General features: G+C 46.7%; 1 protein-coding gene and 1 long non-coding RNA gene across 2 annotated transcripts; both read right to left on the reverse strand.

The window, feature by feature from the left end:
• Nucleotides 1–11066: 11066 nt before the first annotated feature.
• AKR1B1 (aldo-keto reductase family 1 member B) lies at nt 11067–27775 on the reverse strand. Its single transcript, XM_019452787.2, has 10 exons — nt 27633–27775; nt 19459–19626; nt 18645–18761; nt 17605–17682; nt 17180–17302; nt 16601–16707; nt 16207–16288; nt 15606–15689; nt 13607–13689; nt 11067–11483 (listed from the first exon to the last, which is right to left on the reverse strand). Exons 1-10 carry the CDS (start codon nt 27696–27698, stop codon nt 11441–11443), a joined length of 951 nt encoding a protein of 316 aa, XP_019308332.2. The 5' UTR covers nt 27699–27775; the 3' UTR covers nt 11067–11440.
• LOC128775584 (uncharacterized) lies at nt 18153–18631 on the reverse strand. The gene is made up of 2 exons (XR_008420401.1): nt 18278–18631; nt 18153–18247 (listed from the first exon to the last, which is right to left on the reverse strand). It is a non-coding gene; the product is annotated as an uncharacterized LOC128775584 (long non-coding RNA).
• Nucleotides 27776–71706: the final 43931 nt, after the last annotated feature.

Raw genomic sequence — 71706 nt, forward strand, 5'->3', positions numbered from 1 at the left:
TTATTGTTGTCACTGTGGAGACCCACTTCTGAGCTGTAAACAAGGGCTCAGTACAAGTCGCCAAGCATCACTGAAACGTTGGCGTTGACTCACATGTAGCCAGCAGGAGGCAGCAAACACCATACTATAGGCTTAGGAAGACAGGAAAAGGCAGTGGCGAGTGTGGATGGAAAGTGCCTTCTCCCACAGAACGATTCTGATGAGCTAGGTTCCTTCTGCCCCCTTTGCTTGGCCCACAGTGTCCAGAAGGCTGTCCAGCCTCGGTTCCAGACCACTGAGGCGCTGTCAGGAATGTTCTGGTGAGGCTGGCCAGGGACCAGGCCAGAGACCAGCTGTTTATACATACCCCATCCTAGCCAAGCAGCGTTTTAACCATATAACTGGAGACAGCCATATATTTGGGTCCCGGGAAGAATTCTGTGTACAATGTGGGCCACTCAGTCTGCTCTCATTTACTCCCTCCTTAAACTTATCTTGTATCTACCTTTGCCCCTGCCCTCCAGCCAGTCCCAGGAGCCAACAGTGTCTACACTGGGTGTGCCCCACTGGGAAACATCCAACCTAGGATGTCCTGTTCTGTCCTCTCTCCTCCCACTCACTATGAGGGAATAATTGCCGATGCGATCCTGGAAAGAATAATCTGGAAATCTTTTGAACGAGAGATACCTGTGCACACGTAGAAAGAAGTCATCCCTATTTTATAGTGGCAGAAAGTTAGTGAGTTGTTGGTGCCAAGATCATATTTCCCTATCCCTTTTCCCTTTACAGTCCTTCTCCAGGACATCCAAGAAATGAGATCCGATTCAGTGTGATGGTAGGAACACTGTGTATGAAATGGGCATGTTGAAGCAAGTATTCGTAAAACTGTTTCCAAAGGAAAGTGCTTCCCTCCTCCAAGTGACTAACCTAGGGATCATTCATGGGTCTGTACTTTGAGAATGGAGTAATCTCCTTTTCTATGCCTCTTAGCCATGGAACTGAATGTGGCAGGAGGTGTCCAAGAATACTTACTGAAATGTATCAAAACCTGGGAAAAGAACAGAGAGAGCCCCAGGAGATCCAACTTGATTCCCCATTGAATGATTTTTTTTTAACATTTATTTATTTATTTGTTTTTGATAGAGACAAGAGTGTGAGAGGGGGAGGGGCAGAGAGAGAGAGGGAGACACAGAATCTGAAGCAGGCTCCAGGTGCTGAGCTGTCAGCACAGAACCCGACAGGGGGCTCGAACCCACGGACCGTGAGATCGTGACCTGAGCCAAAGTTGGACGCTTAACGACTGAGCCGCCCATTAGCCCCCGAATGCATTTAATTTTGGGGCAAGTCTTTTTTCACGAATGAAATCTTACAATTCCAACAAACAAAGCAGATAAAAAAGGAATTTGCTCTGGTAGAGGCAGAGGGGAGGGAGACAGGACAACTCTACTACCCCTTCTTGACCCCCAGCCCTGACCAGTGAACCCAGGCTGCCTCAGAAGGGCAGTTTGAAGTCCTTGGCTTCCCAGTAGATGACGAACCAGTCCAATCTCTAGGGCAGATGAGACCACAATTGAGCAGTTTGGGGGTTCCGAAATGGTATGCCCAGACTAACAAGACAACAGTGTAGGTGACCTACAGAAAAGGAAGCAGTGGATAAACATCCTAAGACCTAAGTTCTGATCCTGGCTGTTTTCACCACTTGGTTGGCTGGTCTTGACGGAGTCACTTGGCCCCTCACACACAATGAAAGCTGAAACCAATGACCTCGGAGAGCCCTGCCAGAGTAACCGTTCTTGTCCAAGTCGGCTCATTTATGGCGACTGGGAGGGAAGCCCACACAATTCTCTCGGGGCCCAGGTCCAGGCTGAGAGCCTCTGCTGCAGGTTCCCGTGGAAAGAATGCAACAGGAATGTGTCTACAGCCATCCTCTGCTCTGGGCTTGGTCCCACGCTGGGTCCTCGTGGCCACCCTGCTATACTGAACCATGTGGAGGTACCCTATGGTCAGTGGCCCCTTTTCTGGGCCCTTTGACCCTGTCCTCCAATTTCACAAAAACATACCTGACTTCTGTTCTGGGTCCACAGGCTGACCTTTCCTTCCCAGGTACCAGTTATCTAACATGTACGGAAAAGGCACTGATATTTCTCTTCCCAAATCTGCTGTCTCAAGGATGACCACCTCTCTCATTTCCTGATGCCACCGTCACTATTCCTGGCTTGCAACTCAGCATGTACCTTGCTTCTCACTAGTGAGCGAGTATCTTATCTACACAGCGCAGCAAATCAAGAACAGTAGAAGAGAACATAGATTTATTATTATTATTATTATTATTTTAGAGAGAGAGAGTGCACGAGGTGGAGAGAGGGACTGCTCAACACGGAGCCCGACAAGGGTCTCGACCCCACAACCCTGGGATCATGACCTGAGCCAAAACCAAGAGTGACTCAACTGACTGAGCCACTAGGTGCCCCAAGAACATAAATTTTTAAAAGACAATTCTATTTTTTTTAACTACTTAATTTTATTTTTTTTTTTTAAATTTACATCCAAATTAGCACATAGTGCAACAATGATTTCAGGAATAGATTCCTTAGTGCCCCTTCCCCATTTAGCCCATCTCCCCTCCTGCAACCCCTCCCATAACCCTCAGTTTGTTCTCCATATTTACGAGTCTCTTCTGTTTTGTCTCCCTCCCTGTTTTTATATTATTTTTGTTTCCCTTCCCTTATGTTCATCTGTTTAAAGACAATTCTATTTTTAAACAAACAAACCTGTCTCTTATTTTGCTCAATAACATGCAGTTGGTTACTCCCAATTTTCTGTGTCTAGAGTTTAAGATAGCAGCAGAAATAGTCACAAAAATCAGTTTCAGTGTGATTCAGTAGAAAGGTCACAGAATAAGGAGATGAAACCGCTGACCTGCTATGAGATATTTGGCATATCAATGAATTACTCTGGATTTAAGTTCATTTTCTGTGAAGAATCATGATACAGGAGTCTCACCGGATTGTTCTAAGGATCAAAAGGGATAATTCATTATTTTGAACACTTATGTTTTCTTATGAAATATTTATACACAAAAAACTGTGTAAAATCTCTGTATCTCCTTTAAAGGACTAAAATAAAACGTGGGGTGCCTGGGTGGCTTAGTCAGTTAAGCATCCAAGTCTTGGTTTCAGCTCAGATCATGATCTCACGGTTCGTGGGTTCAAGCCCCGCGTCGGGCTCTGTGCTGACAGTGTGGAGCCTGCTTGGAATTCTCTCTCTGCCTCTCTCTCGCACGCTCTCTCTCTCTCAGAATAAATAAAAATAAAATGAAATGAAATAAAACAAAAACACATATTCCCAGAACCCAGTTTAAGAAATAAGTAGTAACATAGAAGTCCCTTCATGTCCCTTCCTGATATCAAACCTCATCTGACCTCCACCTCGTGTGTGTGTGTGTGTGTGTGTGTGGTAATTTCAGTCTGCATTTTCCCAGGTCTGTCTTTGTTTTCCAACTTACTGAGATATCATTGACACGTAGCATTGTGTAAGTTAAAGGTGTACAATGTGATGATTTGATACACACATATATTGGGAAATGTTTGCCACAATAAGATTAGTTAACTCATAATTACCATTCTGTTGTTGTTATGGTGAGAACATTCAAGCCCTATTCTCACAGAAACTTCCAAGAACACAATACAGTATTGTTTACAGTCACCATCCTGTACATGGGATGCCCGGAACTCATTCATCTTATAACTGGAAGTTTGTGTCCTTAGAACACATCTCCCCATCGCCCCCACACCCTAGCCCCTGGCAACCACCACCTTCACGTCTGGGTCTATGAGTTCCATGTTGTCAGATGCCACATAGGGGTGAGATTATATACTTTTTGTCTTCCTCTGACTTACCTTCCTTAGCAAAATGACTTACGGTCCATCCAAGTTGTTGTGAATGGCAGGAATTTCTTTTCTCGTGGCTGAATAATACTCCGTTATATATACACCACATCTTCTTTATCCACTTATGCATTAATGAACACCCAACTTGTTCCATGTCTTGGCTCTTGTGAATAATGCTGCGATGAATGCGGGGGGTGCACATATCTCTTCGAGATACTGATTTCGTGTCCTTTAGATATGTACCCAGAAGTAGGATTGCTAGGTCATGTGGTAGTTCTGTTTTTTGATTTTGGAGGAATCTTTATCCTGTTTTCCATAATGGCTGCACCAATTTACAGCCTCACCAACAAGGCACAAGGGTTCCCTGTCCTCCACACCCTCACCAACACGTTACTTCTTGTCTTTTTTATAGTGACCATTCCAACAGGTCTGAGGTGATACCTCCCTGTGATTTTGATGTGCATCTATCTCCCTAATGATTAGTGATGTTGAGCATTGTTGGCCATTTGTATGTGTTTGGGAAAATGTCTACTCAAGTCCTCCTCCCACTTTTTAGATGAAATTTTTTTTTTTTTTTTTTTTGCTATTGTCAACTCCCACTCTTGAATCTTGAACAAATTACTCCTTGCTCTTCGTTACAGTTTTATGACCTGGGATTATATCCTTACAAAAATGTACTGTTTAGTTTTTCCTATTTTTGAACTTTGTATTAGTAGAATCTTACTTATGTCTTTCTCTGTGACCAACTTTTCTTGCCTCAGTGCTCTCCTGTTGAGAATTGTTCATGTGGTCAACTACGGTGGTAGTTGGTACACCATGAGAATACACCATGGTAGGTATATGAGATGGCTGTGGAGATGCCCTTGGCCACGTTAAAGAGATTTTCTCCCATCCTGAGTCTGCCAAAAGATTTTCTCATAAAATGATTTTAATGTATCGAATATTTTTTGTTTGGATACATACATAAACCTTTATTTTAGCAACGTGGTGAATTACGTCGATGCCTTTCTGATATAAAATCAACATTGCATTCCTGTGATTAAAATTGCATCGATCATTTATACATTATTGGATGTGACCAAGTATATTCTGTTTCAGATGTTTACATACACGTTCTTCAGTGGGATTAGTCTGTGATTTTCCTCTTGAACTGTCTAGTATTTTGAGTATCAAATTGTGCTGGCTGTATAATGTGATTTTGAAAATATGCCCTCTCGTTCTACCTTCTGAAACAGCTTGGGTAGGACTGGCATTGTCTGTACCTAGAATGTTACTTTACATAACAGCACTTCTATAAAGCCATCTTTATCTGGTATTTTCTTTGTGGACATTATTTTTAACTAGTTATTCTACTTATTCTGTGCTTATAAGACTCCATAAATTATAAGACTCCTAAGGATTGCTTTAGCTGTGTCCCCAGATGTTGATATGTCTTATATTTTATTTTATTCCACATGTGTTTTCTACTCTAGCAGGAGGCAGCCTAACAGACCCAGAATACAGACTCTGGAACCAGACTGCCAACATGCATACCCAGCGCCACCATTTTCCCGCTATCTGACCTTGACCACGTTGTTCACCTTCTACGTGTCCCTGGTTTCTTCATCTGAAAATGGATGATAATAGGACCAACCTTGAAGGGTTGTTTTGAGGATTAAAAGATATCTAAGACTCATAAAACATTACATGGGACATAATTAATTAGCAAATGCCATATATAGCATTGGCCGTTATTTTACTCCTTTAACCCTTGAGTTGATTGTGTGTTTTAAAATTTCTGAATGTGAAGGGAGGGGTGGACAGTTCTTAATCTTTTTTTGCTAACGTTTTATATTTTTATTAAATTGTGATCCGACAATATGATCTATATGATATCAATTTGTTGAAATTCGTTGAGGCCAGCACTTTGGTCTAGCTTATCACTGATTTTCATAATGTCCCACATGTGCTTGGAAATATGTGTTCTCCAAGAACAGGATTGGTAATCAGGCTATTCAAATCTCCACCCTTGTTAGTTATTTTGTTTGTTTAATCAAGGAGAGGTATGAGCATTTTTAAAGCAAGTGAGTGATCTAGGCTTGTTATATTTTGTTTAGAAAAGCAGCTCTTCATGAGTGTTCTATAAAGTTTTTTCTTAATGAACATTTTATTTTTGACTGGTTCTAAATTTACAGAAAAATTTCAAAGATAGTACAGGCTTCCCATATACTCCACACCTAGTTTCCCATTGTTAACATGCTACATTAGTACGTTACATTTGGCATCATTAGTGAACCAATATTAAAAAATTATTATTAGTTGAAATCCAGACTTTATTCCGATTTCCTTAGTTTTTACCTAAATGTCCTTTTTCCTGTCCCAGGATCTTATGCAGTTAGTCACCATGTCTTCTTAGACTCCTCTTGGTTGTGACAGCTTCTCAGACCTTTCATGTTTTTGATGATCTTCACAATTTTGAGGGGTGTTGCTATTGGTCATTTTGTAAAATGTCCCTCCAATACAATTTGTCTCCTATTTTCTCCTGATTAGACTGGGGTTATGGGTTTGGGGGAGGAAGATCATGGAAGTAAAGGACGTTTATCATCACATCATGCCAAGAGCACCTATTATCAACATGACTTATCACTGTTGATATTAACCTTGATCCCCCGGTGATAAGGTTGTGCATGTAACTTTTATTATAATGGAATGTTATTGTAATAATACCATGATGAATGCAATAGACTAGAATGCAGACACCTGGATTCTAGGTCCATTTCTGTCACTAAATTGCTCTATGAGTTTTGGCTGGTCGCTTGACCTCTCTGATCCTCTGGGTTTTCTGTTGTTGTAAAACCAAAAGGTTGCTTTGCTGGGCATGACAATCAGAACATACATTCTTTTGAAATATTATTTATTTGCATGTTTGTAATTACTTTCTGAACTGCTTTCTAAACAATATACAGTTCTAGGTTTACAAATTGTGGTAGCCAGCTTCCAAGCTGTACCCAGTGGATGGGGATGATCTTTTGTGGAAATGGTGGTGTGTGACTTCTGAGGTTAAATAATGAAAGACATTATGGCTTCTACTTTGTGATCTCTTGGACCACTCATCAGGGAGCGTCAGCCACCATGTCATGAACACTCCAGCAGCCTTGTGGAAAGGTACGTGAGATAAGGAACTGAAGCCTCCTGCCAATAGCAAGTACTGGCCTGCCAGTGATTGAGTGCACCCCCTTGGAATCAGATCCTCCAGCCCCAGTCATACCTTCCATGATGCAGTCCCAGCCGCCATATTTGCTGCCACCTCTTAAGAGACCCCCATCCAGAACTACCCAGCTAAGCCACTCTGGAATTCCTGAATTCCAACAACTGTGTGAAAGAGATCTTTACAGCTCTTAAAAACGAACAAGAAAGGGTTGGATCCCAAGGCTTTGAAATTATGACCAGGCTCTCATGGTTAGGGGACTCCGTGTGAGGGTACTGTCTTAGTTCCAAGACTCCTCCCCCACTTATACCACAGCAGCTCTGCCTTAATCCGGTTTATGTATTGAGGATCCATGTCAGACTCTTTCAAAGAAAGAAGACTGCAGCCAAAAATAAGTTGGAAAACACTGGATTAGATGATCTCCAACACTCAATGATTTCATCCATCAGTACAAAACAAAACAAAACAAAACACTTCTTACGAATCGGCAGTGTTTTCTTCAAGGCTTTTCTTGATAGGAAGCACTGTCCTTGAGGTTGGAAACAAAAGGCCACAGTGTGCTAAATGTATTAGAAGCTGTCCTTCCTTTGTGTGAGGTGGTCAGAGTCAAGGACGTGAAGAAAGTGCTGCTCTCTGGGCAGAACTCCATCCCCCCAGACACCATCTGCAAGCTATGAGGGAAAGGATGGGTTTGCTTCTCTTGCCAACATCTAGTTATAATAATAACCATGATATCAATTGGGCACCTGGGTGGCTCAGTTGGTTGAGCATCCAACTCCTGATTTCGGTTCAGGTCATGATCTCAGGGTTTGTGAGTTCGAGCCCCATGTTGGGCTCTGTGCTGACAGTGCAGAGCCTGCTTGGGATTCTCTCTCTCCCTCTCTCTCTGTGCCTCCCACACTTTCTCTCTTTCTCTCTCAAAATAAATAATGGCAACAATAATGGCAAGCATATACTTGAGTGCTGTGGGCAAGGTCCAGGATAGGGGCTATCTCACTGAATCACTGTGGCTACTAGGAGGCAGGCCATTTTATAGATGGGAGAAACAGAGGCCAGAAGGTTAAATGATTTGCCAGAGTCATGTTTTAGGAAGAGAAGAGCTGCGCTGAAGACCCTGTCTGTCTGCATCTGGAGAACTCTCTGCCTCTTTCATGTTATTTCAGGCCACAATTCAAAACTGAGCTGCCCTCTTTGGGTCTGAAATGCACCGATTTTACACTTGGGCGTTTTAATAACTAGCTGTTAAAGGAAAAGCTTTTCATTCTTGCGCTCCCTCGTTCATGCAAATGGAATCACTGAGCACCCACTCTGTGCCCAGGCGCTGTTCTAGGCACTGAGGACGGAAGGAAAGGAAAACAGAGGCTGGGGTTCCCCCAGGCCTAGCTGGGCGTTGGGCTGGAAGAGGACCTGAGAAGCCATCAGCTGCTTCCACTGCTTGTAGCCAAACTCCAGTGAGGGAAGGGGAGACGGAAGGGGAGGTTCCTTCAGGACCTGAGGACCCAGGTCTTCTGTGGAACACAGCTAGACGATGCCTTCAAGGGACAAAGACTGGGTGTGCCCTGGAGCTGGACCCCAGAGAGCCACAAACCCCCAAAGATAGTCCCTGTTGTCCCTCTAGGAACCCTTCTGGGGCTGGACCCAACACTGACTGTACTCTCGAGGCTAGGCACCTGCCACGGTTATGCCAGCCAGCAGCAGAGATATTTCACCAAAATAGCTTGCTCAGCAATCGTATCAACACGCAGCGGGACGGAGTGTTGAGAAACCGTGCTCTGTGAAATTGGCCCTTGAGCAACTGTGCTGTTTGAAATTAAGTCTGCATTGTTCAGAGAGATTTTCAAGTGTGGGTCTTAATCGCCTATGTGATTCAATTAAATTTAGTTCCGTCTTTCAGTGGGTCTCATTATCTTATTAACAATTCTTCTCTCTGGCTGGAACTTTTGTTTTGGCAAAAGTCCAACTATTTTATGAATGTATTTGCAGGCCCTACCAAAGGTCCTCGAAGAGGGGACCAGCACGATTGTTCTAGAATTCCCACGGCCGTGGCCCCCCGGAGAGTCACTTTATTCGTGACAAGGCGTCCACCTGAGTGTCGAGGTTGGGTTGGAACCCACCCAGGAAGGTACAAAGGTGTGGGGGTTTAGTTCCACAAAGGGAAGGGGGGATGGGGCTCTGCACTGGGAAGGCAGCACCTGTCTCTGCAAGGACCCTGGTGTCTGATTGCTCCATCCCTGGATCCATTAGCTATGGAATGAAGCTGGCCCACCAAGGCCCGCCTCGCCCACTGCGTCCTGGAGCCACATTCTAGCACCAGGGAGCCAGGCCTCCACCCGAGCCAGGGCCACTGACCGCAGGACACGCCCCCTTCTTATCTCCAAAATGCAGAACAAGTTCTTTAATCAAGCTTTAGTTTTCCTCCCCTCGTGCACCCCCAGGCAAGGCTCCTTCTCAGGGGACGTGTTCTTAGATATAATCTGAGTCTCTGCTACCAAGTAGGGACCAAGGCTGGAGCACGGCCTTTCATCTTTTTGGTTTCTTGCTGACTCTGTAATGGTCTAATTTTTGATAGCGTTCTTAAAGCAGGGAGCTAGCACACTGGCATCTGATTTAAACGCTTACTAGTGATTGTACCTCAAAGTTTTTCCAAAGCATGTGAAAGCCGACTCTGGGCTAACTGGAGAAATAGCGGGGGGACTAGGTCAGAGACTATTTGACTCAACTTCCAAAAAAATGAATAGCGTGTTCTTGATCTTGATGACTTAGAGGGTGATTGCGGAGGTTTGCAGCTTAACCTGGGATCAGGTGGGATTTGCCTACCTGGCAAGGGAAACTGAACCACTGTGAGCAGCCGGTGCCAGGAAGAGGAGTCCAGGCCCACAGCCAGCACTGCAGGCTGTGGGCAACAGGGCGCAGGTGGGGCTCTGGGTCTCCCATCTGGCCCAAACTCTGCTACTATGCAGGGCTCCGGTGCTTTCCTGCCTCCCTGGGTGAGGCCCAGCCACCACGTCTGCCCAATTATCTAAAGCCTTGGGAGTGTATTTGCCATGTGGATGGTCTGTGAAGCAGTTAATGTCACCTAACGAGAGGGGCTATAGTCATCCAACACGGAGAGTTGGCAACAAAGCCATTATCGTCATGAGATCCGAGGTTGCCTCTTATCTCGTCCATCCCTTTCCCAGCCTTTGTCAATTTAACTCTGGAAAAGAAAACGTTATTAATAAACGTAAGCAACAGCATTTGTAAAAGTTAAACAAAAACGGACCTGTACTTGTGGGATCCTATTGAGAACATTCTTCTTTCTCTGGCAGGTGAAGACACAGGGAGAAGTGGCGACCCACCACCCAGGGAAAAGGCTCTCACCAGACCCCGCCGGCCCCTGCCCTCCCTCCACCCCCGCCCTCAGACTTCCAGCCTCCAGAATGGGTGAGAAATACATTTCTGTTTACACCACTCAGCCTACAATATGTTGTTATGGCATTTGGGAGCTAATACAGACGTCATTTACTGATGCTGTGTTCCCTCTGGTCTAGACGGTGAGCTTCATGAAAGCAGTTCTTTGTGAGCAGGGCTCCTCGTAAACGGGACTTTGGTCATCACGGGCAACAGGAACAACAAAGTAACCTGTGAAATTACAGATGGGTTTACCACCCCGCTCAGCCCTACAGCGGCGGCTCTCAGCCTTGGCTGCACAGTGGGAACACCTGGGGAGCCTGCACTTTCTGTGGCCTGGCTCCACCCCGGGCCACTCAGACAGGTCTCCGGGGGTGAGGTCCAGACATCACTAGCATTAAGGACTCCCCAGGGGACTCCAATGTGCACGCAGAGGAGACCAACCACCCTAAAGCTAATTGGGTGAAGTACTGGGGCCAGGGGCCCCCAACTAGAGGGTAAGACATCAGGGGCTCATTCCTGTTGCCCAGTCGAATGGCCTGCTTTATGGGTATAGATGGGACGAAGGCCGAGTGCGACACAAGATGGTGTATCGTTTCGATAAATCAAAACAAACAGCATCAAGTTCACAAAAGTACTTTTTATTTGAGGCAAGAAGTCCGGCTGAAAGGGTTATGCTTCCCGGCAGCCAACATCCGGTTGTTAGTAGCACTGTTTCGACTCTGTAGATTCAACTTAGCCAGAAAAGGGTACTAAGGTCCTACTTTCCCCAGCTGGAGAAGAAGGGCAAAGAGACCTGGAAGAGACTTCTATGGATAGTATCTATGGATACTACTCTCTGGACCCAACACCACGTGGGCCAAGCCCTCACTGGCCCGTCCCCAGGTCGTGGACCCACCACTGATGGGCACAGGCCACACTACGCTACATCCAGGAAAAGTGACACGGGGAACAAAGCAGCAGGCCACCTGGGGGAGGACAGGCACCGACGGCTTCAAAACTCATCGGTGAAGGGATAGTCCTTGTGGGAGGCACAGCTGTCAGGAGACAAAGAGGAACATGTTAGCTTTTCGAGGGAGAGACTCTGACCGTAGCAAATCACAAAAAGAAACGGTGAGTGTCTCCTCGGGGTGAAAGCAGAGGCCTCAGAGACAACCGGCAGTTCCGAGACCGCAGATCACGGGTCTGCACCCGGGCGGAAGGCCCCCTCGACTCCTCTGCCACAGGCACGATGGACACCCTGCTCCCTGTGCAGCCCGCACCGTGCCTGAGGCCTGCGGGCAGCAAGACACGATTCCTGCATCCCGGGAACTCAGTCTAACTGGCGGGACCAGACAGTATCCCGTCGTCTGGAACGGCAGGAGGGTGAGGAGAGGAGCCAGGGGTCCATACGTGTGACAGAGCGAGACGGCGCGGGCATCTCCAGAAGCTGCCCGCCAGCAGTGGGAGCCGAAGGGAGCCAAGGAAAGTAGTGGAGGATTTGACACAGGGAAACACAGGGCAGGAAACAGGCCAGGCATCCACCTGGGAGCGCAGAGCTGCAGGCATGTTTGAACAGGTTCACTATCCCACCTGGTTGGGCCGACGGCCTGTGCTGGGAGCATAATGGCACCACCGCTGGAGACACAGGCTGGGCACAGTGTGAAAGGCCCGGGGCGAACCCAGCTTGGGGCACACAACTCTCGCTCATTCAACACTCCTCCACGCTCCATTTTTTTTGGCATCCCATCAAACCCGAGTAACATAACCCAGCCATTAGCCATAGAAGCTCAGGATAGCATGAATTTCCAGAAAGGCACTGGATGTGTATGTCGAGTGAGAAAGCTTCCTAGGTGGCCTAGGAATGTTGGAACTGGCCTCTCCCTCCCCACTCCAGCCCCAACCCATCCCCATTAAACATCAGTAGCCCCCGGAATAATCGGACAGCTCTCTCTGCGACGGCACCGGAGAGTGGAGGGAGTGTAACGGGACCAGTTGGAAAACCACTGTGGTTTGTCAGCCCCGAGGGCTTCAATGCCCGTCGTGGGCAGTGGGAAGGGCCAAGGGAACTGATACAGAGTCCCTCCAAGGAGCACAGAGGTCACCCGGTCAATGAATCATTTCTCTCTCCCTCACCTACCCGACCCAAAAAAGGATTCTAATGCTTAACGGTTAAGTGCCATTAACACAAACAGGGCGTCAGAAAGGGCCTGGTGTGGGGCTGCCAGTGATAAAATTGTTGGTGGCCTATTTGGAATGCGAGGCCACGGGTGTGACAGCCACACGCTCACCAAGCACCATCCTGCCTGAAGCAGAGCGGAGATCTCGGCCCAGACGCAGACCCCAGACCCGGTGGACACCTGCCGGAGGCGGGGGGGGGGGGTGGGGGGCGGCTGCCACACCCGCGGTGTAAACCGAACTGCAGAGGCAGCAGAGGCTGGAGAGAGAAGGCCGGCACCCCACCCCACCCCAGGGAGAGTCCAGATCTCGCTCAGAAGAGAATGTAACCATGAGGAGATGGAGGGGAAACAGAGGCAGGAAAAACCATGAGAGAGGAAGCTCTGAGTCCCCGCTGTAAAACGGAAGCTTTTTTCTGGAAAGCAGAGAATGAATTTCAAACTTTACTTAGTCATTGTACTGTAGGGAAAGTCACCTCCCTCAGCTTCCAAACTACCAACTGCCAGAAATACAAGGACCCAGCAAATGCGGAGCTGGAGGGGCCCTGGGTGCCTGCCAGTCAGGGCGTCGAGTGGTTTTCTCAGTCACGTGGCTCATCGGTGTCAGGGCCCCAAGCACCACGGTCTTCCTACGGAACCCCTTTTATTAAGTCGCTGTAAGACAGGGTCACACGCAAAGTCTGCCAGGAAGGGGGGTGGTCAGGAGCCACATGGGATCACCTGGCTTCAGATGAGCCACTGAGAGTTGAAAATTAACGCTAAAATATGTGGTGGCTGCCTGCGGCGGAGGGGAGAACATATCTAGAACAGATCTCCGGGCATTTTCCCTGTGGCTATGTGCACTGCGGCTCCCACGGGACGAAATGCTTGCTGCTGCACGTGGATGAGAAGGCAAGGCAACGTACACAGGTCGGAACCGTTGTGCTAACAGGCCCTGGGCAGCACGGCCTGCAGGAGCTTCTCTCGTTCTGTAGCCATCAGATCCCCTCCCAGGACCCCCTCACCTCACTAAGGCACAGACTCTCCAGTTCCGGTTGTAGCTGAGTAAGGTGGTCATATCCACGCTGCTCAGTTCAAAGTCAAAGACCTAAAAAGAAATAAGAATAAAAAAAAAAAAAAAAAAAAAAAAAAAAAAAAAAAGTCCAGTAAGTTCTGCAAATGAAGGTCAAACACAGAGTACCCAAGTATCCGAACAGCTCTGTGCGGGGCGCTGGCGGGATGCTGCCCTGAGTGGGGAAGGGCAGACAGGAAGACAGATCTCGGAGAGACTTGACCGTAGGACTACGGAGAACGCACGTGGTCTGTCTGGATGCCACACACAACCGGGAAAACAGGAACCTCTAAGCAAAAGGGTACTTTTCAGTCCATTTAGTTAATGTTAATGTCAAAGGCACTGCTGAGCACTTCTGTGACAAGCACCAGTGGGGAAGGAAATGAAGGGTCCCAAGTATCTCCGCCTCAGCTTCCAGTGAATCGAAGGGAAGAGGCAATCCCACAGCTCCAACACAAGGAATCATCAATAGCACACTGCGTGAGATGCTACACACAGCACTCAGGGGATCCAGAGGAACTAGGAATGAATTCCAGCCGGGGAGCCGAAGGATGTGGTCCAAGAAGATGGCATCTGAGATGGGCCGAAGCCGCCAAGTAACGTCCAAAGAGGACAAGAAAGGTCGTCAGGAGGGGAACCACTCGCCTGAAGAGCACAGCCTGCCTGGGAAGACCTCGGCCCTCACAGCAGGCAGGGCCAAGGCAGCACCAGAAGAACCTGGGGTGGTGGGGGTGGGGGGTGAGGGGACGGCTGCACACGGGGACACGAGGGAGGCCCCTGGGTCAGATGACTGCAGAACGTGCAGGAAAGAAGCCTGCCGCACACTCTGCGATCACAACTGTGGGCAAATGTGCAAAGGCTACAGAGCAAAAGGCAAGAATAAAATAACTGTGTTAGCACTACAAGATTAATCATTTAAAAATGTTTCTCCTACCACCTTTAAAACAAATGAAACAGGAAACCAAGGACCCATCTCTGGCAGGATAGGTTTCTCACAGCTGTCACGGTTGTACCACTTGAGCTCGAACAGGTAAAACGTGTGGACCTAACAAGACGACTGTCTCCCCTACTGTGCAGTAAGGGCCCCCCACCCCCACCCCCACCCCCGAGGCCTCTCTGGGTCTCCCAGGGGACCGGAGAGTGACGCATGCCCTCACAACCCACAGCCGCACAGCACACAAAATGAGCTGCCTGCTGTGGCAACAGCTGCTGGGAACCGGAGGGGTCAGAGCGGTCCTGGCGGGGCGGCTTTGCTCAGGGGGAGCAGAGGCTCACGGGCATCAGGTCCCCCCTGGAGCGGCTCTTCCCCCCACCACCCCCGCAGGGACCCCTGCCCCTGGGTGCAAGCGGCAATCTAACCTGCCCTGGCAGGGGCTCTGGGGGCCCACACGAACGCTTCCCTGTGCCCTGAGCCCTGTGCTCTGCCTGTTGCCGGAAGGGGTCCTGGCATGGGTGGTGGGTGGGCTCACGGTCTACAGGGTGTCCGCAGTCCACAGACTCACCAGCGTTCCCGGAGCGCTTACTCAGGTACCACGCACCACGAGAAGCCCTCTGATGCATTTAATCTTCGTGACAATTCTCAAAAGAGGTATCATTTTACAGACGAGGAAACGGAGGCAAGGTACCGGAGCCCCAATTCAAGCCCAGGCGGTGTCGCTCAAGGGCCACATTTCTCAGGACAAATGCGGAGTCACCGAGGAGCCTCAGCAAAGGTGGGTGCATGTACAGAGGGCATCACCGAGGCACGAGGCCCACCCCGGCATGGCGCCTCCACCCAAGGGAAGCCACAGTCCCGAGTGCACGGTCTGCTCACTGCAGCTGAGGCTGGCTTCCTGACTGAGAGGTGACAGGAGGGTGGGTGGGGGTCTCACACGTGACAATCGAGGCACGGGAAGAGAGACCCTGTCCCCTTCTCCGCTGAACAAAACCTGGCCGACCAGCCAGGATCTTACCTGGAAGTTCTCGGCAATGCGTTCGGGTGTCACAGACTTGGGGATCACGACCAGATTCCTCTGTATGGGGAACTGGATCAGAACCTGGGGACAGATGCGCCGAGCAAGTATGTACACCGATCACCCACACGGTTATGTCACTTAGTCTTGCACATCCATTCTCCACGAGGGAATCCTAGAACTCCACACGTGAGAAAACAGAGGCCCAGAGGGGTCAGGGTCACCCCCAGCCACGCCACGCGCTTCCGTGTCTCCCGTGTACTAGTCACAAGGAGGAAGCCGGGGCGCCACACGGGAGAAAGAGAACATCGCCCGGGCAGCTGGTCACAAGTGCTCTTCCCTGAGCACAGAGACGAGCTTCCCACCTACATCAGCAAATGCTGACCCTCGGGGGGGCCTGGAGAGGTCACTGTCCCCATCACACAGCTGTCTTCTAACTTCCGGTCGGTGCCCTTTCCACCACCCACTCCAGGACCCCAAGCTGCACTTCCAGGGAGGGCTCGGCTGGGCTTGGTCGCCTCCCCCCCTGCCCGGTTAAAGGTGACCACTACATATGCGGGGGGTTCTGGGAACGGCCACGGGAGCCTGGAGATGACAGTACCTGGGCTGTGGTTTTATTGTGCTTGGCTGCGATCGCTTTGATCCTGGGATCCTCCAACAGGGAAGGGTCCTCGGGCTTGGCCCTGGAGACAAGATGGCCCGTGTGAGCAACCATCATCGCCGCTGCTTAAGGTAGCCGGCAACCCTATCTCCCATCGACCTTAGAAGGCAGTCCGTCAGTCTCCTCCTGATTTCAATGTCGGGTACAAACTCCCAACCCTCCGGAAAAAGAGCAGCCACCTTGCTACTAGAAGCTACTGGAACCCCAACAAGATGCTCCTGGGCAGGTCTGCAAATCAATGCCAGAAGCATGTTCCCTGATGCTGACTTTTTCTTTTTCGCCACTTCTAACCTTCACCAGAGGACAAGAGAACACGATCTGGTGGAAACCTCACCAGGGCCTGTCGGGAGAGCCGAGGGGACTGTAGGCAGTCACCACAATGCCTTTGGACTGGCAGTACTGGATTAGCTTCTCCTGAGTGAGGTACGGGTGGCATTCGATCTGCAAATGCAAACAGGGGGCTGATGGTGACGTGTCGGCACAGGTGCAGGCACAGACAGTAAGTATGCCCCTCTTCCCCAGACAGAAAATTATGTATGACCGATGTCTTATCTCCCAGATAAGTTGTGACAACTGTTTACATCTCCCAGCTAGTGTCCTCGACCCGAAGAACAATAATCTTGTTACTGATGTACCGTGCTCATGGGCCCTAAGGGTTCGTTCTGGCTTTGGCCACTTGTCAATTGTGACGCGTCTAAGGATCTCAGTGTCTGCACACTGACAATCTGGGAGACCCTGAGTCATCACAAGCCGGGCTCAAACTCCGTCTCTCCTGCAAGTTCGGCTCCCAGATACCTCATCGTCATTCTCGATTGCAAATCAGGACCCACCTCCTGGCTGCTGCCTGGGTGACACGGGTTCGGATAGTAACCCAACAGTCTCCCATGCGCAGCCTTTCCTGCTGGAGGTTTACCTGGTTAACGGCCGGCTTGTATTTCAAGCCGGGCTTGTTTAAGATCTTCTCGACTTGGAGATGGTTGAAGTTGGAGACTCCAATAGCTTTCACCAGCCCGGCATCCACCAGCTCTTCCATGGCCTAACGACAAAACAGGGTCTCTGCTTGCTGCTGACACGTGCCCAAGAGGACGAGGACGAGAAAAGCACCCTTGGCACCCGTCAGGTTAACAGGTCCTGCCCTTACTAACAGGTGCCAGTGAGTCAGACCTCTGAGAAGCCAAGAGATGCCAAGACAAAACCAGGCTGGCTGCAATGAGACTGGAAGAGTAACAACGGTGACAGGGTGACAAAATGCAGTGGAAGACAAGGCAGAGCAGACCACTCACAAGGAGAAGGGGAAACCAGCCAGGAGGAAGAAAGCCAAATCAGGCGCCGCCTCACCTCCCATGTGTCCACAAAATTGGTGTCACTGGGGATCACGTTGCCTTCCCCATCCAGTGGGAAATACTCCTTCCCGGGCTGTTGATACGATAACAATCAATCAGTGACAGCTCTTCACAGTCCTGCATCTTTGGAAGCAAAGTTCTAAAAAAAACTCACTCTTAACTACCATAGCTGTTTTTAGAAGACGATCGAGGGCAAATCCACGGGCCAGTGTGAAAAAGAGACAGGCAGACAACTCCCGAGGCCCCCCGACACTTTTTCTTTCAAATGGGTGGCAGCTGTTAGATGGAAACGGTTCCTGGTCGGTGAGGGGAGCCCTGCCCCGGGCCAGGCTGGGGACGGGGGAAGGACTCGGGGCCGGGGGCACGGGGCCCGTGTCACCCTGCTGAGTCTCAGCGGCTTATCATGAAAAACAAAGGGCGGGAAGTCAGGCCCGGTACACACGACGCAATTAAAACAGGGCCACAGGGTCAAACCCACCACACACCTTCAGTCTGGCTGACAAAGCGGAAACCCGACCCTGTGACTACAGTGAAGGCAGAGGGTGTAATAACTCGAGTTTATTTTGCGCGGAGACTTGGGCTGCCAAGAAGTATCTATCAGGCTTCCACAGCACGGGGCCTGTGTGCAGCGTGCAGGACTAGACACACACACACACACACACACACACACACACACACACACACACACACAGAGGCAGAGGGGGCAGCCAATGAGGTCTTTGGGCCACATGCAGAACACCACTGGAGCCATGTTGGAGGTCACCGCTTTAGACCGTACGGCCAGCAAGTGGCAAAGCACAGGGCTCCTCAAATTTTGTAACGTGCAAACGAGCTGCCCGTGGTTCCCGCGCAGCAGGCCTGGGGGGCCCGAGGCTGATCTCTAACAAGCTCCCAGGTGGCAGCACCGGCCGCTGCTCGAGGTGCAGAGCCAGGGCCGGCGACGCACAGAGCGGGTCCCCACCTGCGCCTTAACGCATCACGGGCTACAGGGGCCCGTGAGCGACAGGGGCCCGGCCGGAGCCCTGAGCCACCTACCTTGAAGCCCGTCGGCCAGTGGATAAGGTAGAGGTCCAGGTAGTCCAGCTTGAGGTCACTGAGCGTCTTCTGGCAGGCCCCCTTGACCATGCTCTTCTCATGGTACGTGCACCACAGCTGAAGCCAGGGAGAGAGCACGTCTTAGGCCGCGCACAGGGGCTGCTTCCCGGCCAGGAGCCCACCCCACCCCTTTCACTGTGATGCTCCAACAGGTGGTGAGGGGGTTTCCACCGCCCACCGTGGGTCCTAACTTCCCAAAGGAAGGAAGGGAGGGGAAGCGGGTCAGGGAAACCTCTCAGAGGGACCCAACCGAAGGCAGAGTATAGAACAGACAGTTCGTAAGGCCCGGGCCCCAAACGGGAGCTCTCGGGGCCATCTTCCTAACAGGCCGGTCTCTGTGGAGTCAGTCTCACCGGCCCAGCCTGTGTCCCTTTGGGCACCAACAGCCTCTGGGTCAAAGACAGTGGCCAGCAGTGGAGATCCGGTCTCCAGATGGAAACCAAGTTCTGTCCTCAAGGGTAACTCTCTGGGAAGGGAGCACCAACCCACAACCTAAGCCTCATCAACAAGGGGCTCCACCCAATGGGTCTACGCTGAACGACCCTCCAACGGACCATGGATAGGTGAGCTTTGGAGCCCTTGTGGCCTGCAGTCAACACACTGCCCCAGAAGAGCGGCCTCTTGAGTAATAACTATAGCATATTAACTGGCCCTGGAGTGTGGCCTTGGCTCCCAAGCTGACACTGCCATTGGACCAATATCCCTCCCCGCCGTCACCCCCCCACCCCCCCGAGGCTCCCCTGCAGAGCAGTACCTTGCTGACGATGAAGAGGTCCTCGCGCTTCACCACCTGCTCCTTGAGTTTCTCCTGGATGGCCAACCCCACCTCATTCTCATTCTGGTACACATGAGCGCAGTCGATGTGGCGGTACCCAAGGTCAATCGCAATCTTCACAGCCTCTGTCACTTTGCCCGGAGGGGACTGAAGGGAAAAGGAAAGGAAGGCATGGAGTCAAAATAAAAAACCAAAGCAAAACATGAAGAAGGAAGCAAAACAGGAAGAAGGGTCGTATGGACCTCCTGCTCACTGAGGAAGCTCCTGCCCCTTAAGGATGGGCACTGGAAGGTGGCCTTTGCCCCAAGCAGCTTCCCAAGCCGTCTGCTCACGGAGAGGGGGTGGAGAACCAAGGTGAAATGCCACACGGCTTCACTTTCGGCTACTCTGACAACCACTTAACGGCAGCACAGACCACGTTAAAACGATGTGCCAAAGCGGTCTCGCTCACGTCTTTCCGTCTGTTGACTGACAAACCACTGTATGAAAACCCCCCAGGTGAATCTAACAGGTTCCCAAGACGATAAGGGACACCATTTCCTCCGAACAGCTCAGAAGATTTTAATAACTGCTGTCATTATTTACCCAATTCCCTTTTGGTTCCCGAGCTGGCTGGCACTAAACGCCGATGCTTTCCTTTCTCCTTTTGGGTGCGACATTCTCACAATCACTTGCTTTTAAGCAGTTCTGGGAGATTATCATAAAGTCCAGAACGTCACTGATGCAGATTCCAAGGTGGGGGCTGCATCTGTCACCGCGTAAGAATCTGCCGTAAGAGGCAGAGGTGGGGGACCGTCCCTCCGAGATACCAGCTGACGGAAAGGAGGGGGAAGGAGAGGGGAAATGGGGTCTGTGGAGGTCACACATAATTTGTGGGCGGGGCTGCAAAGACACCGAACGGCTGTCCGTGCCGGAGCCATCTGACCGTGTCCGTCACCAGGACGGGAAACGGGCTGGCTGTCGAGGAGGAAGAGGGGCCTCTGGAGCCTTCGAGCTCCACCAGCACCCAGACTGACTGCGCAGACACTTCTTCCATCCCCTCACTGATCCTACTCAGACCAGAGAGGTGAAAAATAAACACATGTGCAACAGACTGTTGAACGAATGCAGTGCATTCCTCCAGAGAGCTGGGGGGAGAAGAGAATGAAAAGGAAAACTCCCCAGGGCCACAGGCAGCTGCAGACATTTGCTGTTTTGACAGCAGCTGCTGTGAACGGGAGGGGGGGCGGGGGAGGGGGGTCAGACTATGGGCCAGTGGGAACAAATGTATGGCCAGAGCCTGTTGGCACACTCGGCTTGCTCACCCCCAAGGAGGGACCGGGGGGGGCGGGCTGCCAAACTCAGGTGTAAGACAGGAGGCATCTTCAGATGGTCTGACAATATCCTCTTTCCCTGGAGGACCAAAGAGGCTGCAAGTGCAGCCTTCCCCACCATTCGAGATTCAGGCACGGGGCAGAGAGAAGCCCAGCCCCGAACAGGCCACACGCTGCATCTGCCATGACAGCTGGTGCCGTGACCAGGCACGACCCAAGCCAGGCCTGCGAGACTCGGTCTCTGGAACTACCGAGACGAGCTGTCGTTCTGCTGGGGTCACCGCGCTGGGAGCCTGGGAGCCGGGAGCTGCCTGAAGAGAGCAGGCAGGAGAGAGAGACTGCTCCTAGGGACATCATGCACAGCCTCGAATTTGGTGCACCTGAGGGCACCCTGTAGGTCCATGAATCCCCACCTCAGACACACTTTTTTTCCCTGTTTCGGATGAAGCTGGTTATTCAATTCCTTGCAACCAAAAGAATGCAGACTAGGATAATCAAGGGTGCTGAACGACTGGTACAAAAGTACTGAGAAAAAGTTCACCTTATGTCTTCATAGAGAAGCCGAAGACAGAAATGACCAACAGATCATAAAGAGGCTGCCACTCCCTGGCCCTTCCCTGGAAGGGGGCTGACTGGCTAGGGACACGTGTGCTGGGAAGACGGCCACGCTGCTTTCAAAGGGTAAGCAAAAACAGAGGGAAGAACTGTTCGGCCTTTTGTAAGATAAATTTGTAGGAGTGTGGCAATTTGTTGCAAGCCTCCTGAGCAGTTGTGGGCCAGCCTCCCCTTTTGGGGGACAGCTTCGCAGCGATGGGGAAGGCTGTGTGGGGCCACGTGCTCTGCCGTGGGGGCACTGATGGCTGTCCTCTGGGCTGACCCTGGAACAGGCATCCTGGTTACCACCAGGCTGAGCCAGGACAGATCACGTCACTGAAGGGAACCTGACCAGCGGGGCATCTAGCCAAACTGGCTCAAACTGAAAAGGACACCTCCCATCTGCTATGAACCACTTTTCACCAGTTTTAAGTACGTGAATACGCTGAATCTTTATCACGACCCTGGCACACATTGTTATCTCTACAGATAAGGGAAGTGAGGCACGGAGAGGCCACGCCACTGGCCCATGATCCTGCAGTCAGTCAGTAAGGGGACATCAGGACTCAAAGCCTGGAAGAAGGACCTTAGAGCCATGCTCTGCCAGCAGCTCTGTGCTCCGGTGTGGACCCGAAGAGGCACAGAGACTCTGGTCGGTGACAGTACAAGTCTCCTGGGCTGGGAAAAGTCATCCTCTGCAGTGAAAATGCACCAGAGTCCACAAACATCATTCAATATTAACCATCTCAGTATAACCCTTCCCAGAAAGAGATTAAATGAACTTCTCTTATCACTAATGAATCAGCCAATTTAAGATCTAGTGAAAAATCACACAACAAACTTGGGAATGCTAAGACACGATGACGCCATGTCTCCATGTCATGTCCACATTTAAAAATGCAAACAGAAGGGAGTGGCCCCAACTGAAAACTTGGAAAAGAAAATAAGTCATAAAGTATATTTCTATACACCGAACAGCAAATCTGCAGACAACCAGTACAGGAAACACTCCAGTGACATATGACCAAGTTGTACAAATCCTAGACTAAATTATGTTTTAACCCAATTCTGCCCCTATTCTGCCCTGTGACTTGGGCAAATCTGTCCACGCCCCATCCTCTCGGACCTTCCAGCTCCAGAGCGCTAGCTCAGGCAGCAACCTGACAACGGTCTGGGCTGTGGGCACCAACTGATGGCAGTGAGAATGCTCTACTCCTGGGGTCCCCATCATCTCCACAAGACAGGCCCCCCCATGTCCTCCCTTTGTAACACCTGCAGCGGGCTAACACCAGCTCAGACCATTACCATCAGTCCCCCCACCTTTACACACACACACTTGTCAAACCCAGTCATCTTCCCTTTGCTTGTAGCTCTTGCTGGTAACTTTAAGACAGTAACTCTCCCTTTATTCCCTCAAGGCTCCAACCAGAAAAGTTATAAAAGAATGTGGATAGTAAAAACAGAAGGCATCTCAGAGACTGAATCCCTTACAGTATGAACCGTGGGGATTTCTGGGAAGAGAAGACTGTTCATTTTCTGATGTACTTTTAAAAAATTTCCCCTAATTAGCAGGTATTACTTTTGCAATGAAAGGGAGCAGGTCTGGAACAAAGGAAACTACTTTGTCGCGGGGGGGGGGGGGGGGGGGGGGGGGGGCGGGGACCTGGGTGAGATGCAGGAGAACAGCGTGCCAATGATAATCCTGGAATAAGGAAGAGGAAACCGTAACTTTCGATGTGAACTTAGATTTAATAAAGAAACAGGGCCATCAACCGCAAAAGCCTGGAAAAATACCCTATCACAGAAAAGCTGTCCCCCAAAAGCATTGTTTAACTTCTTCCGATTAAACCAGCTTTTCCTTAGAGAAATTCAATCTGCATCTAAGAGAAACTTACCATTTTTTATTAGTTTTGTTTAAATACTAGTGGTCTTACAATACAGTGTTCTATTGGAAGTGTAAGGGTTCATCGTGTAAGTGTAAGTCATTTCAACCAGATGCAAGTTACACAGGCATTTGTGACTTTTCAAAATGTCTTCCAAATTCTGGGGGCGCCTGGGTGGCTCAGTTGGGTAAGCATCTGACTCTAAATTTCGGCTCAGGTCCCTATCTCTCTGCCCCCGCCCCCCAACCTGTGTGTGCACGTACACACACTCTCTCAAAATAAATAAACTTAAAAAAACATATTTCAGGTTCCAATTAATTCACTTAGAATTTTCTGGGACAGGAGTTGGCCAACTTTTTCTGTAAGACGCCAGACAGAAAATATTTTAGGCTCTGTGGGCCAAACAGTCTGTTGCAACGGCTCTTACTCTGCTGCTCTAGCACATAAGCAGTCATAAATAATACAGAGAGGAATGAGAGGCGTTCTAATAAAACTTTATTTACAAAAACAGGTTTGTGGGTTGTAGATTACCAACCCCTTTCTCTACCTTCTAGAAGCAGCATACGAAGAAATGGGGATTGGGCAACAGGCCCAGCCTTGATTTCTCCTAATTCCTATTCACAAATAAAATTTCTGGGATCCAGTTCAGCATCGTGATAACAAAAGTTAGGTATTCTGACACCGAACACGGGGATTTTGGTGACTTTTAAAAGGGTTTAACCAATTGACAATACAGTCTCCATCAACTTCGGGTCAATCTGAGCAAGCTGGGCCTGCTCAGGCTCTGAGGACGCAAAAGACTCAGAGAGGGCAAGGACTGGGCAAAAGACTGGGAGACTGGCAACCTGCAAGTTTTGGACACACAGGGTTTAAAACCTGCCACGCGCGTCAGACTCCCACAGACCGAGCAGGGGGGAGAATCCACAGAATTAACTACAACGTGCTACACTTCACGTCCAACCCACGGTCAGCAGAAAATGTGCTTTTCGATGCCTGGTGCAGGCTCATGCTCAGTACGTCCACGTTCGTTTTACAGTGTCACGACGTAAACTGCACTTTCAAATGATAAAGAGTTGACCATACTTTTCAGTCTCCTTATCACACGAAAACAGTCAATCTGGCTGCCATTTTGCGTCAAAGCTCATAATCGGTCTGGGCAACAAACACAAACCAATAAAACCGAAATTAACTTCCTCCCACTAAATCTCTGAATTCAAAGACACTGATACCTCCACTGGACTGAGATGGGGACAGACCAGGACTGGCCTTGCTTGGGGAAGACTTATTTAAGGATCTCTGATCATGAAGCGAGTCAGGTTGAGGCCTACAGGGAGATGAGGTAGGTGAACAGTAAAACCAAGCTACTGTTTTAGCTGCAATGCCAGCCGGCTACCCTCTCTCCCAACCCCGGGATCCTGGGGCCGGTACACGCTTGCCCCACGTTGGGAACGTGACAGGAAGTCCTTCTCGGCCATTTTCTTCTACCTCATGTGTTTTTTTTTTTTAATTTTTTTTTTTTTTTAATGTTTATTTCTGAGACAGGGAGAGACAGAGCATGAGTGGGGGAGGGGCAGAGAGCCAGGGAGACTCAGAATCTGAAGCAGGCTCCAGGCTCTGAGCTGTCGGCACAGAGCCCGACGCGGGGCTCGAACTCACAAACCGCTGGAGAAAATGACCTGAGCCGAAGGTGGTCGCTCAACCGACTGAGCCATCCAGGCGCCCCTACCTCATGTGTTCTTAAAGGGGGTGATATCAACCCTGAAGTGGCAAAAACTGGTTCACTAGGGGCAAAAAAAACCCCATCTTAGCTTACACGATGGTTTGCTGCCCTCTGAAGGGCCACAGGACACGAACAGATGTATAGTCTATCTGTGATGTTAAAATTTTACATGGGGGGCAATTACAAGAAAATGTCTCAAAGGTTCCTGGGTAGGGCCAGGGTGGTGATAATGGAAAAGAGGTTGAGAAACACAGTTTTACCTCCCCTCCTAGCTTTGGAGTAGGTGGTGCATTATAATGACCAAACTACCAACAATTTTTCAGTTAAGTCAAAACATTTACCAGCAACAGGACACCGACCAGCATCAGAAGTAATCTGTGTTTGAATGAACTCCTGGCAATACAACGTGGGTGGGTTTACTTACTACCCTATGGGAAGGCAAGCTTGCCGGAGAGAAATGCTCGCTGAGCCACGAAGGGTCTGAGGCAGAGATGCTCTCCCCTCTGTCTGAAAGCCTCACCTCCAAAGACAGAAGGGAGCATCCGACAACCTTTAATGCAAAAGCACATTGGAGACGACCAGAGCCCTGCAAAGGGTCTGGATGAGGCACAGCTATCATAGGAAAGATCCAGGACAAGGAGCTGTGCCCAGTTGAAGAGTGACCCCCCCCCCCCCCCAGTTCCTACAAAGATAAGCAAACGATATTTAGGTCACCCTACCTTTCGTCCAGCATCTGTGAAGAAATATGTACACACATATGGGGGAAAAGGGAATAACCCACTACCTATATAACTTTTATACTTAAAAAAAAAAAAGAATAAAAATGCATTCTAAACCCATACCTAATGCTATTTATTTCAGTTACTTCCTCCATTACAGCTCAACACAATTCTGTACAGACCTCGTCTCCTTACCTCCCCCACCATCCAAAGTTTTCCCACTTCTTTGTATTAATTCAACATATACTTACGTATCTTTTGGATACCTATGATTTACCAGGCATTGTGAGAAGTGCTAGAAATACTTGTGAACAAGGCAAATGCTACCCTCGCCCTCCAAGAACTTAGTTTGCCAGGACGAATGACCTAAGTGTAGATCTCATAATGTTATTTTTAAAGAAACACACAGCCTTTCAGGGCACTAAGTGCTCAGGTGCCATGATTTAAAACCCTCTGTTAACCTCTTTTAGTCCCTATTTACCCCAGAGCAGTAATTTTCAAACGACAGGTCAAGGTTGGGAACAGAACCTCTGAAAACACAAAATAGAATAAAAATCTTGGGATTCATCCCACCTGTAACGTAAAGCATCGTGTCCTAAATCTTTTGCTCAAGTCCTACGTATATGTATGCGTATACGTGTGCACGCTGCTTGCAACATTATACACGCTGTAATTCACTGTTGCCGAGAAAGTGTCTTTTCACATCCGTTCCAAGAGAATAACCTTCCACAGATGAAAATGAACCTGGTGTCATGGTCCTGATTTAATTCCACCCTAAGAGCCACCACTGGACTTCTTGAAGGAAACACAAATTACATATACACTGATTACTTTCGCCAAGAAACACTTTCTGTGTGAAGCAACTCTATGCCCCTTTTCTGATTTACCTTATAATTTGCAAATTTGCAGCTGCAGGCCATAGGGGAGAGGTAAACACCACCCTCTGTTCTATATCCAACCATTTCAGGGTGCACTCAATCCTTTCTCCCCCGTGTTCTTGTCAGTGTGTAAACACGCAGTGCCCAGGCCCATATTCAAAGTTCCTGGGAAAACCTGGGTCACAGCTGTAAATGTGATATACAATACCCCAAGGCTAACTTACAAGCGGCTTAAAAATACTGGGTTTTGTTCCAGCGCCCATAATACTAATCTTCTGTGCCCCCTAATTTTCAGATAATCGGGCTGGCCTTTTTATTCCTAGCCATTTCTTAGGGACGTTGTGGAAAGATTTCAGCGGTGGGAAGGTTTCCGGAGACAATTTTAATACTGACGCCAGCTAACAGTTTTTTCTCTGGGCGGTAACCACCCTTGCCCAGATTCTCTTCGAAGGTCCACCTCGCATACCACACCCCCCGAGAAGAAGCAAGCCCGGCTACAGGGGATCAGCGTCGTGTGTTTGGGGACACGGAGATAGACGGATCCTGGGCAAACTCGTGGCAGCTAATTTAATTACCTGCAGTCTCCGAGCTTACTTTGAGTGCTTATTCCTGGGAGAGCGAAAATGGAAACAATTAAGGACAAACTAGTAGAGAGACAAAGGCGCAGATGCACAGGTGCGGTGCCGACGGGAACGCCGAGCTCGGCCCCATATCCCTGGCTCCCCCCGACTCCCACCGCCCGAGCAGAGCGGCAGGGCAACAGAAGACCCCCTCGGTGATTTTCCAGCTGGGCGAGGATTCCAAGTGCGGCCTGGGAAATCCCACCCACTAAGCGTCCACAGGAGCGCGCCCCCCCCCCCCCCCCGCAAGCTCCCGGGACCGCATGCCAGCGCCCCGTACCCTTGTCCCCGCGGGGCCCGCCCCGTCCCGCCCGGGCCGCGCAAGCCCAAGTACGGCTCCTCGGAGACCGGGCGTCCGCGGCAGTGGCCGCTCAGGGTCACTGCAGGTCCCGGCCGCCCCAGGCCGCGCCCCCCCAGCGCACCTACCTTCCAGGTGCCCAGCCCCACGATGGGCATCTTGGCGCCATTGTAGAGCACGAGGTGGCTGGCCATGACCGCTGCGCTCCGCAAACCCCCCAACAAACGACCACGCCACGCGCGCCTTGGCGCAGACCTTTAAATAGCCGGTAGCGTCTGCAGAAAGGGCGGGTACGATTGGCGCGCCGCTCCGCAAAGGCGGCTTCTGATTGGCCGGCCTGCGCCGAGGTTGGAGGCGCCGCAGTCAGCACAGTTGCTACTCGAGGCAGCTTCTTCCGCTAGGTCTTAGAGTGACCGGATTCCTTCCGCTCCGCTCGCTCGCCCACGCCCCACCCAGCGGTAGAGATTTCACCAAACTCTAGGGCACGTGGAAACAGGAATGCTTAAGCGAAAATATAAATAAAGTAGGCTGGGAAGGGGGTCGGGTTTCATTTTTTTTTTTTAAGAGCCCAGAAGGATACAGTTGTCTATTGTCCAAGCCTAATCATGCTCTTTGAGAATTGGACAAATGTCCTATCCTTAATCTGTACGAATCGTACTGGCTACACGTATAGTTTAGCTCTCTTTGCTTTTAGAAAGGTGCGTATCTGAGAAATGGCTTGCAATCTTGTGGCAGAACACCTTCGGGATATTTGAGCTTACACAGCCTGTTTGTAGCTGCCTAGGGCTATCTTGACAGCCAACCTTAGGTGCGTGTTTTGTCTGTACCACTGAGTGAGGTTGAACAAGCCTTCCAACCAAACCCAGCATCTCTTGAGGTTAGGAATCCCTGATGAGCTTGATCCAGGATACATGGAAGACATTCGGTCATCACAAAATAAGACTCTTATCAAAACAGCAAGTTTCAATAGGGTAATTTGGCAGAACTCTCTAGAAGAAGAGTGAGTAGACAGAAACTCACAAAAGTTAATTTTAATATGGTAGCTTCAAGTGTTTCAAATTAGGAGCTGCTAAATAATAAGTTGATTAGCCTTAATTGGCAAGTAAGAAGACATCATTTTCCAAGACAACAAAAGGAAAGTTGCTGGATGATTGGTTTCTTTTCAACAACCTCTCTCCACCATTCTCTATCCTACCCCAAACCTGCTCTTTCTGCTCCATCACCCTCCAATCTTTCCTAATTATGCAAGATTGAGAACTACATCTGCCAGGCAATGACTCAGGAACCAGGCCTCACTAAACCCCATTCTGGTGATTTTCCGCTTAGTGACTTCTGAAAAGTGCCCCCTAGGAAAAATTTATACACAACAGACTAGCCCAGATACTTTTCCATTTGACTTTTATAAAAAAAAAAAACACACACACACACAAAAAAAACAAAAAAAACCAACTTGTTAGTTGGCAAATCCTGCTTGCTGCTATTTGCTCCCAAATGATGGCATTTTAATTAGACCCTGAAGCTGGGAACTTGGTTTGTGGTAAAACAGCAGTAGACTAACACTCTTCATTCATAAGATTTCTGTTGACATAGAGATTACTTCCGAGAGTTGCCGTCCAAAAGGTAGTCCCTTGGGAAACTGATAGCCCTTAAATAACCAGGTTGGTATAACACAGAGGGGTCATCTGTTAGGGACATGGGCTCGATTTGAGAGACTTGTTGCTGTTTCTATGGTGACTGAGTATGGAGGCTGACTGCACGAATAGCTACAAGTCCTGAGTAGTCTGTGTTGGTTCTGCAACTGTGACAAGTCGGGCGTGGGGATCTTCTATAGCAACAATACTACTATCATTGGAACATAGCATGATCCTCTCCTAACTTCCCCCGTTGCCTGTGTAGCCTTTGTAAAATGCCATTGTGCCCATATCAAAATTATGCTTTGCAAACCCTTCAGTGGAATCCTTCCGAGAGACATGCTAGTACTTCACATCAGAAGCAATAAGAATCTTCGTGTTCTGAACCAGCAATCCCATCATGAGAAACCAGTAATCTCATCCTGAAGAAATCGTTTAAAAGAAGCATGCCTGTGCACACACACAGGGTATGGGCCTGGGACTAGGGCGAGGAAAGTGAGATATCATTCAGGTGTGGCCTGGATGTGCATTCCTCCTTGAGCTTCACACCTGGGCACTTCACTTGCCTGGGGTGTGTGTGTGTGTGTGTGTGTGTGTGTGTGTGTGTGTGTGTTAAACACAGTTCTAACCACATAAAGTAAAACTATAAGTGTCCAACTGTGGCCATAGACATGATGTAGTCACTGAAAATGAAGACAATACATAGAGGAAAGTGTACATGAAATAATACGAAGGTGACAGTAGAGGACAAAATTCTAAATATGGCCTCATTATAAACATGGGGGGGAAAGCCATGTAACATACAGATAAAGTTAGGAAGAAGCCAAACGAAACGCAAATACTGTTTGCCAGACTATCGTTAATTAAGTGCCTTTTACAACCAAAAGACATTTTCCTATTAACTCTCCAATTCTTAAACTCTTAAACTCCTTAGCCTGGCATTCGAGGTCCTGTGAAATCTGGGATAACTGTGAATATACGAAAAGCCATCCTATCGTATACTTTCATAGGGTGACTATTCCACTCCCATCTACGGCCTCTTGGCCAGACCTATTCACAGGGTCCTGCCTATCTTCGCTGGGGTGGGGAAATGTCATCTTCTTGTGTGCCCGAAAGCAGAGGACAACAGAATACAGTAGAATATATAGTAAGCGCCCGACGGCTCTTCCACAAGGGGGAACAACTATTGAGCCTTTATTATATTTCAGGCAGCACTGTCTTAGGCACTTTACATACATCATATGAAGGTGCTGCGGCTAATAATAATAATATAATAGCTAATGTCTGTGGAACTTGCCATGTGCCTGGCACTATTCTATAAGCATTATATGCATCAAATCACTTATTTTCATTGCCACCCATTGCAGTGGATACTATTATTCATTTTACATATGAGGAAAGTGAGGCACAGAGAAGAGAGGTATATTGCTACAGTCTCATAGTGAGTAAGCGGCATGGTCGAGATTTAAACCCAAGGAGTTGGACCGTACCACCCACACTCTCAACCCCTACACTGGTGGCTTTCAAATCATTTTACTGCGGGGGCGCCTGGGTGGCTCAGTCGGTTGAGCATCCGACTTCGGCTCAGGTCATGATCTCGCAGTTCGTGGGTTCGAGCCCCGCGTCGGGCTCTGTGCTGACAGCTCGGAGCCTGGATCCTGCTTCGGATTCTGTGTCTCCCTCTCTCTCTGCCCTCCCCTGCTCATGCTCTTTCTCTGTCTCAAAAATAAATAAAAACATTAAAAAAAATTCAAATCATTTTACTGTGACTCATGGGAAGAAATATGTTACCTGTGACACAGTACACACATAGGTGGACAGAACAGAGGCGAAAGATGTACAAAGCAATTCCCATCCTTATTGCGTGTGGCCTACTCTGATATTGCAGATTCTGGATTATCTTAGCGCTGATTTCAATCATGCTTCACTCATGGTTCTGTGATCCATGATTTCATGGTCCACTGGCAGTTGGTGGCTTGTGGTTGGAAAACCTCTGCCCTCCATCCACTCTGTGGTCTTGTCACTACTCCTCATCTTAGGTAACAGGAAAATTATGACAACCACACGCAAAGGACATGATGACAGCTCCAGGAGAAATCTACAGGCTGAGCATTTCTACCCTCCCCCTAAAACTGACTTTCTCCCCACCCCTGCCCATTCTGTCCTTCCCAACACTCGGCCAAGCGGTCCTAACTGTAGAATGAGAACCGAGACTGGTCCTTTGGCAGCTGGAAGGAGGGGGAGGCAATGAGGCAAAGGAGAAAGAGTGAAAAAGCCATAGGAACAGGCCAGAGGCCTCAGCCCCTGCCGCAGAGTGGAGTTGGTGTTAAAACTTCGGGGACTGGTCGACCGAGGACCTGGCTCCAGGGTGTCAGAATTTATTCATATTTGTTTGTGAGATGAAGTTTAGGTGGCAAACATCATTGAGAGAACTGACCGTGTTAAACTTCCTCATAGATAGTGGAGAAGGAGGAGGAAGGAAAGGAGGAGAAAGAGGAGGGAGAGGAGGAGGGGGGAGAAGGAGGAGGAAGGGAGGGGGAAGAAGGGGAAGAGAGGAGGAGGAAGAGGAAGAGGGTGGGAGGAGGAAGAAAGGGAGGAAGACGAAGAGGGAAGGAATGAAAAAAAACCATTTTGTCACTTTTAGCACAGCTGGTCAATACATTCTTGTGAATAATGACATCCACTGTTTTCTGAGTGCCTTCTATGGGTTAGATACTTCAGACCCATTACTTGACTTTATCCTTACAAACTCCTGGCAAAGACACTGACCCTGTTCCTTTCCCATTTTTCAGAGTGAAGAAACTGAGGTTTGGTAATGTTAATTTGCCCAAAACCAAGTTGTTAGTAAGTAGCCATACTTTAAAAGTTTGACATTTTGTTCATCATGGATTCTTCTTGCATTAACTTAGATGGTTAAAATACCGTATTAAAATGTAATTTATTTTGATTCCTGAGATTTTAGGTGCTCTCCCTTCCTTAACTTCTGCATTGAGGCAAATTCCTCATTTGCCTCACGGTGCCTAAGAGCGTCAAAAGAACAATAATAATAAAAAGACAACTCACAGAGGTGAAGTTATTCACACAGAGCAATCGTTTTTCCATGCTGCCGTGATCCGTGACTGCCATGAGGGCGTGAACATCAATATGCTTCTGCACAGTTCCCCTCCCTTGCAGCAGTCACTCTACCCCCTTTTCTCCCAGGGGCAGAGAATCTCCTGGACCTGTGGCTTGTCCTTTCGGATGAGGGGATTTAGGATGCTTGGTGGCAAGACGGGAGATGTACCTACCTCTACATGATTGCAGGGCAATGGGCCTTGCAATGCAAATAAATAAGTCTCCTGCACTACAATCTAAGAGTAGGCTACTGGTGAGATTGAGGGGTCTCCTTATTTCCTGGGGTGACGGTTTGGGTGGCAGTGGGGGTGAGGGGAGGGCAGTGAAGCTACGGGATTGCTAATACAGGCTCTGGTATTGTTAGGCAGTGCATTGAGCAGCTGTCATTCCCATCAGCGTGCACCTGCAGGAGGCGATAGATAACTTCTTGGGTGCCAACTCCGTCCTCCATGTTTCCTTCTTAATGGCCAGATCCATACCTTTGCTGGGAAAATCTACTGGAAGACAAGATCTCTGTGCAACGCAAAACACGTGTGGTATTAGCAAGTTTGACACTTGTATTCATTCTTTGTATTCATTCAACATGTTCATTCATTTACCTAATAAATATTTACTGAGTATTTAATACCACCAGGTACTGTTTTAGGTCCTGAGATTACAAGAGATAAAGAGAACAAAGTCTCTGACCGCGTGAAGCTTTCTTTCTAGAGGGAGAGATATCTAGTAAACATATCCCAAAACAAGCCAATGTGATTTGTGGCCAGAAAATGATAAGGGACATGAAGAAAAGAAAGGAGATAAGGACAAAGATGAGTACAGGGTCAGCTGTGTTGACAAGGAGGTTGGAGAGGGAGTGTGAGCCCTGTGCCTATCCAGAGGGGCACGTTCAAGTGGACAAGAAACGTCGTGCATGGACCTTGAGGGCAGAATGAGCTGGGTGGTGTGTGTATGGGACCTGGGGGTGAGGGGTGGGGTGCATGCAGGGGGACCAGTGGGAGAAGCAAGGAAATCTGTGTGGGTACAGCAGAGAGGATGAGCTGGCGGTAATGAAAGATGACGCTAAAATGCGAGAGGTAGGCACAGGTCAGATCATATAGAGCCTTAAAGGGCCATCACGTAACAATTTGCTTTTATTCTGAATGTGATGAGAAGCCTTTAGAAGCATGAACAGGGGAGTGTCATGATCTGATGTACACCTTAGAAGGCACGGGATGCCCTCCCCCCGCCTCAAACCTAGGCAAGAGTCAGAGCTTACAATTTAACGGGACTCTTGCTATGTCTGCTGGCAAAATGACTTCATCATGGTAGTTGCAAGATGCAATCATTTGTCCATTCCTCTACTTGGTTGGAATCTCCCAGAATGCCCCAACCACCGGACCCCCAAAATTTTACTGGTATGGTATGCATCCTGAGTTATGGTGGGTTTATCCTGCCCTCTGGGATGCATGTTTCTTTCCAAAGTCTCCAATGTGCTAGCCCTTTTTTGCTCAGACACTCCAATCAGCATGATGTCATTGATACAGTAGATCAACGTGGGATATCCAGAAGATCCAGATGTTTTTGAGCTGTGACAAAGAGCAGGACAGTTAACTTAGCCCTGGGGCCCAACTGTAAACAAACACACACTATTGTCTGTTCTGTCTGAATGCAAATTGTCTTTGATCCTCCTTAGTGATGAGAACAGAACAAATTTATTTGCCATTAAATGCGAGGAGCAGTGATTGCGGTAGATCATGGAATCTAAGCTGGATAAAGAGGGAATCAAGGACGAGGAAACATTGACTGTCCAGGAAGGTGGTGATAGGGAAATGAGACAAGGTTAGTGGATTAGGGGTCTCAATGGTGTCCAAGACTTGATGATGTAGGAATGTTTGAGGAAGTAAGATGGGGTAAGAGGTATCAGGCAGGATGCTTAAATTTGAGATTAAAAAAATTTTTTTTAATGTTTATTTTAGAGAGAGAGACTGAGGGCAGAGTCTCAGGGTCTCAGTGTCTCATTCAAAGAAGGCTCCGAGCTGTCAGCACAGAACCCAACATGGAGCTTGAACTTGTGAACTACGAGATGGTGACCTGAGCCGAAGTCAGACGCTCAACCGACTGAGCCACCCAGGCGCCCCTTAAATTTGAGATTTAATGGTGGTAGATGCAGTGGTAATGGCAGTAAAGAGAAGAAAAGTTGATCGCAGTTGAGGAGGTCTATTAACTGAGATATCAGAGGCACCCAGAATTACGAGGATATTGAGGGTCGCCAAGAACGATTCCAAAAGGGGCGGTGGAGAGGGTAACATCTGACAACAGAGGAAAGGTGACCCTGAAGTCAGTGGATGGGATAGTGGGGCCTGGAATGAGACACGACGCACTTCCAAGTATGATGATGCTGACCCAGGAAAGGGACAGAGAGCTGCGGTATCCAAGGAGGATAGTCACCTCACTCGTAGGCTCCCAGCTATGAGGACTGACAGAGGAAAAAAACAGCTGTCTCGGAAGAGAGCTGCAGGGGAACCCCGGGTCTGCCAGGGAGCACACGCTTTCACTTTCAGCAAGCTCATGACGTGAGCCTTCAGAGGAGACAGAGGCATCTAGTACAAGGATCCGGGTGGTGAGGTTGACTGGCAGCGGTCTGTGGATAAACAAGTAACATTTGTTTGTTCTGGGGGGTGGGGGTCAAGGGGAAGTTCTTTTTTTTTTTTTTTAATTTATTTATTTTGAGAGAGAGAAAGAGAAAGAGTGCACACTGGAGGGGCAGAGAGAGAGAGACAGAGAGAGAGACAGAGACAGAGAGAGAATCCCAAACAGGCTCTGCACTGTCAGCCCAGAGCCCCATGCAGGGCTCAAACTCACAAACCACAAGATCATGACCTTGACCTGAGCTGAAACCAAGAGTCAGAAGGCTTAACCAACGGACCCTGACCAAGCCACCCAGGCTCCTCCAGGGGGAGTTCTGACTTGCAGTGATTTTCAGTTTCTGTGGAATAGCTACTTCTCCCTTCTCCTCCCCTAGAACTATTTTAAGCTGCCTGACCTCGGAGGCCATGATCAGAGTGAATCAAGTGAAGCAATCCCCCTCAGGCTCGAAACTGAATGCTGTGGCCAAAAAAAAACGCCCTCAGTTATCATGATAAATAAGACTTTAATACTTTAAAGAAAGGAATAAGTTCCTTAAATGAATGAACGCGATGATTTCACATAGCGATAGCAATTATTGAAAGAACTAAAACAGGGTAACTGAGTGGGGACGGCTTGGGAGTCAGGGAGGGGCTCCTTTGGTCTCTGAGGAGGCTCCACATGTTGTTGTAGATTTCCAGTACGCTGCGAAAATCCTGAAAGAAGTCTTGTTTACTGCTGCACGCCTCATCACTTTCATCAGAATCAGGGCTTTCAATCACCATTGGAATCACAAGATTTTAGCAAGAAATGGGAGCGCACTCCAACTCACTGACTTTGCAGAGGCCTTCTGGAAGCACATGATCAAACTTCGGGCAGTTTTTTTCCTTTTGTGGAGAGGAAAGGAAAGCCCATTGTCAAAACAATTTGCCAAGCTTGAACATTTAGGAGAATGAATGAGCCATTAATTATTGTACACAGTTTTTAATATTAGATCAGGAAGGAAATACATTTCAATGCAATAAAAATCCATTAATGCACAATTTGGAGGATGTTTTTATGTGTATTTTTCCAGGAAAGCATTCAGAGCTTTCTTTTAGATCCTTGCATGGGTTTCTGACTCCAAAAAGGTTAAGAGAGCAGCTTTCTATAAAATGTAAATGTTAAAAATATACACTATAAACCCACACACTGAAAACGCTTAGGTGACCTTCCAAATTGAATGGTAAGACTGCCTGCAAATCTTTAATTTGGGAGGAAAATTTTTTTTGAAACTATGTGATTAATTTTGATGATTAATGCAGAAAAATGCCTAGCAAGTTTTATAGGAAGTAATATTCTAGTTGAGAAAATGTTCTAATTCTATGCTAACCAAGCAAAGGGAATTGAGTTTTCTAAGAGAACACTTGTTGGTAAACCTAGTGGCTGGTAAGGGGTTATACCAGTCCAGTTCTTTTTCTCTTCTTTCTGCTGCCTGGAATGTGGATATAATGGCTGGAGCTCAAGCAGCCAGTTGGGATCATGAGAAAGCACGGGTAAAACAGCAGGATCGAAAGAACCTGGATTCTTTAAATGGGGCAGCTGCAATAGCGGACCTGGATTGCCTTCTTTGAAACTTCTTTTTCATTAGAGAGAAATAAGAAAGAAAGAAAGAAAGAAAGAAAGAAAGAAAGAAAGAAAGAAAGAAAGAAAGAAAAAAGAAAGAAAATTTCCCTCTTATTTACGCTACTGCTTGCCACAGGCCGCACACATAATTTCACTTATGCATCATAATCACCCAAAGAGGTACGTGCTGTTAAACCAGTTTTACAGATGAGGAAACCAAGACCCACAGAGGCTGAGTAAGTAGCAGGTGGACTGAGACAGTCTGACTCCAGAACCAGTGTTCTTACTCCATACCGGGTGTTTTTTCCAAACACTTACCAAGGATTAACTTAAATAACCCCCCCGGAAACCTAGAAGATAGTTAATGTTCTTCTCCCCAACCCGAGGCAGGAAAAGATTTAAAAGATTCTCACAGATCACAGTGGATAAGGAGGAGCCCCAGTCGAAGGCAGGGCTCTGAGTCTGGGTGAGGTTCACTGTCTGTGACTTGGCCTTGCTCAGAGGCAGAGATGAACTCTGTGTCCTTAAGGACCATTATCTGGTTAAGGTTTATGAGGCTGCTTTTGTCCAACAGACAGATACCGATCATTTGCGTAAACCGGGTTCGGGGCCTTGGTTTAAACATGGCGTGGAAGAGACATCGACTTTGTAGCATTGCCAAAGTCAAGATTATCTATGGATATTGATTTTGGAGGCGAAACCAAAAGCTAATATTTGCAAAAACTCTCTTCAGGGTCTATTACAACAAATGTCAGAGAGCTAGCCTTGGAGCTGCGCTTAAAAAAATATTTACCCAATCATAAACTGATTTAATGCTCTCACCCACTAAAGCCGAATCTCTCTACTGTCAGAGCTTGCCTGGTAAAAACAACACAAAACACAATAACACCACACACTTACATGACATTCAGAAAAAGGCCGCAATGTGTGTTCCTGGCATGAAAATCTCTGGGCAACCAAAAGTCAAAGTCATAGTCAACATGTATTAATCACGTGCCGTTGGAGTTGGAGCTCTTCTTTTCCTGAGTTCAGCACACGCTGAGCCACAGGTACAAGGACCAGGCATTCAGAAATCAAAATACCAGCTTTGTTTCTGGCAAGAGTGAATTGGAAAATACGGTTTGAACTTTGTAGACAGGCTCCACAATGTGGGCCCCAGGACTGAACGTGCTTACCAGCGTCAGGCAAAGTGGGGCCGCTGTGCCTTCCTCTCAGAGGGAGGTCATTTACCTGGTGGAAAATGTATGTGACCCGAATACAGGGTTCTTTGTCTCAGAGATAGCGTGAGCAGATTCAGAAAAGCCTGTGCCAATCATACGGGATCTAAATGCAGAAAAAGTGCTAAATTCACCAAATGAGTGAATATTTTTTTTAACATTTATTTATTTTTGAGACAGAGAATGAACAGGGGAGGGGCAGAGAGAGAGGGAGACACAGAATCTGAAACAGGCTCCAGGCTCTGAGCTGTCAGCACAGAGCCCGATGCGGGGCTTGAACTCACGGACCGCAAGATCGTGACCTGAGCCGAAGTCGGACGCTTAACCGACCGAGCCACCCAGGTGCCCTGAATTTTTAAAGAGTGAGAGAGGGGACTGGTGAAAGGGAATGAATGTTATTCTCTAAAGAGTTCCCCGAGAGCAGACTGTCCTACCTTCCCTGGGCAACCTAGACTCTGCAGAAATATAACAAGGAGGTCCCGCTAAGAGGACTCAGGTGAAGGGCAATGTGCTAAGTGTTTTGTATGGCAAGGGGACAGGTTGTGAAGTTACGGCAAGGTGACAGGTCGTGAAGTGGTCTGACTCCAGAGACCCCATACAGAGCGTCCACCCCTGCGTGCGCATTTCCAGTGCATGAAGACCAGTCACCAAGGGCCAGGTTGGATCAGGGAGCCTATCTCATCAAAGGAGTGTCGCATATAATTCACTGTTCGGTCATAAGTATGCATCATTTTCTCCACTCCTAAAGTGGGTGTCCGGTCAAAGATGTTCTAAAGTGAAGGGGGCAGTGTGTGGAATCGCCTCCTCTGTACAGCCTACTTACATCCTGGTTTACTACTCCACCTTGTACGTGGGCATTATCTTACAAGTGAGTTTTTAGGGTTCAGAGGGGTTAGGGAACTTGCTCAAGACCAGAAAGAGCCAAAAAGAGGATAGAGATGAAATAACGTTAGGAAGCCCCCTCACTTTCCCCCTTATTTCATTGCCAAAGAGACAATCAACTTACAAGAGCTCGAACCATGTTGAGGAGGATGTCATCAACTCATCTACACCATAAGATTTCTTAGTAAGAGGGGATCTGTAAATAGAGAAGGGTCATGGCGATGGGGCTATGAATACATGATGAGTTTAGAATTTCTTTTTCCTGGCCCCTCTAACTGTCCAGAGCAGAAATCTGTTTCTCAGCCCCATGAGATCTTCAGAAAGTTCAGAACTACGTGATATTCTCAAGTACCATATAGCGGAGACAGTACGTATCTGTCAGCTATGAACCTCAACAAATGTCGTTTTTGCGCTACAAGCTTGGGGGCCTTTGTGTTTCACACTTACAGCTTCCTGATGGGCCAAGGATTGAGAGACAGAAGCTCCGTCTGGCTGGAAGAGGTATTGGGATGGTTAACAGCAGAACTTGAATATGGATGTCCCTTGGTAGAACACGGGAGTGGGCAGTTCTTTAATTTTGTTATTTATTTTAAAACAAACACTTAGAGTAACACTAAAGTAACTAATGGTTTATTAATTTCAAGAGTCATGCTTTTCAGGAAGAAGGAAACACATGGATCGCCAGTTTGGGTAGAGACTGTTTGCACACTATCCCCTTACCTTAGATCCTCACAAAACCCTGCAAAAGTAGGCTATCATCTCTCTCTCTCTCTCTCTCTCTCTCTCTCTCTCTCTCTCTCTCTCTCACCTCTGGATCTTTAGCTCATGAAGATCCTTGGGCTCAAAAAGATTAACTAACCTAATACACAGGTCCAAAGCCAATGCTCCTTTGAATATACAACAACACATTGCACAACTAACATTCTTCAACTATGGAGCTGCAAAGAGCAGTTTCCACACATTGTCTTCTTAAGTCTTTCCCAGATCCCTTGAGTTAGTCTTTATCATGCACACTTTGCAGATGAGAAAGCCAAAGCCCAAAAAAGTTACTTCTTACAGCCAATAAATAGCAGAACTGTAATTCAAAGGCAGGTTATTTATTTATTTATTTATTTATTTATTTAATTTTAATTTACATCCAAGTTAGTTAGCATATAATGCAATAATGATTTCAGGAGTAGATTCCAGTGATTCATCCCCTGTGTATAAACACCCAGCGCTCATCCCAACAAATGTCCTCTTAATGCCCCTTACCCATTTAGCCCATCCCCCCACCCATAGCCCCTCCAGCAACCCTCAGTTTGTTCTCTGTATTTAAGAGTCTCTTACGTTTTGTCCCCCTCTCTGTTTTTATATTATTTTTGCCTCCCTTCCCTTATGTTCATCTCTTTTGTATCTGAAATTCCACATATGAGTGAAGTCATATGATATTTGTCTTTCTCTGACTAATTTCACTTAGCATAATCCCCTCCAGTTCCATCCACGTAGTTGCAAATGGCAAGATTTCATTCTCTTTGATTGCCAGGTAATACTCCATTGTATATATATACCACATCTTCTTTATCCATTCATCCATCGATGGACATTTGGGCTCTTTCCATACTTTGGCTATTGTTGATAGTGCTGCTATAAACATTGGGGTGCATGTGTCCCTTCAAAACAGCACACCTGTATTCTTTGGATAAATACCTAGTAGTGCAATTGTGTGTCATAGGGTAGTTCTAGTTTTAACTTTTTTGAAGAACCTCCACACTCTTTTCCAGAGTGGCTGCACCAGTTTGCATTTCCACCAGCAGTGCCAGAGAGATCCTCTTTCTCTGCATCCTCACCAACATCTGTTGTTGCCTGAGTTGTTAATGTTAGCCATTCTGACAGGTGTGAGGTGGTATCTCGTTGTGGTTTTGATTTGTATTTCCCTGATGATGAGTGATGTTGAGCATTTTTTCATGCGTCTGTTAGTCATCTGGATGTCTTCTTTTGAAAAGTGTCTACTCATGTCTTTTGCCCATTTCTTCCCTGGATTATTTGTTTTTTGGGTGTTGAGTTTGGTGAGTTCTTTATAGATTTGGATACTAACCCTTTATCTGATATGTCATTTGCAAATATCTTCTCCCATTCTGTCCATTGCCTTTTAGTTTTGCTGATTGTTTCCTTCACTGTGCAGAAGCTTTTTATCTTGATGAGGTCCCAGTAGTTCATTTTTGCTTTTGTTTCCCTTGCCTCTGGAGACGTGTTGAGTAAGAAGTTGCTATGGCTGAGGTCAAAGAGGTTTTTGTCTGCTTTCTGTTTTAAGATTTTGATGGCTTCCTGTCTTACATTTAGGTCTTTCATCCATTTTGAGTTCATTTTTGTGTATGATGTGAGAAAGTGGTCCAGGTTCATTTTTCTGCATGTGGCTATTCAGTTTTCCCAACACCAGTTTGCTGAAGAGACTGTCTTTATTCCATTGGATATAAATGCTTTGTCAAAGATTAGTTGGCCATATGTTTGTGGGTCCATTCCTGGGTTCTCTATTGTGTTCCATTGAAATAAGTGTCTGTTTTTGTGCCAGTACCATACTGTCTTGATGATTACAGCTTTGTAATGCATCTTGATGTCTGGGTTCATGATGCAGGTCTTTTTTTTTTTTTTAATTAAAAAAATTTTTTAAAAGTTTATTTATTTATTTTGAGAGAGAAAGAGAGAGCAGGGGAGGGGCAGAGAGAGTGAATCCCAAGCAGGCTTCCAGCTGTCAGCACAGAACCCAATGTAGGGCTCAAACTCACAAACTGTGAGATCATGACCTGAGCAGAAACCAAGAGCTAGATGCTTAACCAGCGGAGCCACCCAAGCGCCCCCAAATGCAAGTCTTTTGAATTGCACTGCCCCACGGAAATCTGAGACACATTCCTTTTCACCCACAGGAAGCCTTTTGATTTGAGTCATGACTTCACAGACAGAACAAAGCTGGCTGCCTAATGACAGATCAGGGGTTCATGTGTTTAGACTTACAAAAAAATCTAAATCTACAAAGTGGTTACCAACATCGCTATCTTTGAAAAATCCTTTAGGTGCAATTATGGATGGCAGCTTCAAGGTATATTATTAACAGTGACTTGACTAAATTAGAAGAACCTTTGCTATCCACTCCTGCATTAGAAAGTGTTCTCCAGGAAATGGAACCAATACATACAATATATCTATCTCTATCTCTATCTCTATCTCTATCTCTATCTCTATATCTATCTCTATCCATGTCCATATCCATATCCATATCCATATCTATATCTATCTATAGATATACAATATATCGATTATAGATACATGATAATATAATATAGATATTACAATCTTTCTTTCTTTCCCTTGAGATTTATTATAAAGAATTGGCTCACGTGCTTATGGACTGCACAGATCTGAAGTTAGCAGTCAGCAAAATGAAGGCCCAGGAGATCTGGTAACATAAGTTCCACTTAAAGAGCAGAAGAACACTGATGTCCCAGCTCCAGAAGTCAAGTAGGCAAAATTCTCTCTTGCTCAGCCTTTTTTTTTTTTCTTTAATTCAGGTCTTTAATTGATTGGATGAGTCCCTACCCGCCCTCCCCACAACCTGGTCCCAACACACACATCAGGAAGGGCAACCAGCTTTACTTAGTCTATCAATACAAATGTAATCACCCTTACAGACAGACAAAAATAATACTCAGTCAAAGGTCTAGGCACCCCATGGCCCAGACAAGTTAATACGTTAAATTAACCCTCACAATCCCTAACCAATGACGTGGACGTCAAGGAAGGTCACCAGGATCTTCCACCACATATACCTCATTGCTCTTATGAAAGGCAGGATAACGGGACAATCATTGTATTTGCAAAGTCTAGAAGTTTGCACCAATTCTGTAACTTCTCTTTGTCTCCCACTCTCAGTATTAATTCTCTTCATGCATCTCCTATATTAACCTGCTTCATAATTCCACGATCAACACCTGTCATCTAAAGATAAGTTTCACCAACAATGAAAGTTAACATGGTATGGAAGTGCAGAGGGCTGGGACCCAGAAGATTTGGGGTTGGATTCCGCTTTTGCGTCTTACTAGCTAACATCATATTAAACCATAAAAGCTAACTTATAAACATCCAGCTTGGTAAAATACAAAAACGTAAGTTTCGTGTCATTTAACGAAATGACAGAATAAGTGTGTCAAACATGCTATTGCTTGTAGCTCTCACAAAACTCTTGTGAAATAGGTTTCTCATTACCTCTGTTTTACTGATGAAAAAATGGGGGCTCAGAGTTTGCCCAAGGCCACAAACTATTGGGTGACTAAACTACAGGTCTTTCTGTTTCCAGAGCCAACAGTCTTATTTATGACATGGGTGAGCCACCCAGCACTCTAGGCCTCAGACATCAATAATCTCTCCTATTTATCCTCTGCAAGGAGAAACTCAGGGGTTTCTTTCTTCTACCCATTATAATCAAAGGAGAAAAGCCTTGAAAACTGACAGAATTCATGAGTAATGGAATAAAGATTAAAGAAGATCAAGCTGACAGCTAAAAAGAAAAAACTAAAGGGTCAGATCTAGATACATGCAATAATATTAGAGTATTACTAGTGAAAGTAAAAATGATTAATATGAATGTGTGATACCAAAAAAACGTGTGATGCCTTCTGTACTTAAGATTAAGTTATATTTTTTTTCTTAGTGAAAAGAAGTGTTTCTAGACGAAGTACTACAGTATGTAAATTGTTATAGACAGCACAAATAATGGATTCCTTTCTAGATCACTGTTTAGCTCCTTCCTTGCCTTTCCAATTGTAGACTTTCCTATCCATGTAGGAATTGTGGCCAAGGACAAATCATCCCCCTCTCATTTCTCTGAAGAAAGAATTTTGGAAGGCACTCGGTATAACATAAGATGGAGACATTCAGCCTCAGTGGAGGAAGACCTCTATCCTCCTTGGGATTTAAGGCTTAGATGATCTCAATGAAGGCCCATCTGTGCCTTGGTGGATCTATGGGTCCTTCTACCTGGGGGCTGGGAGGGCAATGGGGAGCCCCCTCCCCAGTGTCACGTCTGCCATACCCAAGACAAAACACCATAAAAAGTATATGTCCTCCTCCCTTTACTCCTCTAGACCCTCTTTCAGGGCTCCAACATGGCAGCTGCACTGGCAGATGATAACTGATACACATTATCAGCTAAGAGACCTTGTTGTAGACTCTGGGTCTGGAGTTCTTTCTTGTCCAGCAAGAAAGCGGGACGCAGGATTAAAAATGTGAGAGAGGCTAGTGTTCGGGAGAAGACAAGAGCCCTGAATAAGGATCCTTGCTCCATTTTTATGGATCAGAAGGCTTACAAACGTGGTGATGGGCGTGTACAAAGAGACAATGGAATCGTGAACATTAACTCATGGGCAGTGAGGGAAAGGGGGTTTTGAAGATACGCAGTGTTAGTGGTTTGGGTTAATACAAAACAAAATCCTGGTGCCCGCCTGGCTGAAGGTTGTTTACAGCAGATCTGAGGCACCACCTCTGCTTACTTAAACTGGTCTAAGGGACAAGAAAGACAGAGCATGCTACCTCAGGGTCAACAAGGCACCTTTCCTTTGCTAATTAGCTCCAATCTGGGCAACTTCGCCCGGCAGTGGTCTATAGCCCTATTTACCTGTTTACCTAGTTTGGTCCTTCTTTCCTGTGAAAACAGCTTACTGCTATTGTACTAAGTTGGGGGGCATTTCCACCCTGACCACTAATCTTGTTTACCTCATCTTGGATGTTTTCATCATGAGATTCTCTATTCCTACACCTTTGTCCTATACTGGGGCCTTTGCCCCGCTTTACCTGTATTGGGGATCTTTGTCCAATTTACCTAATCTCATTTACCTAATTTTGTTTACCCAAACTTAGGTGTGTATATCCTATGGCTTTCTAATTCTTTATGCCTTATTAACCCATCGGTGCAAGCTCAGGAAATTCCTAAGCTTACTCCCCACAGTACCTGAGAATTACAGCTGTCATAAGTACTAAAGAGAAGAGCTCGGGAAGAGGGAGCAGCCTGGGTGACTCCATCGGTTAAGCATTTGACTCTTGGTTTCCTCTTAGGTCATGATCTCACAGTTCGTGAGTTTGAGCCCTGCGTTGGGCTCTGTGCTAACAGCACCGGTCCTGCTTGGGATTCTCTCTCTGCCCCTCCCCTGCTCTCTCTCTCTCTCTTTATCTCAAAATAAATTTAAAAATTAAAAAAAAAAAGAGCTCGGGAAGGCAGGCAAGGGTCCTCAAAGATGGTGGGGGAAATGAAAGACATGAGGAAAAAAACACATTTTTTTTTTTTTTAACAATAAGAAGCACTATGATCAGCCGATGAAGACTCCTTCTTACCTGACATGTCCTTCCAGCCCCAGTCAGCTATCTGGAAGGAAAGGTAAGAGAGCCATTCATGGGTCTCAGACCACATAAAACGGAATCTTTGCTCCTTCCTTGAATTAATTCTTAACATCTAAGATCAATTGTCTAAAGGAGGGGAGGTCGTTATACTTTAGGTGAAAAAAAGAGTAGTAGTTAAAAATATCTGTGTTTTGTTTTGAGATTTTTTTTATTAATGGAAGAATATCTGTTTTTAAATAAGATTCTATTTGTCTCCTCCCTGGAAACCAGAAGCAAGAGATAAACAACTTTGATAGAGAGTAGGTTAAATTTTTTGAGTGTTCTTATTTTTCTTCCATTTTTCTTATGTCTGCTCACCCTGTAATGCAATAAGGAAACCACCACAGGGGTTAAAAGTACAGTAAAAGTAGTGTGCAAAGTGGCTTAAATAAAGTTAAATCAAACCCCACCAAGTCAAATCAATGTGTGTTGCACTTTGCACCAGCCAGCAGGGCCCCCAGAAGCTCACAACCCAGTAAGAGCAGACATCCAGAGCTAACCATGAGATGGTGGGGCAGCAGTGATAGGAATGCAGAGGCCGGAGGGAGGGAAAGTTTTCACAGAGGGGGTCCTATTTACATCTGGGCTTGAGATTGGACAACATCATGCAGAGTGTTTGGGGAGGGCATTCTGAGAAGTGGTTACAACAAGAAGCAAATCACCTGGGCATGAATAAAGATGCTGGGGTCAGAAAATGGCAGGTATCTTGGCAGATAGTCAGGGAGGCACTGGGGAAAGAGAAGGGGCAGAGAATGTGGCTGGAAAGGTAGACTGATCCAGACTGCGTAGGTCTTGAATGCCAAGCAAAGGAGCCACTTCATCTTGTGGGTTGTTATGGGAATGATCTCAGAAAATCCGAGTGTGTCCATGGTCAAGCAATGATTCAAGTAGTATCAGCAATGCTGCCTTAAAGAAACAACCATGGAATTTTTACTAAGTAAACGGACGGTTCTGTTCACTCAGCACTGATTGTTGTGAGTGGACATACCATTGGTTATTGTAGGTGTCATTCTTTTGTTTGAGTGTTGGGGTTATTTCTTTGTTCACTCCTCTCAATGTTTTCTTAGTAGCTAGCAATAATTTCTAAAATTCTTGCCCAACTTAGCTATGCCAGGGAATTGAAAAGAAAGGATATTTTTGTTCCAACTTGGGTTGGAATTGTAAACTGTACTCAGGGATCTGGGATGGTGGTGACAAAGGCATAAAATATTAGAGCTCAGAAAGGAAGGAGGAACATGGGAGATAGAATCAGGCCACTTGGTCAGCTTCTCCTCCCTACCTGGACTGTTTTCGTGCATTCGACTCAACAGATATTTCTAAGTATATTTTTTTTTATAATTTACATTATTTATACATGATACATGTTCAAAATAAATAGTTTATTAAAATATTTATATATTAGGCATCCTTTTCTCTACAAAAATTGTGTGGCTTTCAGATTTTTTTTAATGAGAAGCACAGTGAGAATTGAAACCATCCACACCACACAACTTACGGTCTATGTTAATATGGGTTTACTTTCTTCATGAGCGTTCTTCTCAAGGACATTCTTGCCCAGGAAGATAAAAATTGCAGATAACTCTATTGCTCATTTCAGGCATGCAGCAAATGACAGTTTATACCCCAACAATCTTTGAACACTATCTTCAAAATCTTTACCTTGCTGGACCCACTGAACCTACTCTGTTATGACAGAATTTTTCCCCAATTTGAATCCAGCTTCAGTCATCATTCCTTCCTCCTTCAAAAGACCAAACTCAAAATCTCAATAAATATCCTAACTTCACCTTGTCTCCCCTCTGAGATGCTGATGAGATCCATAGAGGCTCATCAACAGGTTGCTGTGTGTGATTTGGGGGACCCGACGTTCCAAAGAAGTCTTTCTCTTAAATTGGTAGAAATACGAAGGTTTGAGCTGGAAAAGTCTATGTGGAAAAAATTTTAAAGAGTTGAGTTATTGAACTACAGCCTTGCCTAAGAAGTAGATCACGATAGTAGGGAAAAAAATCAGATGCCTAGGTTAAAAAAAAGAACAGGAGAGATACACAGAAACTGGCAAACCAGGTAATTGTTAGCAACAAATGAGAAAAAGCAAAAGTGAGTTTAGGGAGTTGGATCTTTTTGGAAAATGATTAGGCAACTTCATTTTTTACTAAGCAAGTATTGTAATTATTATCCAATTACTAAGAATAAGCTGTGGACTGGGCCATAAGCTTGGCTTGTTTTGAGAATAATCTAAATATCTTAGCAGTATGAAAATGTAGCAAAATGATTTTGTTTAGATATTGGGCTTTTGTAATATGATATCACACAAAAAATATTTAGACAGGTCGATTTAATAGCTTCAGTGGTGATAAGCTTCTATTATTTATAAATTAGCCCAACATTTTGATCTCAATCTGCCTGAGGTTTCACACATAATGAGTAAGTATGTGTTTTAGCAAATTCATAAAAATAGAAATTTGGACACACAGAAGCAAATGCATTCTCATAAATATGATCTAACGTATGATTTTTAGTGCTGTGAAAACATGTCAGTCTAAATTTAGTTTAAAAAATTCAGTGCCTGTTGGAGTTTCTTCCTCTTCAACTGTAAACATGTTTGAGCATAATTATCACAGAGTTTCTGCAGAACTGAGAAAACAGTGAAAACTATGTGTAAATTAAAATCACGTTCAGATTTCTGAAGCAAGGAATTGCTTTTTGGACAACCGTAAGTTTCAATTTCCTCATAGATATATCAACCTTGACCTGACCCCATTGTGAAATTTCTTCAAGATAGCGTCTTTGCAGGTGAATCATTTAAGTTCATAACAGTCAATGATATGACGCTGTGAAGAGTGTTGACCTTCTACTAATTGAACATTCTGTTACCTCTTGATATGAAAACAACAACAACAAAAAAGGAGCAATCTTTTTGGATGTAGAGGAATTCATAATGTCTATGCTTTCCTCCAAAGTAGGATCTGTTCAGTCCTGCACTGGAAGGGGAGAGCCTGGATTACTTCGCGTAGTATCGTTTGTTCCATAAATTAGGTTGATACGATCAGACTCTACACAGTTGAAGTGTGACTGTGGCATGTGCACGATCCTGAGGGTTCACGGGCCCCAAACTATTTTCATCAGTAATACTAAGACAGCATTTTCTTTTTTCACTCTTGTCCTCCCACAAGCATAGGGTGGAGTTTCCAGAGGCAATATGGCCACAGAGTGAATGCAGAAGACCGGCAAATTCAGCCGTCCTCCATTAAACCACACGTGAAAGGGCTTTGTAAAAATGCAACATGACGCCACTCTTCCCGCTACATTTTTTGTCTTGGAAAATATAGTCATTTTTGCATAAAAATGTGTTATTTGTAGGCAGTGGGGTTATCTTTTGGTTATCTTTTAATGAATGAATACGTCAACATTTGAAAAATGTCTTGGTTTTCCTTTCTAACATAGTAAATATTGGTTAATGCAGCTCCACTTTAAACTAAAACCCTTTGGGGTCCTCAATAAGTTTTGAGCGTGTAAAGGGGTCTTGAAACCAAAGTTTGAGAATCACTGCCATCAATTTCTACGATTGCTCTCCGATAAGAAGTCATTTACAACATCTCTAATAGTGGGTCACCCAAACCAGGAGACAGGAATTGCATTCTTGTTGGGGTCAGGGATTTGGGAGTCAGCTTGTCCATCTGTCAGACGATCTCAGTTACCGTAATGTCTTTATTTTGTGCCCTGTAGAACTGCGGGAACCATTCTTCTCTTTTTGGTCTCAGTGCTTGCTGTCATAAAAGTTTTGTATGACACTTCTTCAAATTCTTTATTTTTAAAATTTTTTTTAAAGTGTATTTATTTAAAAAAAATTTTAATGCTTATTTTTTATTTTAGAGAGAGAGAGACAGAGCGTGGGCAGGGGAGGGGTAGAGAGAGCGGGAGACACAGAATCCGAAGCAGGCTCCGGGCTCTGAGCTGTCAGCACAGAGCCTGACGTGGGGCTCGAACCCACGAACCATGAGCTCAGGGCGTGAGCTGAAGTCTGACGCTTCATCGACTCAGCTACCCAGGCACTCCATCAGTTCTTCAAATTCTGAAGACAGTATCGTATCTTGCCTGGTATATTTTCCAAGTACATCATCCCTAGTTCTTTTGTGCATTCTCTGTCTGACCTAATTTCTAATCTTCTCATTAGTGCAATTCAGTTTTTCACGGGCTCAGCACAACACAACAAGAAAAGAGAATTTCTCCGGGGGCGCCTGGGTGGCTCAGTTGTTTAAGTGTCTGACTTCGGCTCAGGTCACGATCTTGCAGTTCGTGGGTTTGAGCCCCACCTTGGGCTCTGTGCTGCCAGCTCAGAGCCTGGAGCCCACTTCAGATTCTGTCTCCCTCTCTCTCTCTGCCCCTCCCCTGCTCACACTCTGTCTCTCTCTCTCTGTCTCAAAAATAAATACACATTAAAAAAAACAAAGAAAGAAAAGAAAAGAAAAAGAATTTCTCTGGAAAGAATCTTACCAGAGCCAAGTGCAATGAAGGCTGTCAACTTTTTTTGATTTGTCATTCTGTTTTTCACATCCTGTCTTGCTGAATTGCTGATAGGAAATCTTTATTTCTTTTTATTATGAGTTTCACCAAGGATTAGGTCTTTCCTATTCTGTGTTTGTGCAATGGATTCTTTAAACCCTAATGCTCATTCAGACCTCATTGTGGGTTTGGTTCCAAATTTGAACCTATCACATTTTTTAAAATCTTCCCTTAGCCCAGAAGTGGCAACGCTTTATTCCATTATTTTCTTCTTCCATTCTTGGAATAAGGAATTGGAGTATGAACTTCTGAAGCAAGCGAACTAGCAAAAACGTTATATTAAAAACGGAGAAGCTTAATAATGATAATTATAATGATCTACCAGTTCGGTGGGTGTGGAAAGGGTAAAAACTGTAGTGGGAAGCTGTCTCACGTCTCTGAAATAATCTTATTGTCTTTTAGGCAAATTGCCTGAAACATCTGTACCATGAAAAAGCCTCTTACTGGTTTTTATCTCCAAAGAAAATATTAACCAAATTGTCTTACTCCACCCTCCTTCCCTGATCTAATTTCAAGCACTGAAGTTACTGTGTATTTATAGCTATCTTGGCCTTCAGATGAATTTATGTCATAGGAAATACTAAGTTAACTTCTGGGTCTCATGGCTTTGTTAAGGCACAAGTGACATTATCGGGTGCAATCATCCATCAAAAGCCAAGGGTACAAACTCTTCAGAGTGTCTCACAAGTGTGTGATAGGAAAGCACAGCCGTGTCTGTTCAATTCAGGTTATTTTAACAACTCAAATATTTACACTGAAAATCCACGATCAATATACACAGGGACATTCAATACAACTTTTAACATTGTTTAAACATCGGATAAAGCTTCACTTTTAACATTGGATAAATTGCTCCAAAGAATAATATCAAACTAAAAATAATGTTCATGGGGCCCCTGGATGGCTCAGTTGGTTAAGTGCCCTACTTCCGCTCAGGTTGTGATCTCGTGGTTCCTGAGTTCAAGTCCCGCGTCTGACAGCTGATAGCACAGAGCCTGGTTAGGATGCTCTGTCCCCTTCTCTCTCTGCCCCTCCCCCACTCATGCTTTCTCAAAAATAAATAACCATTTAAAAATAAAAATAAAAATAATGTTCATAAATCGGAATGAACATTAAGGCTTTTGTATTGAGACTTTGATAGGTTACATGGTACACCTTCAATCCTAAACCTACCACTAAACACAAAACACAGAATTATAGCTAATAATCTCACAAAAGATATAAAATGAACTCACAAAAGACAGTGCATCTAAAAATGCAGAAAAGGAAAAAAAGAGAACAAAGAACAGATAAGACAAATAGAAAATAAATAGCAATATAACAGATTGTAACTGGAATCCCATTTAATCCCATTAAATGGAAATAGGTCATAATAGTCTAACCCCTATTAAAAAGCAAAGATCATCAGATTAGGTAAAAAAGCATAACATTACTGTATGCTATTTATAAGGAAACAATTAGGTGAAGAGTAAAAAGATAGGAATTATATTCCATGTTAAAAAAAACTAGAGGACTATGTTGTTTAAAAAAATTTTTTTAAGGCTTATTTATTTTTGAGAGAGAGAAACAGAGCTCGAGTGGGGGCACGAGAGCGTGAGCAGGGAAGGGGCAGAGAGAGAGGGAGACACAGAATCTGAAGCAGGCTCCAGGCTCTGAGCCGTCAGCATAGAGCCCGACGTGGGACCCGAACTTGTGAAGGGCGAGATCATGACCTGACTTGAAGTCTGACACTTAACCCACTGAGCCACCTAGATGCCCCTAGAGGACTATGTTAGTATCAAACAAACTTGCCTTCAAACGAATAATATTTCATGGATAAAGAAGGTTATTTCAAGGGCGCCTGGGTGCCCTACTGGGCAACTGGGTGCCCATCCTGGGTTAAACTACTCAGGGAGTTGAGTCACCGACTCTTGATTTCAGTTCAGGTCATAATCCCAGGGTGGTGGGATCAAGTCCTGCGTTTGCTTAAGATTTTCTCTCTCTTCCTCTGCCCCTCTCTCCTTCTTGTTCAAGGGCTCTCTCTCTCTCTCTCTCTCAAATAATAAAAAAAAAAAGGTTATTTCAGAATGGTAAAAGGGTCAATTCACCAGGAAGATATAATAATCTTAAACATTAGTGCACCTGGTAACTGACTTTTAAAATATGTGAAGCATGGGGCATCTGGGTGGCTCAGTGGGTTAAGCATCCAACTCTTGATTTTGACTCAAGTCATGATCCCAGGGTCATGGGACTGAGCCCCACACTGGGCTCTGTGCTGACAGTGCAGAGCCTGCTTGGGATTCTCTGTCTCCCTCTCTCTGCCCCTCCCCTACTCGCTTGCTTGCTCTCTCTTTCTCTCAAAAAATAGATACATAAACTTTAAAAAATCAGTAAAATAAAATATGTGTAGCAAAAACTGCTAGAACTGAAGAGAAAAACACACCAGCCCACAACTGTAAGAAGAGATTCCAATACTCCTCTTCCGATAATTGATAGAACAAATAGTCAGGAAATCGGTAAGGATATACAGAACTTAAACAACATAGTCAATCCACTTGACATAATAGAAATTTACAGAGCCCTCCACCCAACAACAACAGAATATATATTCTTTCTTTTTTTTTAATGTTTTATTTATTTTTGAGAGAAAGAGAGACAGAATTCGAGCAGGGGAGGGGCAGAGAGGGAGACACAGAATCTGAAGCAGGCTCCAGGCTCCGAGCCATCAGCACAGAGCTCGACGTGGGGCCCCAAACTTATTAACGGCAAGGTCATGACCTGAGCTGAAGTCAGACACTTAACCCACCAAGACACCCAGGTGTCCCTGAGCGCTTATCTTCTGAAACTTGGAGCTAGTGTGTTGGTCTAGGGTAGAGGACAACTTGAGAGCTCCCACAGGAAATATTCCTTCCACTTAATCATGCTTCCGATACATAATCGAGTCAGTGTCCCCAAGCTTTGACACTTCAAATCATTTCTACCTCAGGAAAATTCCCTGCTCATCTCGCCAACTGCCCGCGATAAGAAGGGGTCTTTCATTCTTCACATTTGAGTCAGGGGTCTTGGTTATGGGACTTGGTTCCTATTATGGGTTTGTCCAGGGGATGATCATAACTCCATGCAAAGAGGCTCCTGAGGCCTCCTAGCATTTACTTGGGTCCCCGGATGTGGAAATCACACTTTCTCAGGACCCCCATATTTAACGGTCTAAAATAATAACATCTATAATAATTCCCAAGACCTTAAGCTTAGTTGCACAAATACAATTTTCATGGTATTAGCATAAAATAGAGTGATTTCTACCCCAAGACTCAATCTAGTTTGGTTCGTCTAAGGTATATGGGTATATAATGATAACTATAGATGCTAGGGATGCCTGGGTGGCTCAGTTGGCTAAGCATCTGACTTCGGCTCAGGTCATGATGTCATGGTTCATGAGTTCGATCCCTGCACCAGACTCTGTGCTGACAGCTCAGAGCCTGGAGCCTGCTTCAGATTCTCTGTTTCTCTCTCTCTCTGCCCCTTCCTCCACTTGTGCACGCGCTCTCTCTCTCTCTCTCTCAAAAATAAACTTTGAAAAAAATTAAAAAATAAAGAATAAACATAGATGCTAGAATTACAGAAATGTGCTGCGTTGACTGCTTACTCTTCTGAGGGAGAGAAAATGAGCTGCTTCTTTATTCTGCAATAAACACGGGATTGTTTCGGTATCTCGACTCTTGCTTTTCCGTGAATCCGTCAGTTTTCCGATAATACTCCCAGGTGGGGCCTAGCCTGACCTGAGGAGCAGGCTCGGTGAGATGCAGGCGCAGCTGGGAGGAAGGAGGACTTCATTTCCTCTTCCCTGTGCCCTTGCAACGCACATCAGGTGTGGGCCTGTTTATTTTATTCTGCATCTCGAACAATCCCCAGCGAATGGAACACAGCAGTCTTTTGGGGACAGTGTCTCCCTAGGCCAGTCTGAGCCAAGCCAGTCCATCTTTCCCTGGAAGGTGGCAGTCCACACTTTCAGGGGTGTCCTGAGGTTTCTATTAGAGGGTTCTGCTCAGCATCTGGCATTCTAGAAACAGAAGCCTCAGCCTCTCTCATGGTGCCTGGCTGTGGGTAAATGGCCCTCCCAACAGGGCTCTTCACACCCAGCCAACACTTAAATCCCCAGTAAAAAGTATGCTTTGACAAGCCTTGGGGCCATTCAAAGACAATGCCAAGTCGTAAACGTGAGTCACAGAAACAAAGGTCATTGGTTCCATGGGTGTTGGCACCTTCCATATTTTATGGGATGCAAGGCTGAATGGTACCAACGCCAAAAATAGCTTTTCTAAATTTCTCTCTAATCTTCTTTAGGAAATTAAGCTCAATTTGGTTACAAGAAATGTGCTCACATTGACGAAAGCTTGTTAGATTCAGAAATTCAGTGACCAGGGGCTCCTGGGTGGCTCAGTCGGCCAAGCGTCAGACTCTTGACGTCAGCTCAGGTCATGATCTTGCTGTCATGAGACTGAGCCCTGTGTTGGGCTCTGCATGGTGGGTGTGGAGCCTGCTTGGGATTCTCTCTCTCCCTCTCTTTCTGCCCCTCCCCTGCTCTCTCTCTCTCTCTCTCTCTCAAAATAAATAAATATATAAACATTTAAAAAAATAAAAGAAAGAAATCCAGTGACTACAATTGTGTCACTGATGGTGATCCACACCAGTGTCAGGTAACTGGCCGTCTCTGATGTCCTATCAATAATTTAATGTCCATGGCATCAGGCAGTTCCTGTTTATATTTTCCCATGACTCTAGCGTGATGGAACTCTACATTTCCTTTTCTCTTTCAGTTGAAATATTGGTTGAATGCCAACCCTACATCCAGCACTTTTCTAGGTGGGAAAATTCAAAAGTAGAGGACATAGTAGGAGGCAAACACCCATGAGGTGAGTGAGGTACTTAGCCCCCTCTTTGCATGGGCTCAACGTTGGGATTGAGCCTTCTCTCTAGAAACAACAACAGAACCCCCCACCTCTCAGATCTTCTCTACCAATTCACTCACACCACATCAGCTCTGATCTAGGCTTTTAAGTGCAGATGTCCTGCAAGAGGTAGTTCCTGGATACAAGAGCCATTTATGGCTCACTGTGAAAAAGTTTTCAATGGGTTTAATTATGAAGAAAGGAGCCGAGGACCTCTGGGGACTGGATTTGGGCTTGGGACACCTGAAACACTAAGGTGAGTCGTAGGGTGGGGGGGATTGGGGAAAGGCACACAATGACGCAGGTCCTGTGGGTATAACGAGTTTATATTCGATTTGCTTCTGAGCGCAGAGGAAATAAGAACATGCCCGGTGTGAGTGAGCAGGGACACAGAGAAAGAAAAAGGGAGAGTGAAAGAGAGAGAGAGAGAAAGAGAAAGGAAGGAGGGAAGAAAGGGAGGGAGGGAGGGAGGAGGGAAGAGAAAACTGTTAGATAACACAGTTCACGGATGCCCCCCCTTCTAGACTAGTCCCTCCCCTTCTCCTGTATGTACTTCCTTAAGGAAGAAGATTAGGGAATTCACACAGTCAATTTCTTCTGCCTTGTTCACTTCCAGGGTACGTCTCCAGTTCCATGGTGCCTCCAGAAAGGCCGGCAGTTTTCTAGGTCAGCCCCATGCGCTCATACATCATCCTTACGAGCTCCTGTCATGACAGCTCTTCTACCCAAAGGGCCTCTCACACGGCCTTGGGGCCAGGCACCCACCTCCAAGGACCTATCTGAGGGTCCTGAGAAAGCCTTCTTCCTCCAAAGTAAGTCCGAGGCCACTACTCAAACCCTTTGTCCGCACAAAGACAAATAACCCCGGAAGGAGGTCCTAGAGAGCACTCACTCCCCAAGAGAAACTGCTTAGTGTTTGCTTTCTCGCCGACAGCAGCCTCCCTGTCAGAACATGGGATGTGGACAGGAAGAGGAATCTTCTGGACAGAGGTCCTTCCTCGAAGAGGTGTTGAACAACCAGCGAGAAGCCTGATCTCTAAGGGCCAGCTACCAAATGCTGACAAGTAAAGCAAAAAAGTTCGTACTTGGAAGGCATACATTTCTATATTTCACACCAGCTCGGGACAGTGGGCTGTGGATATCGGTTCAGTGTCGAATCTCTTTGGGGCATCTTGCCTCAGGGCTCCCTGGCCCAGCAGCCACCCAAAGACAAATCCAGCTGGAAGGTTGGAAACAGGCTTGGAAGCCCCTGAGCGGCCTGAAGACGAAATCTCAGGGATGCCGAGGGGCCACACGAACCGCCCTCCTCTGGCTAAGCCTGAAAACCAGCAGGAAACCGCTTCTGCGGTGTTGTCCCGTGTGCAGGTGAGGTGGAGGGAGAGGCCGGGGACAGGGAACGCGCCAGGTCTCTGGGCGGCACGCGTGTGCAGAGAAAGGGTGCTTACAGTAGTGTTTTTTGCAACTTCGGTCGTGAACGCAAATCACCTGGGAGAATTGTGGAGCTGCAGATTCTGACTCAGTGGGGCCTGAAATGCAGCAGTCTTGATAAAAACTCCTCAGTCAGGCCGAGGCTGCGAGTCCGCCGATCATACTTTGAGAAGCAAAAGGGGGACACAGCAGGAAGCGGTGAGCTTTCTGGCTTCTGGGCCTTGCCTTGGTCTAGCCCTGGACCTGGGCTTGAGCTTCACCTTGTGCTCCAACTGTCTGCCCAAGTAGCCTTGCTAAAGCTTCTTTCACAGATTCGCCTGGAAAGCCTGGTGCCCAGGTATGTGCTGCCCCCTGCTGGTCGTAGTCTGACATGCGCAGTCTGCCCCAGGCCCGTGGGCTCTTGGGGGACGGAGTTTTCTGTCACACCTGAAACCGCCTGCCGGGGCCATTGGAGTCCAGGAACGGTGTTAGATTCGTTCCTTCAACCTTGCAGGTTCGTGCCGTAGCAAACCCTCAGATATCCACATTTTCTGAGCTTTAACACGGGTTCCTAGTGCACAGCTAGCTCTTCGGGTTTGGTGTTAGATCTGGTAGGGGCATTCGTGGTCCTGTAGTATTGGGAGGGGGGGAAGGCGGAGGGTGTCAGAGTGACTTTGGAGTTGCTTTCACACGAGACAAGACAGAGCTTTGTGTGCTCAAGAGGCATTCCGGGCTATTCTAAACAGCCCTCTCTGTAGCGGCCTTTTTCATAGCTCAGCACGGTAAGCGACAGGCCACATTGATGGTGGCACAGCTGACGTTGGGACCTAAATCGTGTCACATGCCCCTCGCACAGAATTCCCAAGTCACGGCTGTGCACTGGGTCTAGGGTGGCTGACTGATCAGGGCTTCACCACCTCCTGCCCTGTAAGTCAAAGATAGTTTCTTGGTCAGAAGGACGGGAGAGGGAAGCAGGATAGCCTCTACTAATTCTTTTTTTTAAGTTTGCTTGTTTGTTTGTTTGTTTGTTTGTTTATGGAGAAAGCATGAGTGGGGCAGGGGCAGAGAGAAAGGAGAGAGCGAGAATCCCAAGCAGGCTCCTCACTACCAGCACCGAGCCCGATGTGGGGCTCGAACTCACCAACGGTGAGATCATGACCTGAGCCAAAGTTGGGCGCTTAACCAACTGACCCACGCAGGTGCCCCTCTACTGATTATTATTTATGCAAACCCTCCTGTAATAACGTGACTGTGGCTGTCTCCAGGCTTCCTTTGTCAAGGACAATGCTTGTGAGAAACCCTGGAACCCACAACTGGGAATTTTAGGCCCAGGACTTTGCTTTAAAGATTATTCTGGGAGATCAGACCGGAAGGGATCATGAAGAAGCCCCTCTCCTTGTAAATAATAAAAGCAACATCCTTCCTGGGGCACCTGGGTGGCTCAGTCGGTTGAGTGTCCGACTTCGGCTCAGGTCATGATCTAGCGGTCCGTGAGTTCGAGCCCCGAGTTGGGCTCCGTGCTGACAGCTCAGAACCTGGAGCCTGCTTCGGATTCTGTGCCTCCCTCTCTCTCTCTGACCCTCTCCGTTTATGCTCTGTCTCTCTCTGTCTCAAAAAGAAATAAACATTAAAAAAATGTTAAAGCAATATCCTTCCAGTTTCCACCTTATGATGGAGAGCGACTTCAGCTGTCATCCTAAGGTTCATGCGTATAACCCAGTTAATAGAGAGGAGGTTCATCAGCTCGTTCATCGTCAGAGTATCAACTGGTTGTGGAAAAAAGGGTCTAAAAGAAAAGGCCAAGACAACGTGGTTACTAGCAGCCGGAGAGAAAAGAGGAGAAAAAAGAATTGGTACGTGGGAAAAAATCCAAGAGGCCAATTCAGCTTTTACTGTCTCCCTTCTTCAAAACTACTTTATACCTTCTCCCTCCTCCTGAAATCGCTAACGCTTTGTCTTCAAGTTGAGCTGATGATCTCTTTGCAAATTTAGAGGCAACGAGGCAAGAGAAAATGGACAAGCCCCACCTCACTGTGAGCTTCACCTCCTCCTGTCCTCAGCTGTCCTGTGCCCACAGGAAACTTCCCTCCTTTTTTTTTTCCTTAGTTTTTTTTTTTTTAATGTTTAGTTTTGAGAGACACAGAGAGAGCATGAGTGGGGGAAGGGGAGAGAGAGAGAGAGAGGGAGACACAGAATCCGAAGCTGGCTCCAGGCTCTGAGCTGTCAGCACAGAGCCCGACGCGGGGCTTGAACCCATGAACCGTGAGATCATGACCTGAGCTGAAGTCGGATGCCAAACCAACCTAGCCTCCCAGGCGGCCCAGGAAACATTTTAAAGAAAGAGTCGATAATGCCAGAACTGTATTTGGATACAAGGTAGAGAGCTGGCAGATAGAGCAGGATCGCTGCACGCATCTTCATACTGGAGTGACTGGGGTCAGCTAGAATAGGAAAGTTTGTGGAGATAGTCTGGGCCGGCTTATCAGTTGGGTTGACCAAGTGCCTGTTTCTAGACCAGAGGAGACGGCCTGTATGTGTTCCTGTCATTCAGGGAAAGGGAGGGAAGGGGCCGGCCTAGAATTGTAGTAGATCAATGCGGGGGGGGGGGGGGGGTTACTGCAGAATAAAGTGATCTTCCTTCTCTTCTCACAGGACAGAAGGCAAAACTCATTTGTTCTGATAAGCTTGTCATGAAATCCACCAGCAAGCATCTTCTGCTTTGATTCGTGACATTTTATTGATTGATTACTGTTACGTAATGGATGGAGTGACCAAAAGAATTTCTTTCTTTCTTTCTTTTTTAAGTTTACTTATTTATTTTGAGAGAGAGCGCGCGCGTGCGAGGGAGTGCACAGGGGAGGGGCAGAGAAAGGGAGAGAGAGAGAGAATCCCAAGCAGTCTCTGCACTGTCAGCAAGGAGCCCAAAGTGGGGCTCAAATCCACCAACCGCGAGAGCTGAAATCAAGAGTCTGATGCTTAACCGACTGAGCCACCCAGGCACCCCCTCTCCCCCCAAGGAATTTCTCTTAAATGTCCTGTGTTTTTTTGGTGTGATCCAAGGTGAAGGTTGGTGGTTGTTCAAAACGCAATCAGGAGTTTGTGTTTTATATCTGGTTTTATAGGTTTTATACCTTGTTTTTGAGCAGAATGTTGAAAGTAAGGGAACATTCTTTGACAGACTATTGGACTCCAGTGTAGCCTTGATAATGTCAAGTGAGTCAGGTCCCCTGAGCAAGGTCAGGGGATAAGATAAGGACAAAACTATGAGAGAGAAGAAAGTGAATCCCAGGACCGCTTTTTGGTCCTGGGAGGCAAGGACACCTGAGGCGGTGGCCCTTGGAAATTCCCGACACCATTTCCTTGGGGTCCCGGCCCCTCCTGCCTCAGGATGACAATGACAGTGACCCTCCTGTGGACTGCTGTCCCCCAGGGAAGTCTACTCTCTCTTAACGTGGTCCTGCTCAGCACGCAACAGCTCGCTTGTCTCCCTCGGGTGGGGCCCTCGGTCCCCCGGCCCGTCAAGGCCAGCCTGCTCCGTCAGGATGCTGCCCTGTCACCACAGGTGTCCCGCTCACAGGCCCCCAGCCCTTGAGGTGCCAAAGCCGCACTGCAGTCCGTGGTGGGAGATGAGCTTGGAGCCCCCCGCCCCTCCCCACCATGAACCTGGGCACCATGCCGACCCGGAGACGGGGGGCTGCACCCCAGCACTGGGCACAGCGGCTGGCACCTAGTGGATGCTTGATGGCTTTGACGAAAGTGAATTGAGAGCAGCAGACACAGCTGTGCTTCGTCACCTGTGTGCCACCCCTTCTTTCACCAGGTGGGCAGAAAAGGACGGGAAGGGAGAGCTTGGAGCGGGGAAGGGCAAGGGTCCGGGGGGAGCGGACGCACACCAAGCTTGCCGCGCGGCCTTGAAAATCGTGAACAGTTACGATTAAGCAGCTTTTCTTTTGCAGGCAGAGCAGCAGAATCAGATCGAATAGAAGTTTAGAATGAAATTCGATTATCTGAAGGCTGGCAGGGAGGGAGGGGGGCGGGCGCAGGAAGGAGGCCAGTGACTGTCACGGAAAAGCCCCAACGCCCAGACACCTGTAGTTCTAGGTTCGCACAGGGTGGGAATTATTTGCAAAGGGGTCAAGGGCGCTGACCTCTTCAAAGGGGGACCGTGGTGCAAAGGGCTCCCCTTTATTTCATTTAAGTTGAGAGTTTCCTTAATTGAACACAGATATTTGGCAAAGAAAATGTTTGGTCATTACCAAAAGTGTTGGGGAGCACCACATTTCTGAGACACCCCCCCCCAATCAGCGGATTTTGCTATTGCCGGATGACTTCGAGACCGACACACCTTGACAATGAGGGGTCAGAGCACAGGCAATAGCGATGTCCTGTTGCCCTGCCTCTGCCATTTGTCCTGGCCTGGCCTTCGCCAGCAATCGTGCTATAGCTGCTGAGGCTCCCTCTGACCTCTGGCCGTGTTGTCCCAGCTCTGGAGTTAACGCTATTGGGGTGGCAGGGTTTGGGGGGAATACACCAACAGCCACGGTCTCCAGCATCCAGGTATGGAGTCATCTTGTTCCTCCTAAAGCCAGAACGGTCCCCCAACTCTTCCTGCAGCCAGCCTGCGAGAGGGCGACTGCTGACTTCCTATTTAATATCGCAGTGCCCCGATCTCGCGGTCCGTGAGTTCGAGCCCCGCGTCGGGCTCTGGGCTGATGGCTCAGAGCCTGGAGCCTGCTTCTGATTCTGTGTCTCCCACTCTCTCTGACCCTCCCCCATTCATGCTCTGTCTCTCTCTGTCTCAAAAATAAATAAACTTAATAAAAAAAAATTTTTTAATATCGCAGTGCCCTCTGAGGACCCTGGGGACACTGTCCTGGGGCCCTGACACTCTTTCCAGCCCTCCTACCCCCAGACACTGGACCATATATTCTTCTCTCCTTTAGCCTCTTAATACACGATCTAAGAGTGTGATTCCTTTTTTTTTTAAATGTTTATTTATTTTTGAGAGAGACAGAGACAGAGCGTGAGTGAAGGAGGGGCAGAGAGAGAGGGAGACACAGAATCTGAAGCAGGCTCCAGGCTCTGAGCTGTCAGCACAGAGCCTGATGTGGGGCTCGAACTCACAGACCATGAGATCATGACCTGAGCCGAAGTCAGATGCTTAAGTGACTGAGCCACTCAGGCACCCCTACTTTGACTTTTAATAGGTACATTCAAAATATTTACATCTATTATAATAAAGATATGTTTTATCAAATATCTGTTATCTAAACCTTATTTTCCTTGTTGTCGTGCTTCCCTGACTTTTTCCAGATTGAAAATGTTTCCTTTATCCCTGATGGTTTCTCTTTCTATCAGCTTGGATGCTCTACAATCCATCCATTCAATGAATATTGGCTTAAAGAGCAAAGGGATTCCATGCACAGTCAGCATCCTTGGATACGTTTCACCTGCCTTTTATTTGACGAGAAAGTGAGATTTTGCATGCCTGGGTAGCTATTTGGCTTGAGGCACATTCTCAGATGGTCCTATTTGAATGGGAAGTTTGCCAACTACTGTGGTCAAATGGGATGTCCTGACTTCTGCTTGGACGCTCCCTCCTTCACCTTTTATCCCAAATTTCTCCTCCGGGAACTTTCCACTATCAGCCTCCCTGGGTAATGGCAGCTGTATACAAAGAAGAAACAGGAGACCAAGTTCCAGGGGGTAAGTAGATCCCCCAGGTCCCGAGGAAGATGGCAAATAATAGATAGAAAGTAAGCAGCAGCAAGACATCACCATTGGTTACTTAAAAAAAGTAATATTTCAGGTTACGTAGCCAATTCTGTGAAGACTTTCACTGGCCTCATTCATTCATTCGCTCATTCATTCATGAAGGGCGGACTGAACACCTCCTATGTACCAGGTACTCTCTCAGGCAATGGGGTGTTGGCGGTGAATGAGATTCCTTCCACACGGAGTTGACGTTTTGTGATGGGAGAGGGAAATCCACAAGTAAACAAACATTAATTCAGATTATAATACCCTGATAGGAGAAATACACTGACTGTGAGGTAGAGAGTCATTGTGGGTTTCAGGTGGAGGCAAACGCAAGTGCAAATGTCCTGGGGCAGGAACGAACCGGGAATTTTGAGAAATAGCAAGCGAGCCTGACACACAATAAGCAAAAGGAGAGGGGCCCAAGAGGAAGTCAGAGAGGCAGTGAAGGGACAGAGAACAGAGGCCTTGAAGGCTCCATCCTGAAGTCTGTGTTTTGCTCTAAAGTGCAGCGGGAACTCATTGATGGATTTTGAAGCAGGGGGATCATGCCCCGTTTTAATTGTGGGAAGTCTATAGTTTAGAGAATGGTTTGTAGCAGTGGTTCTCGGTCTCTGGCGTGTGTCAGAACCACCAGGGTGGGGGGTGGGCTGTGAAAACAGACTGCTGGGCCCCACGTCCAGTGTTTTTGAATCAGCGGGTCTGGGATAGGGCCCCAGAGTGTGCATCTCTAGCAAGCCCCTGGGTGCTATGGTCTGAACTGTGTCCCTTCCAAATTCATACGTAGAAGCCCCGACCTCCAGAGTGATGGCAGTGGGACATGGGGCCTTTGGGAAGCAATTAGGCTTTGAAGAAGTCCTAAGGGTGGGGTCCTCAGGGTAGGATCAGTGCCCTCATCAGGGACACCAGAGAGCTTGCCCTCTCTCACTTTCTCTGCCACGTAAGGACGAAGTGAGAAGACAGGTATCTACACACCCGGAAGCGAGCCTTACCAGAACCCAGGCGTGTTGGCACCCCTGATCTTGGACTCCCAGCCTCCACAGCTGGGAGAAACAATTTCTGTTGTTGAAGCCACCCAGTCTGTGATGTTCTGTTATGGCGGCCCGGGCTAAGACATCAGGTACCGGGCGGGGGTCCACCCTCTGAGAACCACTGCTCTGGAGGGACACAGAGCACAGGGACCAGGTAGGAGCTCTTTCAGGGTTTGGGGTGAAACGGACATGTGATCCAGTGCACATGGAAAGGAGATGGAAAGGGAACCAGCCAGCTGATCTGTAAAAAGCATTTCCGGTCACAGAAACGAGAAAAGTTCATATATTTCCTAACTAAATTTTATTCTAAAGTTTACAAAGAAATTCTTCCCACCTGTCTAAACATGCTTCTATGTTTTTCTTTTAAGTATTTAAACATCACACATTAGGGGTGCCTGGCTGGTTCAGTTGGTTAAGCGTTCGACTTTGGCTCAGGTCATGATCTTGCAGTTTGTGAGTTCGAGCCCCACATCGGGCTCTCTGCTGACAGCACAGAACCCGCTTTGGATCCTCTGTCTCCTTCTCTCTCTGCCCCTCCCCCACTAGCGCTCTCTCTCTCTCTCCCTCCCTCAAAAATAAATAAACATTAAAAAAGATAAAAATAAAATGAAAGTCACAAATTAAAAGGTTCAGATAAAGGGGTGAAACAGAGAACTGAACACTTTGTTGGACATAGGTGACAATTCTCATGCCAACATCACGGCCGCATAGAACATCCCTGCTTTTGCCTTCCTTTTTTGTGACAACTAATTAGGCGTCCATCCACACACAAAAATGCCTCTGTGGAGGGTGTGGGGTCCAGCACTATATGCCAGGGGATCCAAGAGGCCTCTCACCCACCTGTGCATCTGGGAGCAGGCAGACAGACCTCAGCTCCAGTTGTCGGGCCATCAGAGCTGGCGAACCTGACCTCTCTTGGCCGTGGCCAAGGAGAAACTTGGAGGATGCTGACTTGGGCAAATACCCACGGATGAAAGAGAATTTGTACAAGTCCAGCCTTCCCGAGGGAAGATTCCAGCACGCCACTGGAGCGAGAAAGGAAAAAAAAGCATACGCAGTGGAGAGGGTAAGGGGCTCTTTGCCAGTACTGTCTCTTCCCAAGACAACACGGTGTGGGGCTTAGCTAGCCCCAGCTGTGCAGGAAGGTGCTGGAGACCGCTATTTCTCCCCAGTAGCACCCAGGGTCCTGATGGGGTCCTCCGTGCCTAGACAGAAGCAGATGGGGAAAGGGGCAGATAATACCAAAGGGCTGTTCGCACTCAGGACTCCAGCAGGAAGCCTGCCCGCGAGCTTCTGGGAGAATCTCACCTGAGGATCACGCCTTCGGCCCCAGTCGCCCCCAATGCCCCACGCACTACACACACATCCCCACTCAGCAGCTGTGCGTGCTCCCAAGTGTGGTGGCCAAGGCGAGTCCAGTAAAAGGGGTGCTTTCAGAGAAACAGACCAGGATCCGCGGGCAAGGACGAAACCACAAATTTGAGCTATAGTACCACCTTCTGAAAAAGGAAGGAGGTTTCCAGTGGCCAGCTGCCGAGTGTAAGAACCAGAGAAGACATAAAAGCCTCAGGGTGCTGCCACGGGAGGGAGCAAGAGGCGTGGAACAGGGGGACCCATCCAGAGTCAGAGAGAGAACCCCAGATGGAACAGTCTATACCCCGTCTGGAGGCAACTGGGAAAGATCTGAGGAGGTGCCTGCTGCCTCAAATGCGAAAGCAGCCACACAAAACTGTAAGCAGCAGGAAGCATCAAGGCAGAGTGTCCTCATCAACAGCCCAAGGCACGGAATCTTGCGGTCTAGCTGACAAAGGATCAAAATGAGCTCTTTTGAGGAAATCCCATGAGCTACAAGAAAACAGAAAGATAACGCAGTGGTAGCAGGAAAAAAAAAATACAAACCAAAAGAGAAATGTAACTAAGAAATATAAATCATAAGAGAAGAACCGAACAGAAATTCTGGAGCTGAAGAATTCAGCAAAGGAAATACAAAATGCCTTAGGGAGCACCTGCTCCAGGGTAGATCGGGTGGAAGACAGAAAAAGTTATCCAGAGGGCAGGAACTTTGAAATAGCCCAGTCAGAGGAGTACAAAGGAAAAAGAATAAAAAAGAGTGAAGAAAGCTTACATGATATAAGGGACCCAGTGAAATGTACAGATGGGATAATTGGGTTTCCAGAAGGAGAAGAGAGGGAGAAGGGGGCAGAAAGTGAATTTAAAGAAATAATAGCTGAGAAGCTCCTTATTACTCTTATCATACAGGTAACCCAGGTCTCTGCAACTTTTTTGAAAGTTAATTAATTAATTAATGTATTGGGGGGGGGGAACGCACACTAGTGGGGGAGGGGCAGAGAGAAGGACAGACAGAATCCCAGGCAGTCTCTGAGCCATCAGCGCGGAGCCCAATGCGGGGCTTGAACTCATGAAGTTCGACCTGAGCTGAGATCAAGAGCTGGACACTTAACTGACTGAGCCACCCAGTTGCCCCTAGGGCTCTGTAACTTAACTCAGGTTAAGGGGAGAAAAGGGCAATCAACCACGATAAGACATGGAGGCAACTTAAATGCATATTAATTACTAAGTGAAAGAAGTCAATCTGAAAAGACGACATACTACATGATTCCTACCATATGACGCTCTGGCAAAGGCAAACTGTGGAGACAATAAGATCAGTGGTTGCAGGGGTGTGGGGAGGAGTGGGAGGGATGACTCCGTGGCACACAGAGGACTTTTAGGGCAGTGAAAATACATGTGACATTTTAATGATTGACACACGTCATTATGGGTTTGTCCAAACCCATAGAATGTACAACACAAAGAGGGAAGCCTAATGTAAATCATGGCCTTTTGTTAATAATAACGCATCAGGGACGCCTGGGTGGCTCAGTCGGTTAAGCATCTGACTTCGGCTCAGGTCGTGACCTCATGGTTCACGAGTTTGAGCCCCGCATGGGGCTCTGTGCTGACAGCTCAGAGCCTGGAGCCTGCTTTGGAGTCTGGGTCTCCCTCTCTCTCTCTCCCCCTCCCCCACTTGTGTTCTGTCCCTCTTTCTCAAAAAATGAATAAACATTTAAAAAATTAAAAAAAAAATAATAATGCATTGATATTTTCTGTAAACCTAATACCACGCAAACAATTAAAGCCTATTAATGAATAAAAGAGGAGAAGGCTGAGAAGTCATAGGAGAAGGCTGGGGCTATCATCACATCTGGAAACGGGCCTGCAGGGCCCATCTACTCATGGAAGCCCAGGGGGTACAGCATCTACAACCTGTGAAACTTTCGGAGAGCCACAGAAGTGTTTTAATCTCTTTCAAACTCAGAAGAAAAACCTGCACATGTTAATGAATACACAATCATAAGTTCAGTCTTTATACCAATGCTTTCAAAAACGTTTATGGAAGAAGGAGTTCATGAAGGCAAAAGTGGCTAGGGCCTCAAGCGTCAAAATGCCACCCCTTCTGAATGGATGAGACCTAACACCTGGTGAAACTTGGGTGTGGGCTTGCTCCAAGGTGGGGTTGAGTTGGAAAGGACCTAGAGGGTAGATACAGAGCTGCTATGTTAAGAAGAGAGGAGGACTCGGGCAAGTTGTTCCAGACGGAGCCTGGGCAATCAGACTGCTGTTGGAAAAGAATTAAACAGCAAATTAAAAACTGCAAGGCAGGAGCTATACTGGGATGGGGGTGGGGGTAGCCAGAATCTCTTCTAATTTGAATAAGAAGATGGGCTCAGAGGCATCGGGGACCAGGGACACAGGGAACAACTAGTCAGGGGGGCTGGATTCTTGTAGGCAGGGACCACATGAGAGAGAAGAGTCTCGTTCTCAGGCTGTGGGGACCCCAGAGGGAGAGACTCCGTCCTGGCTGGGTAGAGACTGAACAGGCCTGGGAGTCACTTCTGGTGTTTGTGTCTCACAAAGAAGCAGTCAGAAAGGCTTTCCTGGCAGAAAGCCTGTGTGTGCTCTTTATCCCTTACTAATAAGAAGCTATGGCCTTGACTTAGCCCCAGTGATAAGCAATCCAACAACAGAATGTTTTCTTGAGTTACAACATTTTATAAAAATAATATACAGCCTCATGGGTATCTTTGGGTGAATGTGTGTTCACATTTCTGGTGGGTATTTACATGGGCGCAGAAGGTTAAGAGTTTGTAAAAATCTTGAATTAAACAGTCCCCGTTCTTGTACCAAAGCTTTCAAAACTAGTAATGCTTGAGAGGAGTGCGTCTTACACAGAAGCCCTCACTGAAAGCAAAACCCCATCATTGCCTTTGGTGTCTGCATTTCATCAGTTTCAAAATATCTTGGATTGAGAAATATTATCGCGCGTAGATTGACTTCTTTGCATTATGGCCTAATGCAGTAGTCCTACAGCTCCGGTGTAAGAATCACCTGGGTGCAGGGTTTGGGGGCGGTTTGTGAACAGGATAGACTCCCAAAGACCACTCCCCTCATCCCCAACCAATTCCGGTTTAGTAGATGCAGAAATCTGCATTGTAAACAGGTATCTGAGCTGGGTTGGGTGTCTGCTCATGGTAGACGGTACTATAAGAAACATCTACATGGTGCTTAGGGTATACTCTCTAGTCTAGAGACGAGTTTCTCAACCTTGGAGCTATGGAATCCCCAGGGAGCTTTTTTACAAGGCCAGTGTCTTATCCTCGGACTCCGCAATTCCACTCCCATGTAAATACCCACCAGAAATGTGAATATACATTCACCAAAAAATCCGTAGGAGAATGTATAAAGGAACACTGCTTCATAATAGCCCCACGCTGGAAAGATCCTTAAGGCTTGCTCATCAATAGTTGACTAAAAATATTATAGTCTTTTCATACAGTGGAATGCTATACATTCCTACAGCAGTAGGAATTAAAAAAAAAAACCAAACTACAACTGCGTTCAGGAACGCGGATGGGCCTTACAAGACTACTCCTCCGCGAAAGGAGCCAGACACGAAAGAATGCTCGATGTATGGTTCCATGAAAACTTTGAAATAAAGCTCAAAACCAGGCACAACTGCTCGGTGGTGTTAGCAGTCAGGAGACTGAGTTTTCTTAAGGGTCTGGGGAGTGACCAGGAAGGGGCATGAGGGGGGCTCTGTCTGGAGTGTTGGGTTTCTCCTTCCGGGTGTGGTTAGGGGGGAAAGCTCCCTGAAATTCATCAACCTATGCCTGGGTTCTGAGCCCTCGTCTGGGTGTATGTTACGCTTTAACAAAACATCAACTTGAGACTAAAAAAGAAAAAAAAGTCAGCATTTGGACCCTAGCCCAGTCCAAATAAATCCGAATTTCTTGTGTGAGTGTGAGTGGGGGTAGGCGGGAGGTCCCCGGCTAACACAGTCAACAGTTTCCCCGCGATGCTGATGTGCAGCTAAGGCTGGGAACCACTGCTCTAGAAAACGCCTAGTCTGCTCCATCACAGCTCTTTCCCTGATTGGTTATGTGACGTTGAGGTGATCAGCTGCCTCAGTTTGCCCCGGACTGACCTGAACAATTTATCTAACCGCTCTGAGCTTCCTCATCTCCAATGTAAGATTAATGATGTCTACTGAGAAAAGTTACTTTGGATGTTAAAATGGGTACATCGCAAGAAAGCACTTAGCCTGACACCTGACGTCACCCTTTTCATCCCCCCTTCCCCAGTGTGTTTCCTCTTCTGCCCTGTCTCACAGACTGATCCTTGTGCCTCACACTCCCTCAGGGGACCCTCTGCTCTTTGGACTGTCTTCCTCCTTGAGAACAAAGGGTGGCTTCATGTGTATCAAAACGGAGATTGCCAGCAGGATGTGGTGGTGAATGCACAGCATGGAGCTCCAGGTAGAGCACGGCTGCTAGAAGTTACGTGCTTCATGTGTGTAACAGGACGCTTTCAGTCGGTTAAAAACACATGCACATTTGGGGCGCCTGGGTGGCTCAGTCCGCTGAACGTCCGACTTCGGCTCAGGTCATGTTTTTGCAGTTTGTGAGTTCGAGACCCGCGTCAGGCTCTGTGCTGACAGCTCAGGGCCTGGAGGCTGCTTGGGATTCTCGCTCTCTGCCCCTCCCCCGCTTGTGCTCTGTCTCCCTCACTCTCAAAAATAAATAAACATTTAAAAAAAAACACAGGCATGCTTAACACCAATCAACATTATGAAAGAATGCGCTGAACATGTTAGGATGATGGTCTGAGCATGAGAAGTGAAGGATAATACAGGATAAATACATAAATCCATGCATCAGAGAGAAAGGGCTCCGTATGAAGTGATAATGGACATATGCCATGAGTCAGTTCGTGCACCTGACCCCAAATAAATACACGAATGAATAAATATAGAAATTGATATTTAGACTTTTTTTTTTTTTTTTTTTTTTTAGAGAGAGAGAGTGTGTGCACATGCAAGCGGGGGTGGGAGGAGAGGGGCAGAGAGAGGGAGAGAGAGAATCTCAAGCAGGGTCCAAGCTTAGTGCAGAATTTGACTTGTGGCTTGATCTCATCACCCTAAGATCATGACCTGAGCCAAAATCAAAGAGTCGGATGCTCAACTGTCTGAGCCACCCAGGCACCCTGAGAAATGTCTATTTTTGAAGGAAACAAAGATAAAAGCTCAGGAATCCGATGTATATTCTTTCGCCCTCTACTTCAGGGACCTCATTCCTGAGGACCCTCTCTCATGAGAACATGGTTTTCTGGGCAGCAGAAGTGAAGCTTCAAAGCCTTCTCCTGTTCTGGTCGTCTTTCCCCCAAATGTTCTTTTCTCTTACACTCTAGATGACTCACTTTCCCTGAATTACAAGTTTGATATATTATCAGTTTGGAGACTCAGATTGCTGGCCAAAAACCATTGTGAGTCATCAATCCACAACTTTCTCAGCGAAAATAGAATAATCAATGCATGCCTTCTGGAGCGAGGTGCATTGAAATCGGCAGAATAATCAGATTAGACAGTTCTGCCTCAGCATGTCTGGGCTTAATACTGAGATCGCTCCGATCTATAGTAAACACGTTTTCGTTGAGATGAAACTCACATAAACTTGACCATTTTAAAGTATACAGTTTAATGGCATTTGGTCCATTCACCATGTTATGCAACCATCACCTCCAGCTAGTTGCAGACACTTTCACTACCCCAACAGGAAGTCCCCAAACCGTCATTTTGCCTTTTCCTCAGACCCTGCTAACCTGCTCTGTCTCTGGGGATTTACTTCTGGATATTCCACACAAACGGAACTGTACATAATTTTCCTTTTGTGACTGGCTTATTTCACTTAGTACAACATTTTCAACGTCTCTTGTACCATACATCAAAATGTTCTTCCTTTTCAAGGCTGAATAATATTCCATTGCACGCATACACCACCTTTTGTCTATTCATTCATCCCTTGATGAGCACTGAAGTTGTTTCTACCTCTTCGCTACTGGGAGCTTGGGTGCACGATGCTACGGTTTTCATGAAGTGTATGGGAGAATGTCTACAAAAGGCAACCCCCAAGTTTCCTGATGATGATGATGCTACCTGCCTTCAAGTAGTGAAATGTCAGCTGGTGTGGGGAACCTGCAGAAGATCTTGCCCCGCTTTGTGACAGGGTGTAAGGGTGGCCAGTGGGCTTCCATGACCCATTTCAAATGAACTCATTTGGAGAAAAGTGGGTGACGGGTGATGGTCACAAAAAGATGCCCGGCTACGGATGGGATGACTGGCAGTTGGACAAGAGGCCGACGAGGGCTCTCTCCGAACCACGTGGGGCATGTTCATCTTGGCGACAGTAGGAAGTATTTCCTCGACAATAAGCTCAAACGTTAAGAAGAAATCAAGGGTGATCCCAAGGACTGTTGAGGACAGTTGAAAGAATTTTGTTGAAAAGTTCTAAGATTCTGTCTTCTCTCTCTCGCTGTTCCTTCGTCATCCTCCTACCAAAAGAGCAACCCCAACAACAACAAATCTCTATAATAAAATAACTGGAATAAAACATGGAAGCAAGAGTGAAAGGCTTGTCCATATACCAGGAATAGTCACTGGAAATGGGAACAAGACAGGATCCTCTTTCACCACCGCGACAAAAGATGAAAAGTACCTAGTGGTAAGCTTAACACACCCTGTGTCACAACTATATGAGGGAAACTGTTACGTGAAGACATAAAACAATACTTCAGTAAATAAAAAGGCATATTCTGTTTCTTGTTAGGAAGGCTAGATGTTAAAAACGCCAAATCTACTAAAATTATAACACAGTTGCATCTAAAATCTCAGTACATTCTTTTGAAACTTGACAAAAATGGTGTTAAAATGTAGCCACAAGAATGAACATGAGAGAATATGTCTAAAAGTATTCTAAGGGAGTGTGATTGGGCTTTTTGCATACTCTAAATGCTATCGCTGAAACAGAGTGGTTGAGGTACAAGAAGATAAAAGGATTAATGGGTAGAGAGTTCATAGTCATCCTGGTATATGTAGGAACTTAATGTATAAAGTGCTGGGTTTTGCCTGTCAAAATGGTAAAAAAAAAAAAAATTTTTTTTAATATGAAATTTATTGTCAAATTGGTTTCCATACAACACCCAGTGCTCATCCCAAAAGGTGCCTTTCTCAGTACCCCTCACCCACCCTTCCCTCCCTCCCACCCCCCATCAACCTTCAGTTTGTTTTTAAGAGTCTCTTATGGTTTGGCTCCCTCCCTCTCTAATTTTTTTTTTCCTTCCCTTCCCCCATGGTCTTCTGTTAAGTTTCTCAGGATCCACATAGGAGTGAAAACATGTGGTATCTGTCTTTCTCTGTAGGACTTATTTCACTTAGCATGACACTCTCCAGTTCCAGCCACGTTGCTACAAAAGGCCATATTTCATTCTTTCTCATTGCCAAGTAGTATTCTGTTGTGTATATAAACCACATTTTCTTTATCCATTCATCAGTTGATGGACAATTAGTCTCTCTCTCTAATCTGGCTACTGTTGAAAGTGCTGCTATAAACATTGGGGTACAAGTGCCCCTAGGCATCAGCACCCCTGTATCCCTTGGGTAAATTCCTAGCAGTGCTATTTCTGGGTCATAGGGTAGATCTACTTTTAATTTTTTGAGGAACCT

Source organism: Panthera pardus, unplaced genomic scaffold (genome assembly GCF_024362965.1).
Source record: "Panthera pardus isolate Hobbes unplaced genomic scaffold, ASM2436296v1 HiC_scaffold_8, whole genome shotgun sequence".
NCBI classification, from domain to species: domain Eukaryota; kingdom Metazoa; phylum Chordata; class Mammalia; order Carnivora; family Felidae; genus Panthera; species Panthera pardus.

What these genes read in the sequence shown, in the direction of transcription:
- AKR1B1 (XM_019452787.2), bottom strand. Translation starts at nt 27,698, where the DNA reads ATGGCCAGCCACCTCGTGCTCTACAATGGCGCCAAGATGCCCATCGTG. An exon ending in ACCTCTTCATCGTCAGCAAG is followed by an intron (nt 18,762 to 19,458) that starts GTACTGCTCTGC and finishes CCCTGGCTTCAG; the next exon opens with CTGTGGTGCACGTACCATGA. An exon ending in GGCTCTCCCGACAGGCCCTG is followed by an intron (nt 16,289 to 16,600) that starts GTGAGGTTTCCA and finishes TCTTGTCTCCAG; the next exon opens with GGCCAAGCCCGAGGACCCTT.